A 72,089-nucleotide genomic window follows, 5' to 3' on the forward strand; every position below is an offset into this window, starting at 1 on the left:
ATTTTTGACTTAAATTGACTCGTCTGTTATAATCCTCAGTGGTAAACAAATAGGCCGTAGAAGAGCAACCTTTTTGACCTTACTGATGAGAAGTTACCCAGTAATCGCGTTCTGACTACCCCCACATAATGCGGCCACAGTTTCGGTCTCCCTCAACAACTCAGACAGCAGGAGCTGGACAAGGCCAATGTTGGTTCACTAGGTTTACTTAGTGTGCGAAGCTGTTCAATGCCACACTCGGAACCCATCTCCATCCCACGGTGAAGCTATCCGTAGTAGCCGGGAACAAGTAAAGTGTTAGACTTTTAGTCCTAAAAACATGCTCTCCGGTTATTATTTAGCACCCTCCAAAGGTTGAACCTGCGGGAGTGTTGTATACATTATGGAACAGTCTTCGGCGTCTTAAGAGTTCCTTATTGGAAACCTCCACTTGTTTACAATTTGAGAACCTGTTTGCGCTCCCATATTCTTTACTAGGGTCTTCGTCCCGTAGTTGAAGCAAATCCGTGCTGAGAAGCCAAAAGCAGCTTACAGTTGATTCCTTCGGGAAGGATGCACGATATGAACAATATACTTTCATGATTGGTGGTCACAGTCTGTATTCCTAAATCCAGTGTCCGCAGCGTCACACGGAATTAATCAAAATGTTGGTGTGTATCAAATGTCCACCAAACGATCCTGATTTGTTCTGTGATTTGAGAACTGCGCAAACTAATTTGAGCTGAGCAGACAGCAGGACACACACGAAATGTGCTTTGACGGCCACCTTAGTGCACAAATTGTTTAACATTGAGCCGGATTTCACCAAGACTATTCTTATTGTTGTCGGGTCCCAGTTAGCTAAATGTCTGAGACTTAGAGAGCAACAACTTTTGGACGTATTTTTGGGTGAATTTGTTGTGCTGTTGTCTTCCCAGGTCTCCGGTATATTTCAGAATTGGCCACAAGTCAACCAGGGTTCACAGACATGCTGCAATGCGGTACGCATGAAGATTATGGCAGCTAAGCGTCAGTGTTGAGCACCGATATCATATTCCCGATGTTGATGAATGATAAATAAAGATAATTCCATTTACGCTTGTCCCACTCACCAAATTCACATCAAAAATGTACTACATAATATTACTCTCACTCATTCGCCCCTTTTCCCACAATTAAAGCATCACCATGAGATAGTCGGAGAACGCAACTACAATCTGGGTGCATAACTCTGAGCGATAGATCGTTCACAGTGGCTTTTCGCAAGGATCATTCATCGAACCAACAATGTTACTCGTCTGTATTACTGAACTACTCACAGCGGTCCAGTTCATGTTTCCACTCCAGTGGAGTCTAAGTAAAAATTCGAAGGTGAAGCGCAGTTGTGAATACTAGGTTTTACTTTTGGAAGCCCGTGCAGAACGTTCGGTAGCAGGGGCGATGCAGACATCAACATCTTACGTCTAGATGGAAAGATATTTTGATTACCGTGATACGAAGGATTCCCAGATGTTGCAGCTAGAAACTCCCTACAGACGACACTAGATTAAGTTGTGGTATGCTGGCTGTACTTTTTCACATAAGTCCGGACTAAGAACAGCATATAGTGAGAACGTCTTGCTGTCGTTGTATTTGCAGAGCGCGCTGTGATCATTAGGATAAATCGGGCACATTTTATTCGGGATTTTGCCATGAAATTGAAGCCATTATGAGCCGGAAAACCGGAAAAAAATCACCTCTTTATAAATAACACATGAAGAACAATAATTCACGGAAGCGTAAACACGTACCCTGGGAAGTCAGCGTTCCAAGGACCAGTCAGCACATGACCACGAGATGTGGATTACGTCACTGAAGGATAATTGGTGGTATATCAATTGATATCAAAGACCCTCGATAGAATCGTTTCATCTCTTTAAATGTATTAGTTTTTAAGCACTTTCTTATTTGTCCGGTAATACAAAGTGAAGCACCTAGTTTCACAGCTGGTTGCAAGTGTCTGACTGTCTAATGTGCCTTGGGATAAGCCGCCTCCATATTCGACCATATGGTCGGATGACGGACAAACCCGATCGGTAAAGAAGCCTTTAACGAAGATTTCATCGATTTGCCAGCCCTTCCGCCGCACTCCTAGAATGAAAAGATCCATTATTCATACCCGATAGGTTTGGCAAGTCGTGATCAAATAAAAGTAAAACAAATCACTGGCAGATACTTCAGCCATATTTGCCAGGCATTAAAGTGGTGTCATTTCACCTTGTTACGTCGTTGATGCAGCAACTGGCATTGCGTCATAACTGTGTAACAGCGTACTGTAGCAGCATAGCAGTCTCTCCTTATTTACAGTGCAAGCATTTGTCAGACACCACAGCATCTTATGCAGTTACTTGGATCCACTAATTTGGTGACTGGTTGTTTTCCTCAGCTGTACCATAAAGGTTGGTGTGAAATGCATCCCTCCCAATTTATTTTAACCCACCTGCACTACTCGATTTGGGGAGTGGTAACTGAGCTCCCGGCAAATGTAAAAAAGCTCGCCGCCTTAAACTCTACAAACTCAGCAGCTTTCAAGTATCTAATATCCCACCTAGTTCATTATACATTATTACCTATGCATTTTTGGTCTTTGATTTTGAAATTCCAGTGATTTTCAGCAAGTCTAAACTACAGACACTTGGTGAAAGAGAAACTTTATAGATGTCTTCAAACTGAGTATGGTTGGTTTTGAGCTTTCTAACGAAATGATAACGCAAATTTAGCGCTGTCAAATAACTCACGTGTGGCTAACTACTTCACTGGTAAGATACAAATCTCAGAATTCCCTCAGCTCCAAACAAGCCCCCTAATACTACAAGGCTGTGCGGTGCCGGCACTCAAATCAGAGTGGTTTCAGATCCGTGCCCCACCCATTAACTCCCAGCATGAAGTGGTTGTAACGATGCTCGGAATCCCAAATTGGGTAGTCAGAGTCCTTGTAATGAGCGCAATCGTAATATGAGATGGACTGGGAGTAACGCAATGCTGTCCTGTGCAACCGGAATGTCCGGGAATTATGATTCCCCTAGGTGAGCAGTAGTACTGACTTTCCCGGAAATCGATCACCCAGAAACTGACGTGACCGCCAACGAAATTCAAATGAAACCTACCGTGAGTCTGCCGATGATTTCAAAGCATTCTCTGTGCATAGCAACATCGAAAGTAAGCCATCTGTTCGATATTCTACGTACCTTTCCATGAGACTAGCCCTTGTATCCCAGACGGTCTTTTATCAGCTCAAGATGGGTTTCCTTAAGATAATATTTTTTCTGCCTAGGGGAAGGGATAAGAATCGGTTGCTCTCATAGTTCTTTGTTCATTAACATCCGTCTCGAATTCCTTCTCAACCTAGAAGCAAACGTAACCGGATCATTTGACTGCCAGTCATCTGACCAACGTGCATTTTGCAACCCACCGCCCGATAACATCGAAGAAACTAATGCTTTCCTGAAGCCACAAGATTCTTTCTACTTGAAAGCCTTGAGCGTTTGTACTGTGTGGCACATCAGCAAGCAGACAATCCTCGCTCTGCAATTGGAATCCCATAAATTCAGTTGAAACCGCATCTCCGAGACACACGTATATGACTGAAGCGTGGCCATGCACCTGAAACTCCCAGGATGGACTCATTTTCTTTAAATTGTACTCCTTGGGCATTTGGCGAAACAGAAACACTGATTTGTGGAATGTATGGCACGTGATTTACCCTCGGTCCAGAGGCTGTATATGTTTCACTGAGATGCATTCCACTGAACAGACGCCTTTGTGCAGTTCGGATAATCAGCTCCATGAAGCTCACTATCAATCGACTTGAAAAGAGACGCCTGATTGTGGTTTTGTATTATACTCCACGGACAGCATTCCTGATGCTTAGAAGGATATTTTTACCGGGATTTATTCAGACTGATTCATCAAACAACATGAGAGACATTTTCATTGTTTCGGTCGTCGGAGCCCTTCGGATTCGCTTCTTGGTAGCCAGTTTGGAGTTGATTTCACCGCACCATAACGGAAAGCGGCTACTCCAGTTGTACACTGACTAACGGTTTTTTTAGTATACACATATTTCCGATGTAAACGATCGCACCGCGGAAACTACCGACCACCGTGTGCAAACCATTGGTGTACCCAGCTGGATCATGTGGCTCTCGATCACCGACGAAAAGCCACAATACAAACCAGTCACTCCTAATGGGGCATAAATTGATTCTGATCACGATAAAATGCGAAAAAGTCTGCAACTTGGCCTTCTTTCGAATGACTTGCAATGAAGGCTAATGCACATGAAAAATACGGATGCGAAGTGCATTCGTAAGGACGTCAGTTGGAAGGATAGACTGAAGAACATTTTAGCTGATCTCATTAAACGCAACTCTTTCAGGCAGCGCTTAAAAGTAAACGAAACAGCTGCTTTAATTTTCCGTCAGTAGACTAACAGAGAAGAACTAGAAGCCAGTTTGACTCGGGGATTTCATTCCGCCCCCATCAACAAAGGTAGAGAATACATGGTTAGCGCCGTAAGCCAACTCTCACGGAAGTGTGAGTGTACGCTCCAGCCTGAGTTCAGTATGTCAAATAGTTAAATAGCTGTTCTCTTGAAGCTCCTCTATTTCAACTATGTCATCGATATGAGCGCGGGAGACGCACTCCAAAAACATTACACTTTTGCGGTGGAAATGTGCCCACCACATTATTTCGAAGGTATTAATCACGCAAATAACAGTTCCTTTTGAATGTGATGGAAGTGTATACAAAACTGTATAGTCTACATAAGTTGGGATCAGAGCACAATCTAATGCTTACAGATGAGCCGAGTGGGGCAACAAATGCGTGTGTCCATACCGGTGGTCTAACTGAAGATAGTATTATCATCTTGATTGGTAAGGTCAGAACGGTCATTTTTAACTACATCCTCCGGGGTGCAGGCAAGTTCTGCTTCCAAGTTTCGAGTTTTCAATGCTGCGGCGCGCTCCAAATCACTGTGTGCCTGAAACCCAACTGTTGTAAGCTCAGGATGTTTGAAAGTTCCGGTATTTCGCATTTGATATCTTCAACTTATTCGGAAAATCTAGTGGGAACAAGGGATCAGTGATGCCGAAGAGTTTCTGAAGGTGACAGCTTTCTCCTAGTTGATGAACTGATTACGTCCGGTAGGTTGGATCGGCTTGGTCAAGTGCTTCGTATCTCTTTCTATTGACCTCCATTTCACACACTCACGCGAAGGGTGGAAAAAAAGAATGGACCTCAAGCAATGGCTAAGCGACAGTACATGAAGGCCAAGTCAGCCCACTTACAAGCTTTCCATTACCATCTTCCTGGACGGATACACCAGGATAGTGCATATTCATGTGAACTGGTAGGCCTCGACCATTTGCGCGGCTGACTTCAGCATACAGCACCTATTCTTGATTTACCCGATGAAGACTACTGCCCCTGGATTCACACCTAAATGATATCCTCTGACCCACCCAGTGAGCATCTAATCAGCCCCAGTTATTTTAACATTATCAGCGATTGGGTGTATTACAGCCTTAACACCTGGAAATGGTGTACGCGGTTTGCCCGATGATGGTGAAGATAAGCCGATAAACACCTAAATGCAAGATGATTCCGACATCTGAACCACCGACCATTACAACACAATCACTCAGAAATGGGTGACTGATGCATCACATCTATGAAATTTAACTGTAATCGCAACACGTGAAAAGGAGACGCATGACACTTATATGCCTCTTCACATGGGAACGTAAGAATATACTTCGACATACGTTTGTAGTTGATCCCAGCAAACTCTACGACAGCGCAATCAACTTCGATCTCATCTGTGAGAAATATTGCAGTGTCCGATTTATCTGGTGGACATGAAGAGAATGAGTGTGCATCCAAATATTACTGCGGGGCTCCTGCAGCCGTTTGTTTTCTGAGAAACACCAAGATTTACTTTCCCGCCGAAGAATTAGTAATCAGCAGACGGTGATCCGTTTTCAGAAGGAAAGCCACAGATTTCGTTAGCGTGCTAATCGAGGAGATAAGGAATTTTCAAAGAGGAGTTGCTTAACTATTTTATCTCTGGCCGACAAAGTGTAGGTAGTGAGGAAGCAGACATGGAAGCAGAAACAGCAAGCCAACCATGCCTCCGGAAGCCAAGACCTGATTGACTCTTTTGTCCTTCTTCCTTGATCCAATGTATCTACTAACCCGTCATAAATTTGCTGGCGAGTATGGAAGCCGTAATTTTGAAAACCGCAGCAAATAGAAAGGAGAGTATTTTAGGTTTTGGAAGTGAAATTCTTTCGGATTGGAGGTTTTCTTCTTCCTAATGCATTTTCTATCTAGGCGGCCGAGGATGGCATGTCAAAGAAGAGTGATTCGGCTAGATCCACGTGGGTCTGACGTCAAAAATAAGTGAATGGTATCCGGTAAGGTTGGGTTGCATTATACGTCAGTTCTAAAGAAAAAGATAAAGTTACTAGCTCCAACAATGATGGCCTCACTAAGAATATAAATAGTGGAATCGGCAATACTGCTCAATATCTTGCGATATATATCTTGCGAAGTGAAACCTTGGAAGTCAGGATGAGTCACTGCGCCCTTTTGCTCGCTTTGGCCGTCATACGTTAATTTATACACGGCTACAATCGTCCCGCTGTTCTCAGCATAAAATACAGTCAAAAAATGGCTTACCATGGTTTAGAGGAAACCAATCGGGTCTAACCAGATATACGTGCCAGGCTTATATTTGGCCGTCGGCAATGTTTCCTGCAAATTCGTTGCGTAATCCGTGAGATCGAATGGCTTGGCTGTCCTGACGAGTGTTGTCTGTCACTCAGGTACACTTATGATGATGAAACTCACTCCCACCCAGATTTGTTCCCTGGGATTTTAGTCGAGCTCATCAAATACGTAAAGCATAGAACATATACTTCATGACACGTAAGCTTTAGTGAAACCTTCCTGGCGGATTGATCTAGCAATATTTCTCAAAAGGTGTTAAGTGTTTGTTCGCGTATGTGTGCCGCGCCGATGAACATTTACTTCACGAGTAGTACCAAGATTGTGTCATGTATAAACCTGATATTCAGATCAAAATTAAATCTTTAACCCAAGCTCGTCAAAACGAATGCAGCTAATTCCTGAAATTACTAAGAACATGAAGTAGAAATAGGTGAGTGAAAACGTGTGTGCTGCTTGCTGTTCTCTGAAGCACTAAATCAATTGCGCCATCATTTTTCCCTTGGGAAGGATCCCAATTAATTCAATAAAATCGGGAATTTTGAAGGCATGACCAACTCAAAAGCCATTCAAGTGAGATATATTGAGAATATTTCTGAGGAAACGCCGGTAACTCAGGATGTGTAAATGATTTCAAATCTTGAAAATGAAATATTTGCAGCCAAACTGTTCAGCTTCCGAATGGACCAAAACCATAAAACATTTTGTTGAGCGGCGACCTAAGTGTTCTCCTGGTTTGGCTTACACCGTAAAATTCTGAGGGATCCAAAGCATCCAATTTAAATTAGGTTATATACATTCTTCCACGGCATTCCATCTCATTTCCATATTGAGAAGTATGTACAACTGTTTGTGTAAAAACTACCAGACGGGGCTAGATATCGGCGAAAGATGCGTAAAATGGATTTAATAAAAATGAGGAACCTAAGGTGGCCTGATTAATTAACTCGGGGCTGCCAAATTATGGGCACCCGTCAGCAGTTTTGTGGGACTGTATTAAAGGAAAGGAAATTGGGGAAATCATGAGAAGAATCGCTCATTGTGTGGGTAGATGACTAGGGTTTGAGCATAATAATTGACATTTATCTTGCGTACGCAGCATTCAGCCCAAAATAGGGGACTGTTTACCAAAGGTTATTATCGTAAAACTGAAAAAAACGAACATGAGTGTCTCAGTCTCCAGCCTGATATTGAACAAATCATTGCTTTGAACCAGCCAATGGTCACAACCGCCTACACAAACTACGTGTGTAAAGTAGTGCAGGTTATATGAGAAGTGTGAACGGACACAATAATGAATCAATAAGATAAATGACAGATGTTTCACCATGTTGAATCTTCTGAGAGGGGATGAAAATCAGGTCGAGAATGCAGCTACCCAAATTTAGCGAGTAGTATATAACTAGTTTTGCATTTGCTTTTGGTTTAGCTGTGGTCTTTTGCTGAGAATGAGCACGAAATCGAGATGACTCATTCGCGAGAAATGATGATTAAGTCACGAATTGGATCAATTTTAGTGTGCCTCAAAACTAGGGAGTCATAACCGCGAATCTATGGACTATAAAATATCTCTAGATTCCTTTAGCTGATGACCATAAAGCGTTCGCAACCGAATATATTCACAGACTTGCATATAAAAAATATACCGACGTCGTGTACATAGTGATTATCGAAATTCCCAATTACTAGCGAGCCATTTTTGTATTCTGACTTTTGTCGCTTTATTTTGGCGTCTTCAGTTAGTCAAATTTTTAGGGTCATCAGAATACTTGCACCTCAATATTAACATGGCATGAATGCTTAGTCTAATCTTTATGTTTGTGTCATCCGAGTACTGTTCCCAGAAACCTAGAGCGGGTACCCAAGTGCATTTTATCTGTTACTTTGTCTTTTGAAAAAATGTGAAAGCAGGTTACCCCATGGTTCTCCCGTCGGTGTGGAGAGAAATGTGAAAATATTCCATTCACCTCAATGAGCTATTTGTTGTCGACAAATGTATACCTGTATTTTCAGAAATAAACCTATTGTCGACACTTTTCTTGTGGGGACGTGCTTGAATACTCCGCTATGAAAGTATCTGGAAACACAAGGATGACCTCTTCTAAAATTTTTGTGTATCACCACAGGACATCGACTAGACTTCAGAAACCCACCATGGTAGAATGCAAAAGTGGCTTGCTGTTGCTATGGGTAAGCAAATTCGCACATTGAAAGAGTTAGCTAAAAATACCTGGTTAAAAACATTATGGTCACGACCGTCATTTTAGCTCTTTGCTGATCAGTCCACAGCCTTACAACTATCATGAAATACACAGCGAAGGCTAGTTATTCGTTTATTGCAATAGGTATCAAAAATCGATAGTGAGCATGACACTCGAGGTGTCGTTCACACTGACATAGCTCAAAAGCTTTGAAAGACTAGCAGCCGACATCAGACGACCTTGTGCCATACAGTCGATTTCTGCGATCAATATTGCAGGAAGTGAGTAAACCCCCAGAACTTGAAGCGCGGAATATTCTACATTATGTGATACCATACACCCTTGCACATAGCACTTGTAACTGAGTGATGTAGGCTACGAAATTGTGCTAGTTACTCTACTATGCAGCTGATTTAACTCTCTTTCCACTTACATAGTTTTGCGCTTCTAATTAGTTGGCATATGGTGAAATACGTAAAACGTCTTGGTGATATTAAGGCCGTGTGTTTACACTAAGAGATCACCCTGTTGGTGGACTTTATTAGAAGTAAACTTTCTCTCATCAAACCATTTGTTTTCTGCTGAATGTCTGTCTTACAAACAGAACTGGAGCTCATTTGATCATAACAGCAACGTGCACCATTGAATCATTTTGGTTCAGTTTTTAAACCATGCATCTTGTATGTTTGTGCGTCAGTTTGGTTCACCACAGCTATTGGAAACTGACAACGCTAGACAAGGGAATGAGTGAATAAGGTTCCCGTAGTAAAGTTAAAATAATGACAAGTAGTGGAATGGGGGTGGGGAATAAGCTATTGAATACCACGGGACCTTACCATGGTGGCAACGGCGTATAGCCAATGGTGACGTTGACCTGTTGTACAAAATGTCCTAGGCCAGCATCAAAGCTGGTCGGAACCTGCCGTTAGGATTTATTGTTTTTCATTCCAGTCTTACTTTGCTGACCCTGAATCAACGCAACTCCTCATAAATATGACATGGAAATCCATACGGCAAACACGGCCAAGTCGGTGAATCTTGTTCAAACTTGCCACTTCAGCAATATAGACCCGGGGTTCCCAAGATAAGTATACAATGCTTCGAGGCAAGCTGTCAGCTACTGTTTTCACCGCAACTCAGACACGCCATTTCAAATGGGTTTCAGCTGAATGGAGTCACTTCGACAAACAACAGGAGAGTTGCATGTGCACATGTCAATGGGCTTCCCGAACACCTATAGTGTTTCGGACGCCACGACTAGTTGCACTATCATAAAATCCAAACTTTGCAGGGCATTTTCACCATAAACAAACAAAAGGTGTTCCGTCAGTAGGCTTATTTATTGTAATCCGTATATGAACACAATTCAGTTCATTTGCACGCCTTAGGAAAGAGGACTGGCCCTCGAAAAATTAGATATTTCACTTTTGTTCAGAACACGTTTGGATGCAGATTGAACAGAACTTTCTGGTGAGGACTCCTGACAAATACGCTCAGGAAATTTTTTAGCCAAAGCCTCCTACTGGCCTGTATGAGTTAGAATGAAAACGATGGCAAGGTGCACCAACATCGCTGGTAGGAAAGACTGAGCTGAGGAGTGACATGATTACTAGAGTCGAATGATTCTTTTAGGGCTAGAAAGTGGGTGACGATTTGATTTCCATATTTGGCAAGATTTTGTTACTGTTGCGGGTAAGCCTAGGAGACGCATCGCGTTGAAAAATCCTTTCTCCATATGCCCACTGAGTATTGGGAGTAGTGTCTGAGCTCTTTTCAAGGGATTGTAGGCGAGCTCGTTTCTTTTTCTATATGATTTAACCATCGTAAACAGCGAGAAACCTTCGTTCGGATCAAGTGTTTTTCCACTGCCATTATACTGACGCCTTTGTTTGGATCCTATGTCGCGGATAACCTGAGATAACCTTTGACCCTTTCTAGTGCTTCCATTATTTCCAGCTGTTTACTGTTTTTCATGTCTTTCAATCAGTCTTTCATTCAGTCAATCAGTCTTGAGGCTACCAAGGATCCTTCAGCGCTCAATTAGCTGGTTTTTAAACGAAGGTGTAGATTTTCGGCTCTATGATTACGAGGTTGTTGGTTGCCTCGGAGAAACGCCTCGCTGTGTCCAATCTTCTATCTTGACAAAATGTGATTCTGTCCGCAGGCAGTATTGCATCACACGGGTGCTAGCTGCTCTATGTTTACCCGTTTTTTGTTGGCCTTGATGGCGCTAACGAGCTCTAAGCAAGTGAATTCCAGCCAATATATCCCGAAGAATGTAAGCACAATTACCCAAATAAGGTGGTCAAGTTGCCCTCTGCTGGATGAAATGTATTATAAGGAGTTTTTCTCTAATTTTCGTGTGACACAACAGATTAAGATTATTTCAGTCTTCATATTGCAGTAGACAAATGGACAGTTCCAATCCGACGATATGTTCATAATGCTCCATGAGAAAATGCAGGGGGTTTTTTCACCAAATTTGACAACCTGAAGATTCGTTTGACAATATTTACATACGCCTATTTTGATGAATAGCATAAACTCCACTGGCGAACAGAGGAATGCGAGGAAGCGTCCTCCGAGATGCCCACATCATCGTTCTTAAGTGAACGACCACCACTGACCACCTTCAGTTCAATATCTGGTACTCGTTATACGCCACAATGTATTTTCCTCGAGCAAGTTCCTACGGTTTTGCGTCCCTGTGTGCAGTGTGAACGAATAACGTAAAACCCTCCAAATGTTTCCAACACCTGCAGAAACGCCAGTTTTCTGGACCTATTGAGATATGTGATCGCATATTTTCGCCGGAGTGGAGCTATATGTATTGTCAGAGGTTCGACATCGCATCATCTTTATACAATACGCGATACCAGAAACATCCAGGGTTGAATTCACTGTCAAACTAATACTTTGATCACTTTTTGTTATCGATTGTTTTTGGTCCATTCACATGTAGTGGAACTAAACTTTAAATGGAATGGGCAAGTTCAAGATTACAAGTGACAAACGCGAGTATGTTTTTCTAGGAGTGGACGCCAGATGCCATAACAAGACCACTAATTCGCACGTTTTTGTTCGCGCAGTCTCGCTGTATCTGTATTCATTTTCATGCTTTTTCACGAGTGCAGTAAAATGCAGTTACTCGGGAGCGGAAAATTTGGACAAGAATCTAAAATCTACCAAAAAATATCAAGTGGCTGAATTCTGAATCGAATTCTGATGAAGGTTAAGCACGACACATGTCTAACTGTTAGTTCACTGCTCGCATCCTGATTCTCACCTGTTACATAACTCCTCGTAGTCCGGGTCAAAATTATATAACCATCTTTGTTCGGATGCATGCCTTCATCAAGGGCAGTCGGAGACAGCTTGGTCTTTACGGGATTGGAAAATTAGGACGCTCTTTAATCATTACACCTGAGCCGATGAAGGTATTCGTTCCCTGTGGATTAAATTTATCCCTCCAAAGCTTTGATGATTCGGTAAGTGTTCTGAGAGTATTGACCGACTGACCCACTTTTTAAGACTTTGCCGTCTGTGGGCCCTTAGAATCTGCGCAATTTTCGATTAGATACGATGGTTTGATCCATTTACGGAATTGAACCTTGCTCCGTTTTGTCGTTCGTACATGCCTTTGATCTGCTTACAATAAACACGTCCCCACTGGTGACGATTCCCCTGATCCTTTAAGACTTTTGTTTTGCTCGTAATACATGCCTCATACATCCGCCTACTCACTTGATTCCTGAGCACAATTTGCAAGTGTTTTACATCCTTTAAGTGATCTGACACTCACGTAAGTTGGCACCACAAGTAAACATTTAGGTGGAAGGAAAAACCGAGACCTACACATGCCTCAATGTCCTTCCTGTTTCGGGCTTCACTAGCGTGAAATCGCTCTCCATAAAAGCAAGTTTACCACCGATTTCCAGCTCCTGAAAAATACACAGTGTGACGTGGATTCTTCCACTGTGTCCTGAACATGAAAATGATTGGTCAAATAATAGCACTACGACCATACTAAACGGACCATACTAAGTAGCCACTTGGTCAGGACTGAGACTTGAACTTTGCACTTGGTTTACTGCGATATCATGCCAGTAATGAGGCGATGACAGTTGTGAGCAAAGTAAGAGTCAAAAGTCTCGGTGACCGACTGTTCAGAACTAAAAGTGGTTGGTTTCGCGTCAACGAAATGACATTCGTGGTTTAATGTATTTAGGATGGTTGACTTGAACAGTTGTTTCACTATTATTTTCTCCGTAAGAGCAGTTTTCTATTGAAAATGGCCAAATTCGCCCAAGTTTGTTATCATTTACAAGGCTGATGACGGTTAACGTCAAATTCGTGATATGATCCAGAAAAAAACTGACCTTGACAATTTTCTGCGACCCGCCATAAAATTGTACCTCATTAAATTCTCCGAGGCGAGACTTCGTCTAAAGCAATCGTTTATCGCATTCCTTTAAGAATGGACGAAAAAAGTATACTCCGTATAATTATCAAAACGGGGTGTTGCCGTTTCACAGACATTCTAACTGATTTGGCGCGCTGTATATTTCTTCTGAAGTTGTATTTAGGTCAGCTACGAACGCCGAACTGAACAAAACGTTACTAAGTGTGTCATGTGCGACAAGAGTTATCGGTAATCAGTTATTTTTCTGTTTTTCTGCCGGCCATGCAACTAATCAGACCAGAGTTCATTGCAAATATCCAGAAACCGCTGGCCAAAGTTAAAAAATAAGCCATCATAAATAACCCGATAAATTTTTACAAGCATTCATTGCAATTATTTTATGATAAGGAGGAAATCAGAAAGGTAAAAGTTTGAAATCTGTCATCGATTAATCTGCACTTACCATGCCCGTTATACTTCCACCTACAGTCACGCACTGAAACGTCGATAAACATCTCCTGAAGGTTAAACCTCACGTTGTAATGAAGTGACAAAACAATGACTTTGTTTGACCACCTTCTACACGCCTTCCAGCCTGATAGTAGGAACATTCCTGGAAGAGATATGGGAACAAACATATCTTTACGTATCCGAAAATGTCTGAGGCGTGCTACAATACCGTCACCAGATCTGCGTATAAATCAAGCAGTTTCGTCATGCCGACCGAACTGACTACAAAAAAATTGCTTGACTTTCTTGAACACATAAAGGTCTTCTAGGGCGTTCTTTAATGTTAGGGCCACTCTGACATATTTGCTTCTGAATAATACTACTGGTGAAATAGTCAGACACCGTCATATACTGTCAAATATGTCGCCGTCAAACTCAGGCAGAAGAGGATCAGAAAGAACGTAGTCGATAGAAATGCTGAGAGATTCCCAAGCGAAACTACATGCAGTGAAGTTGTTTAGGAAAATCGAAGGCGAGCTAAGATGAAAAACCTCTATTAGGCTTTGTGCAATTGCCATTTCTTGTCTGCACTCGTCAGTGGGGTTTATTGGGGGACGTAAACCGTGTAAATGACGGACCATGGCATTATATCAAATAAAAACGTAAGCTAATCTTATTGCAACTCATCAACAGATGGACTAGATGCTTGCAGATATTTGTCTAAAACGGAGGCAAAATTACAGGACTCTTTTTCGGAGTAAAAGTAGTCAACCGAAACTAAAATACATTTTTCATTATCTTTGGATTACAGTTCACTATTCAACTAAGGACCAACCGGAAGTGACATGGAGAATGAAAGTCACAGGATCCTAAAATTTGCCAAAGTGGGTCACAGTATTCGTGCATATCGTTTATGAACGCGGAGCTCAGTTTGTTAGTTTGTGCCTGTAGTGCAGCTAAAGTACATAGTACCATTGAATTTAGCGCATTGCCTACATTAAAAAACAGGCAATAAACTGAACATGAGGCTTTATATCTAGATAGACAATAAATGGGAGATTTTAATAGTGGGCCCCCCTTATGTCTTGAATCTCGCTGTTGACTGTGAAGTCGACATTTAATCAGATAACCGATGAGTTGCAACCTCCACTGTAGGATTGCATCAGTGTGTATGTATCCGTTTGTATACCCTAGTAAAGCAAGCCATACCAGACAATCGACTGTATAAACACTCGGACGCCTGTCTGATCACCAAGTAAATAGCCCCCGAAAGAAACTTGGTACTTGGTTACTAGGTATGCTATAAACTGGATTTATGTGCACGAAAGAACCGTAGAGCATCACTGTTTACCAATATTCCAAACACAACACCAACAGCATAAAAACTTATACATTTGGTTAATCGCTGTTTTGCTTCACATCCGGCTTTGATTTCAATATTTTCCACAAATTTATCAAATGTTGTTTGTTATACCTTTTTTGTCTAGCTGTTTTCGCTGCCTGTTTCTAAATGTAGTGCTAATCTCGTTAGTTACCATGTCTTACAAATCATAACACACTCTGGCTTGAATCAACAAAACAGTTTCTTCAACTGCATCTAGGAGTAGTGGTCTGCTTCATTCTGATCTGCGCATTTGACTAGTTGAACTACTGATCCTCGCAGTCGAAAAATGTCTGCGAAAACTAAATTTTCTTCTTACATGTATAACAATCTATAGCACCAGAATGGTGAACCAGGCTGGACTAGTGGATACCAGAAAACAAATATGTAAAATCAGAGCCGCCAGAATTCATGGGTGCGAATTCAACAATTTGAAAGCTAAACACCCGCAAAATCACCTTAAAATATTAACTTTAATCAGCGATATGCACCACGCACCACCATATCTTGGAGAAAACTGTCGAAGACGGTTAGAACCGTCATCGCAGCGTAAGAATACGAGCCGTGTTCAACAGCCACTCATATATGCACTGATACTCAAGCGACCGCCTAATCAAGTGGCATTATCACACGTGTTAATTTTGGCTATTATTAGTTGGTACTCATTCAGCGTGATAAACGACTGTTTTCTCCTTTATGTGTATACATGCATAATTGTACATGTATGCGTATAATAGGTCTGGTGTATGGATTCAAACATTGATATATACCCAATCTACGTCCTTCTAAATGGTTCTGATTCAGAGTGGCAAAAATGTCAGCGAAACGTGCGATGTTTAGTCCACCATTTATGAACTGCTTGTTACATTAAATACTCAAAGTGAAACGAGACAAACGTCTGGTATGCTGAGCTGTGCACGTTTATCCGCCAATTCCGCTTGCACGCAAGCGCTCATGAGAGGTGTGTCGACTGGTGTTACATGCTAGGGTGACTAATCCTGATTGTGTGTGTAGGTCAGAAGACACCTAATAGCAGACTGCTAACGAAACTGAATGGTATAAAATTTCAGAAGACGGCCCTGTGTGAAGAATTTCTGCTTTGTAATCTGGTTTTCTGGTTCTTTTTATTCGCTAGGACATTTCACCAAGATGGGTGAACAAATGTCTTTGAAAATCGCCTACGTAATCGCGCTGGTGGTCGCCGCAGTTTTGGGCATAGTGGCTCTTGGACTTAATGACAATTTCGGAAGTAAGTTAAACCATTTTCCTAAGTTTAGTATCAAATAACCTTACATCAGCTACACCAGGGTGCATAGTTCCTTCATTATCGCTCATATTCAAAAGTGTAAAAGTGGACTTGATGTAATCCGTAAGTCATGCTTGACAGATCATTCTCCTGAGATAACAAAAGCTATATATTGCCTGTAGAGTAGGCAACTTAATCTTTCTCATTTTAGTTTGGTCAAAAATGGAATAGAAATCAATATCGTCTTGTGTTGACCACCAAACTTTACACTATTTTTAATGCAGCTATATTTCAGAAGTAATTTAAATTATTCTAAAAACATTATTCAACCCTATCTGTGCACTTAATTGATTAGTTAGTAACTTTTCTTTGGTACGAGGAGGTTTCACGTGAGCTTCGCTATGCATGTTGTATTAATCAACTGCAAAATCTTATTCCTCTGCACGTATAATGGTACATGCTGATTACACATGCCAATACGGTTATCGGGTTATTTTTCTGTTGGAACGGTTATACGGATTCAGATATTTCTAGTTTAGGGTGCATCTTGAGGTGCTTATAGACTGGGATTAAAATGAAAGTGAAACTAATGTTCCGTTGCCAGTAATGTGTAGACGACAACCTTAAAAGCAGAATAAGGGATGAATCACATTTATGATGACGTTGAAAATCGCCATTTCACGTATACTACGACAAAGATCACTCGGTTAGCTTGTTTTAATATACCGTTTAAGGATCTAATTACACTTTTTTCTCTTCTTGTTATTCAGAGAGTTCAGTCAGCAGAATTCGGTGCTCTGACGCCTTCACAGTTATTGGCGTTATATTGCTGCTAGGTGCGGCGATTTTATTCCTAGTTATCATGTTTCTCAAAACGGATGCAGCGCGGATTATCTTCATCGTGACTCTTGTTGTCGCGGCAGTTGGACGTGAGTGCAACTAACAATTTGAGAAGTGAGGCTTTAGGACTATACGCTAGCGTCATAAAAGAACGGCCAAAATTGTAATGATGGAGCATTATAGCACAATGCTTATCCGAAAAATTTTAGTGTGCATTTCGATAAACGAGCAACACGAGAATCGGTGTGCAAGCCTTAGTAGGAGCAAAAGTAGACCTGTCAAGGTAATTCAACCGCAGCTCAATCGGCTAGTTGTCTAATATGAAAATTTATGGGAAGGCATTTTTATTTTTCCCGGTTTTCCTGTTTTAGATTGTTATCAGCTCTACACACCAGTAGGTCCTTACATAGCCCAAATTCGGCCAAAATTCACCCACCGATCTTCCCGTACTTGACTAATGTTTCACGATCAGAATGGAATTCATCCTTAGCTGAGCTACCTGAAATCCGACCATATCAAACGTTGGAGGTTATCTCTTTTGAATTTGAATTACGAACTGTGCTTTCGACATTGCATGTTTCAAACGGCTTTTCATTCAGTGTGCATGCGAAAAATCTCGAACATATTTCAGTCAAAGGCTGGCGTCTTTGGCAAATCATTATCTTTTAATACTGTCAGCTGACCCAACACACACTTTACACACGCAGTATATCGAGTTAAGTTAACTCGGTCTGTGTAAGGAGTCCGATATTATATTATGTTCCCTTGAGCAGGATGTATTTCTACATTCATCAGGGGAATTACAGGAAGTTTGACAACATGCAACAGACAGCCCTAATGCAACCAGGTATATGAGGCTCTCAGTAAGAAGTGTGGATAAAACAGTTATAGTGATCACGCGCTTTTGGGTTCAAGTATGGCGAAGAAAAAGGCAAAGTAGAAGCGCCTGGTGATGAAGTAAACCATTGGAATACTGCAGTCTATACTCTAACGGTACAAACTGTGAGAACTTTATCGGCATTTTGTTAATAGCTTCTTAAATGGAGTAATTTGCTTCATTTCGCTTCAGTGGATATTAGTCAATTTGAAGTATAAATTCACACTTTCGCCGCATAACGAACCATTCTGATAGATTACCTTACCTACTGTTTCCATATTGTTTCTTCTTACAGTAATCAGCTACATCATCGCCTGTGGCTGCTTGTTTCAGGGAACACCCGGCTATCCATCATGGCTATTATCGGCTTTGTGGGTATCAATCGCAGCAGTTGCAATATCGATTACCTTTATATTCAATAACCCACTCGAATAATCCCAATCTACCATAAAGTTCGTCGTAATTTTCTTGTTGTTTTTCGTCAATTTATTTTGTGCTAGTTTGGCTACGTCAGTATCTGTAAGACAAAATCACCACTTGTTATCACTTGCCATTTTCGCCGGTTAGGCAGCAGCTTCTCGCCCTAGCAGTTCTTCTTTCTGAAGCCACCGATTCTTGAAACATTTAAGCATGTAGTCTAATATGAAACCGAAGAGTGGAAGACCATCGGTGTTTATATGTATGGAGTTTCCAAACATAAGCATCTATGAAACTGAATCACTCCACTGTTGAAAAGCGTATAACAGATGAAGGCGAAAATCTAGCAGCAATTTTAGTCGCGCCATCGAGTTGGTGCTATTGGCTGTAAGGAACCAAATTGGCTTTTCTTGAAAAACTTATTACGTCATGATCAACGGATTCATGTAAAGCGCTTTCGAACCTTCTGTTCAAACCGTTTGAGATATATTCATGCATCTTTGAAGCGATTGTTTTCTTGGGTCTGGTGTGGTTATTCTGAAGATAAAAAGCGTTTTGGATTCTCTTTTTGAACTAAAGAATTCTAAACAATATTCGTGTAACTTGTGTCAGAAATTAAACCTGATGCACCGAAAATCAAGTGAATTTTTGAATGAAATTTACTTTAAGGGAAAATAAAAGTCACTTACGGGGAAATATAATAGATCACCAGCTTTCACGACTGAGTCCAGTGACCTAACATTGATTGGCGGTAGCAAAATTTATCTATGAAAAAACAGCAAAATGGCGCGGTTTTCTTTAAAAAGTTACTTTCACTGGAGAAGTAACTGCGCACAAAAAAGCGCGAAACGTTAAACTTAAATCAGAAGTAGAACCACGGATCCGGAGGGGTACATTTGGATTCACTTTTGCACAAATGATGCGACACTTAATAGATATATTTTTGTAGATGAGGTAACTGAATTACGCGAATACTTTCCAAGAGGTAGCAAAATTTAAACGGCAATTATTGAAGCTGAATACCCAGTTGGAAACTAGCTTTTTAAAAGTTACTAGCGGATTCAATCCAATTTTCATGTAAATAACCTTACTCGGAGGTCCTCAGTGATGAAATATTCGGCACAAATCCAGTCATATCTCGCTGCCTTCTTGCCGAACGTATCTACACAGATTTCTCGTGACTTACATCAGTCATGAATCAGAATCGCGTCCTGGGACGTCCGATTTTGGGTAAAAGCCCACTGGCGTTTTCCTCATCGCTAGTCTGAGTGTTCTTATACTCAGGTACCCGGCAAACGAATCGACTAATGTAAAACGAGTTGCACTACTGAAGACATGCGAAATACACAAAAGCTGCATTGAAAATACCTGCAAAATTGACCAGCTTTTGCACCAAATTCGATACGTGGTAGTTCAGTTTAATCTGGCATTGATAGTCTGGAGTAAGGAAAGCTGATCATAGTCCTTATCATCTCATTGTAAGGCAAATGGCAGAATAGAAATAAGATAAAGTATGCATTTTTACGATTTGAACGCCCTCTTATGAGGAGTAAAGCGGGTAGATTTCAGGCTTGGTGACTCCATAGAAAATGTTTTTCCAAAGGCTAGCAATATTTTCTTGCGTAGTCATTCCACCATACGTTTATAATCTTCACGACAGTAACACTTCCAGAAATTTGCCTTGTAGTTTGGTTTCCCTAATTGTAGGTTGATTCCATTGAATTACAGTTAGCCAAACCATACAAGTAATTTTTGGACACGGTGGCATCTGGTTCAAAATATATAGAGAAGACAGTATTTATACACTATCCACCACATAATAACTAATACCTATAAGCTCTCCATTAATCTAGACATCATGACGAGCACTTACGATTTTTCGCCGGCAGTCATCCCCGCAGCTAGAACAGAGGTTTTTAAAGTGTAAAAAGACGACGGAGAAAACATGGATAAGCCCCTGAATGAGCACGTTTCGTTTTAGTTCCCTTGATTTGTGTACCATATTAAGTTAAAATGTGTCGAAGTGTAGTCAGGTAGTATCCAAGAGGACTTATACAAGGGTGTTTCTTCTAGGCACTCATGTTCGAATTAAATCTCTACGGGCCCTCGTGTTTGTGGGATCTGATAAGCCCTACTTATTCCATCAAGTCACTCACAGATTCATTAAATCGGTTGTAACGAAAACCTTCAATGTGCTTGGGAAGTTCACTGGAGACGAATGTGATTTTATTATTATTATTGCCAACTGTGAAACTAACGGGTAAGCGAAAAAAGTGCTATTTCTATAAAACAAAACCAAGAAGAATACACAACACTGTTTGCAAGCTGATTTTAAATGGCTTCACCACAAAACTGCGAGCGAACACTCAAGCAAGCTGCAAAAAATGTGGTGCTCATGAGAGGCTTCAGAAGATAGAAACGGTACTTTTGTGTTCGATGAGGACAAAACAATTCGGTGTCAATATAAGAAGAGGCACAAGTGGTCAATTAATCACAGTACCTTAAACGTCGCAGTAGGTCGAATCGACTGATGCGAAAAACGACTATTGAAAACTGACATTTTTGCTTATGGTTACATTCACTTAAGCTGGATTAAAGCTGGCTTGACTTGTTGCGGTTTTCATTTTGATGAACTAGTATGCTCCAGTGAACGTATAGAATTATTAGCCCGGAATAAATATATTCGTTAAGGTGGCACAAAATCTGTTCCCAAATACAAAGCTTTTTCACAGTACGAAACTACAACAGAGTTATACTTGTGGTAAACCGTTAATAAAACGGAGACAGCAAAAGAGTCTAGAAACCGACCTTACTTGATAACTGTTACATCAAATGCTTTATCCAAAATACCGAGATAGATTTGACTGCTACTGCCAGATAGAACCGAAGCCTAATGAAGTCCCATTGAAAGGCTGTCATATATATTCAAACGCAGTACACTATCAATAACGGCAGTTATGAGTTTTAGTTTTCTGTTGATGTGTCCAAGAGTAACACCATTCACCTTACTGCAGATTGCAATAAAACATCTGTGGTTTTCACTCAAGGTCTGTGCCTGTCTGCGAAGCCGCTTCTCCAACGAAGGACTTCCTCGGCCTTTTTGAGGCACATCGGAATTAGGCAATGAATCAATCCGCAGGGCGAAATAGTTGGCCAGGAGGTTCAGATCTGCATTGTAGCTCATAGACAGAGTTCAGCAATATTTATCCTTGGATAATGGAAGAAACCTCACGTGATCATGTTTCTCACTTCCATCGGGTGACAACTTCTCAAATGTAAGGTTCACTTTTGGTGTGAAATGTTCTCGTCTGTGTGCTATTTGTGTTGCTCAGCCACTAATTACAGGACGGGATCTCAAATAAAAGTTGCCAGATATCCTCGCACTATTGTCAAATCTATAAGTAGCTCAAAGGAAAATACGTTCACGTGACTGAAACATCCATGCGATAAGCCTCCATTAGAAAGATCCCTCAAAATCTGTGACTAAATGATTTAGATCCCGTAATTAAAGGATGAGTGGCGCTTCAGTGCGAGTAAGTGCAAGCCAGTCGCAAAGCTGATCAGTCATATTTGGTGGAACGGTTGTTTACTGCAATATCTTGTAGGTGCAAAAAAAGGCTTAATTTGTGTTGGACGCGCAAAACCAATCACTCCCTACAAGTTTTAAACAGCTCTGCATTAATTTTCAGCTTTCCAGCGTTGGCCGGCTTTGATTACAGAACGAAATACCAATTGAAAATTGCCTAATTTCCCCGCATCTTCTTCAAATGTATATTTAAATTGCAACTATTAGGCTATTGTAAGCCTTCATCTTGTCAACAAACTTCATCTATATATTTGTAATGTACTACTCATAAGGTTGCTGAAAATCCATCGAGTGTATATTCGCAAGCTTTCTCTAATTCATTTCACCTGATGACTGTGGTTCATTTCTTTGAGTTCAGGCAGTCATTCATACTTATGTTACGCCTTCAAACACTCTGGATTGTGGGATACGGTGAAGTCAAGATACTTTATTTATCTGTTAATTTTTATTCATCTGTGTGAAAGGTAGTGACACCAACCCCTGAATATTTCGCTGTCTTTTGAATGTTGTCGCATGTTTAACATCTTTTAGCAGTGGTCCAGGACGAAAATATGTTTCACAGACTCCTTTGACTTGGTGAGAAATTTTAACCAACTGCCGGCATCTCTCCACCAACGCCTTTCAAGTTCTCTGAACATAATGATGAGCATTTGTTTGTAGTTAAACACTGCATAACCAAATTCAAGTCGGGAGTGGATCTGAGATAGTTGGCGCCCGGTCTTACTACATTGTTTATTTTACCTATTATGAGTGATTGTGATTGTTCTCGGGCCAGGATGTTCTAAGAACCCGTAAGCTTACCTTAGGAGTGTTTCCGATGGCCTAAGAAAATAACTGTCAGTGATCTGACTAGCTGAATGCGTATAGGAATGAGTTCCCGGTATTTGACTGCGAAAACTCAACCGGTTGAAAATAAAGTAATTTAGGGAGTTGTACGGATTCACTACCTTGCTCACTCGGCAAAAAGCGAGTGTCAACCTAAGCACGTCTATCGGCTTACCGAAGATTGCATGAATATCATAGCGGGAGCACAATTTGAGCACTCCGGAAGACGTACCGTAGCGGCGGATCTGATTAGTGTAAGTGACGTGTATACAGCTATAGGTAAAATCATTAGGCTGTTCAATTCACATGTTAATATATTACTCACCGTTGCCTAATTATTCATCAGAGAAGTGAAAAGAATTATGCGTAGGTTGATAAAATCAGTAAGTGCTTGCACTCTGCTTAGTACGTTAGCCCATCGGCGTTTCAGAAGCAACACACCCTTCAACCTTACGTCACAGAAATTTCTGCGAAATAATATCTGTTGCAACATGTTAGAAACCAAGGTACCTTCGATTTATTGCGTGTTACGGAACACGTACCTTGGAGTTTGGTAGGAGGATAGACGCGTGATTTGCGTTAAAACTTGGGGCGATAAAACGTCTGTCTCGCAATGTTGTTCAAAACACAAGGAACATGCAACTATCCTATTAAACAAACTAGACAAGTGTTTGTTTAGGACAAAACCAAGTTAAACCAGTCATAGTAATGTATTTGAGTGCCCCAGATGAAACGTCTGAAATATACACACACAAGTTACGATTAGTCGTGTGTAGCCAGGCATTCTCTAATATCTTTTGACTGCGAGCTGTTGAATGCGTTGATAACTGATAACAATGACCAATGTAATTAAACTGGTTTACGGCTACAGCTAAGAGACCTCTTTTTGTAGCATCACTTTAGCAAAAGCTTAAAAATATCTGGTTGTTCTGTTGAAAAGTTCAATCTACTTTACTGGGTAAAATACCGTTTTGACTGCTGGGGAAGTAATGAATAACGTGAGCCACAACACATTGACACCAACGTACCGATAAGTTACCATTATCTATGCAGGATATGTTTACCACAAGGGTTTCGTATGAAACTCGGGTGCCTCATGATGGTTAAACAAGAACTTTCGAGGCCACTGTAACAACGCAAGAAATAAGACTCCATTGGCCCACTTCCTCATATGGTGGTTTACTGCTTAGCCTCACTTGCTTGCAAATTCATCATTCAAAAAATGGAAACCGTAAAACCTTGCGGAATTTCACTGCGCCGAACGGATGGAATTTGATTCCACTGTGTGTCATGCCATGTGATATTCACAGCGAGTATACATGACTGTCATGATTGCTTAATAAACAGCCGATCGTAGCAAATATTCACTGGTTCTGAAAAATGTCTGCGCCTCTGTAGGACAAGACAACAATGTATTCTTTTTAAAAGCACTACACATAGTAATGTAGATAGAACTCAGCTGGCCGCAGCCACTTCTGGGAGTCTCCTATATTAAACAGCTTACGAAACATCATGCGGTCTACCTTTCTAATTTTACCTTTACGTTATTTCATTATTGTTTGAATTCTCAATTTAATATTTGACGTATTTGCTGACGAAATTAGGATCAGTTTAGATTTTCTGCGCTCATAATTTCTGGAATAATACAATACACTTTGGATTGGTTCACAGATCTAAGTCTAGCCCAAGCTAAACACAACGATAATCAAATTAAGCGCATTCAGACACATTCAAACACATTCAGTCACCAGTCCCTTATATCTATCAACATCGTCATCATTAACAATCGCCATCAACATGACATCGTTGCTTTGTTGTCTTTTGCCATAGGCGCAAATCACTGTTATTTTTGAAGAAAAATGATGGTAGCTCGCGGTTGTGCATAACCACCAACCCATTGCCACACACCACTACGCTCCCTAACAGAGCAGAGATGATGAAACCTTTGCCATTAAATTGCCTAGGTCAGTGGAAAAAAAAACAGAAAAAAATCACAACCATCTAAATTTTGTCCGGAAACGTAAATCAACCGATGCTTAAATGTTGGGAAAACTCTTGAGCTGTTTGGGAATGATCACCACAGCGCATTAGCAAGTTGGTAGGTTGAGACGAACTTGCGAGCCCACGGCCAGCAGTTGAGATAAAACGGTCAGTCAACCAGTGACTGCTTAACCAGGAATTCACTGAAAGGATTCACCTTATGTGGTAACGAGTAGACTGGTTGCTAGTGTAACAACTTTTCACATCCAAGGCTTACCCTTCCTGTAAATTATTCTCCCTTCCGTTTCACTTATACGAAGAGGATGATTTGCATTTCATCCTTTTTGAGGCCATTCAGCTATTATGCTTCACAAATCGGGTCTTGGTTGTATATTATATTCTGTTTGATTCCCATCGTTGCTGGCGCGTAAAACCGCATGAGAAATTCACCAAATACATTTCGGGAAAAGTGGTGCCACAATGGAATCCAATCTCCTCATTTTTGACCGATTTCATTGCCATTAAATTGATAGAGCGTACTCCGGGTGTCAAGAATCCATGTGTTCAGATCCGTTGGAGAAAGTGCCTTATTCACCCGGAATCCGGAGGTTACATTCTTACCACTTTTAAAGAAAGACAAGAAAAAATAGAATTATTATTAGGAGAGTTGGCTAGGTTCTTCTGGTCTTTCACAATGTGATTCGCGTCCACAAAGTACGGCTGCTCCAAACATGTACTGGGAATTCAAGCAATGGTATTGACTATATGTGTCTCGGGAGATATTCTATCTCTGATGGAAGCGTAACGTGCTAATTCAATGCACGGACCCGAAGGTTAGAATTGCGCTTGTCAGTTTTCACCTTTTCGATGTTGAAAGAGCGTAGTACTAGACCTAACAGGAAGTGTGCTCTGGACTACAATCTAATGTGTATTGTCGTACAGCTGTAAGATGCAGCAGGACCTGAGACCTCCTCACGTCTTTAACCGACGTTGTTTGAGATGAAACTATAATAGCCTGGGACCAGGTGCTTTGGAATGACATAATCATGCAAAACTTCTTTAAGGAAGCAGACTACACTTCATTCACAGAATGCGCCCAGCAATACAAGCCAAGTTGTCTGGGTCATGCGTTACGTGGATAAACGCTGTCTTCCGCGTCTAATTCGGATTTACAGGAATCCTGAGGCATAAATAACGTGAAATAAAAGATGAAAGTGAAGGGTTTGAGAAACGTTTGGGCGCCTTTGGTGATGTTTACCATCCACGGTGGGACCCATGTGCTTTTCTCCTTACGTTTAGCCAGACTTAATGAATTCGGTGGCCTGGTGTTTTGTAATCCGCAGGTTTCCTCTCAGTATAAGGCTATGACCAAATATGTCTGCACATCAGCAGAGCACCATTCGGGTTTGTTGTCGATGATAAGAGAGAAAAGCCGTTGTTTAACTTAGCAATATCACTACTTAAATCCAACCTCTTGCATTTTAAGTGCTGCTAGAGGACAGACAGCGTTTTCCACTCCGGCTGATCGCAACACAAAAAATTACGCGCACACAGATTAAAATCGATCGAAACTTCATGGAGTAGCTGCTTCATGCGGCAGTTTGGTTGCTGTGTTGCACATCCATCTAGATATAAGAGCTTGTTTTGGAAATTCTCTGTCATGTTATGGTTAGATAAATAATCGGGCGATAAATACGAATACTGAGCAATCCAATATTTTCCCTTAATTGTTAGTCTGTAAGGAAGCGCAGTTTATCTTAGTTAACAGTTTTTTTACCTGCAGTACATGCATTACTTTCTACTACTCAGTGTCAAAAACACAATGAGTAGAACCGCTTGAAAGTATATTTCTATAACTGGAAAAATCTTCAGAGAGGCTGAAATCGTTGCGATGATTTATGGTTTCGTTAGGCGTGTCTTAATTTTATCAAACTTAAACAAGTTAAACTCTTTTGGTTGTTGTGCACCTTTGCAATAATCACGGTATTTGTGGTCAGTGTCATGTTGGAAAACTTAGAGGGCGTTTAGTTCCGTGAAAGGTTTGCATCAAAAGCCATTGGCCTTCATCTCCAACTTTTTGTAGAACTCTCTAATGATCCAGTATAACCATGTCTCAAAAAGAATGGTTTCTCCTGCACCAGGAAGTGACAAAATAGGGTTCAAATCAAGTAAACCCATCTGTGTTTTCCAATAAAGACTTTATAAAACGTGGAAGAAATTTGTTTATCATGAACTATCAACTAGTAACAGAGGTAAACTCAGGCCAAACATGTGTAGATTTTGTGAAACGTGGAGAGATTTCGTAGTCGGCAATGATAACTAGCCGAGACACAAAAATACTTCAGCCCCTTCGGAATTGGTCAGCATCATCGTCTGACAAGGCTGAAGGCAGGCTCAAAAAAAGCAAATCTATCAACCCAAAATCACATGTAGTAAACGATGCAATTGAAGGATATAGAGCGTTAGATAGCCTTTTGTAATCCGTTTGGAGAGTATTCAAGCTCTAGATTCGGAAATCAACTGAGTAATCTGGCGTACACATAATCGGAATGGAAAATCTTTTGATGAACAGGATGACGCCGAACAAACTCATTTTCACTCCGACCCTGAAAGCATTTTGCCGAGAAATTTTTAAACTCAATAATTTCCAAGCAGATGAGATTGTTCCACTTCCGTAAGGTTCTGAAGCCCAAGTTGTTTGAATACAAGAACTAACCTTGTACTATCGCGTAAAAAATCAGCGTTTTTCACCTTAGTTTAACTGTTTCAGTATAAATTGTAGGTTGATTTCATCAAAAAAAGAAACTAGCTGATAAAACTACAAACATATTCGGTTTAATCCATCAGTCCAAATCGTTACGCTTTAATGCTGGCAATGATTAGAATAAATAATGATCGGTGACAGAAAAGTTTCGTTTGTGTTTGGATAGCACGATGAGTAGTAGATATACGGTCAATGTGGTCTCGGGAGCTTTTCGCAACAATTTATTTACTTAAGTCATAACGTAAAATCCTGGTTTCGTCGTTGTTCCTTAAAATGCATCCATAGAACCTCCGGAATTTCAAAACTATTAGCTTCACCAGATCTGGGCAAATAAAGAGAGGCCATGCGGTTTGATCGTTCTGATCAATGCAACACGGCAGTCACATCTAAGCCCTAGTTATAACCAGACCGAAGACTGACACTTGTCATGAAATCCAACTTCTTGTTGGGAAGATATACGGTTATTTGCACACCAAAATGTCGATCAGCTGGGCTTTGGTTCCGTAAATGTGTGGGTCATATGCTAAAGTTCTTAAAAGATTTACCTGACTAGGAGGCGACTCTCGTTGTTTAGCACGGGCTGGAGGTTGAACCATCATTGTACCAACCACCAAAACGGATTACAATGGCTGCTATAAGGCAAATGTCACTATTTTTCTACGTGTACGAGAATTCTAAGATAATAATAGACCCTGTTGGTGTGTCTGCTGGGAACCAACGTGGTCTCATAGCGAAGTGAATTTTCGGCTTAATTCGTGCTTTGGAAATTTATACAAAATTGTCTGCATGGGAGTAAACAAGCATTGCTTCCATGCTTCTTCAACCTAGTAAATGCCAAGTCAGTAGGATTTAGAATAGGGGCTTTTGATTCTGAGTACTTAATTTAATGAACCTTTTGTGTTCCATCTGGTAAAATGTTACACTTAACTTAACTGTCGACTCATCAAATCCACACAACCGGAAAACCAAAGAACCGAGCTACCGATCTTCTACCATCCACTGCAAAACTCCGAATAAAAATAAAAACCATAGTGAACTTCTCTCCAGAAATGACCACACTGTGTTCATCGTTATCTCGTCTGCTATTCCAAACAACTCTTTACCGAACCGTAAGAAACCTATGGGGCGAAAGTTCAAAATGTTTAGCTAATAACAGGTAATCAAATGATGAATGAGAAACTTAACAAGCGCGCAAAAATTCGTGCTGTTTTTAACAGTACTTTCCAGGAGCATTCAACAGGCCAAAAACCGTTCTTGTGAACGATATAGCCTCAAAATATATTGAAGACTATTTGGCTGACTTGCGTACATCAGCAGAACCCTCTGCGAGCCATAAAACACCAAGATGGGAGAGGGGCGGGAGTGGAAGGCCGGTTTGCGGATCCCTTTAGACTCGGAGACCTCATGGTTCAGAAAACATACTGCATCTGCAGCTCACGATTTGAGAGACGGAATAGGTACCGCAAAATTTCGATGATGCAGCGATGAGTTCCCTATAAAAGGATAAAGAAAGACCATGCAGGTTGGACAGATACCAATAAATTAGTCTCCTGTTCATATAAGGTGAGATCGTGGCTTTCCGGAGGACGATGTTTCTGAGGAGTAACTTAAAGTTTGAGGTTGTCGGAACCTGATTGACCTTATTTTTACTAAAAATATTGGGAATTGTATCAACCACTCTGTGGACTGCTTGTAGACACCACCGAGGCCTTCAACTCATTCCACACTGAAGAACTGTCGATAGTCCTATGAAAAACAGACCGTTCAGGAAAAAACTGTTAACCTCAGCAAAGCAGTTCATACTGAGATTCAAGCCATTGCAGTGACCTGTACAGCTTCCACGATCAACTTCCTAATCAGCATGGAGGCTGACTTCTTGTCCCACCCCCTATTTATCAAGCATCCACCCAGAGGCTACTTGCGATTACAAAGGTTGTGCACCAGTTCAGTTCCGTTTCATTGCTGAAATACTGTGCTGCGCAAACCCAGTGTCCGTATGTCACTATCCTCAGTTGCCCGAGCCTTAATTACATGATTCATCCAGAGGCGGTATTGAAGCGAATGACTGTTGAGAGTCAGACCTTGTCACGACTGACGGAAAGCGCTTTCCAATTATAACGAATCTTACGCTATCATCGTAATAATAAACGGCATACGACTGAGGCACCGTAACCTTTCACTTGCGAACTGGCCTTATGTTCATTAATTGCCTTCTAATGCGTATCCACCAAAACCTTAATCACTTGTTCTCTTGAGTCCAATTTGTTCCTACCTCGTCCGCCTTGATTGTATTCCTCTCGGCGTGCGTCGATTGTCCGGAGGTCGTAATAACGACTTCCATTACTGTGTCTTACTCTTCTGTTGACCATACCATGGCCTCAACTACTATTTTGGCGTGTATCAATGAACCATTGTCTTGGCGTACTTATTACAACTGGGAATGCCAACACATCTGCGAAAAGTAAGTGATATGGCAAGCAACCCTATAACTGGTGTTAACATAAGTGCGCGTACGTTGCATTACGTGAGCAACTCAAGATCTTGGTACAACTCAGAAACATTTAAGTCACATTTTACTACAAGCCAATGCTTTATTGAAAAATGTTACGAAAACACTTTTGTGAATACAAGCTTACATTGGCAGTTCACGGATTGCATTGTGGCAGTGAAGTGTGGTTGCTATGTAAAGAAATCTGTCAGTGAGCTATTTAATAGTACAGACAATGTAACAGCTAATAATAATCCTAATATGCGCTGGAATATCCATCTTGTTGAAGCTTTTCTGATGATCATGCGCGAAATACAGATTTTGCGCAGCTCACACTGTGTGGTAAGCTTTATTAGCAAGAGTTTATGTGGAAACGACCTAGGTTTTACGCTCACTGGCTGCATCAATAGGATTTTTACCAGAGCTTTGAAAAATAGTCTATCCTAGGAATTAAGTCATCGCTCATTGTATAGTATCTTACTAGTCAATAGCCTGTGTAGAATAATTCGAAGTATTCGAGAAAACCCACTTGAGTGAAGCGCAAAATCACAAGCCAAAAATTGTGGATTCATGAGATTTATCAAAATATGCTTTACTATATTTATAAAATACGTAATAAAAGGAGCACGAACCTCAAATTATGGGGTTTCCCGTCTAAACTGTTGCACAAAGTAGTGCAAGTCCAAAGAAAGCCCAAAAAAGATGGTTAATTGATCTTAGTTTGCGACGCACGCCTGGGCACAACACGAGGTAACGCAAAGTGGTTGAAAAGCGCGGGTAAAAGATGGTCGGCCAAATCGGTTCGACAAGTCAAGGGTTAAAAGGTAATGAGGGATTACAAAAACACGTCGAGTTTATGAGGTAGACGCAGTAACCAGCAACGGACAAGGGAAGGGTTTGACCGGAAGGAAGGAAGTACAGCCTGTTTATTGCGAGTTACAAACTAGATAGACCAGAAGAAGAGTTAAAACATTATTCTCCTAGAATCAAGATGCAGACATGTTAGACACAATCTTTAAACTTCATGACTGCCTTCACAATCCGTCTTTCCTCAGTGTGCTAGTCGTACTGAAAGGATCATGATTAACCACAACCCGGTGAGACCGGATTCATTGGGAAATGATTTAAGTCCTACCCCTGGTAATGGGTTTTGCAGTGTAGTGATTCTGTAGCATTATATCAGGCTGACAAAGTAAGTTTGATAATATTCGCCTCAGCTTCATTCGTGCACCTCGGTTAGAACTTATGCCCCATGGAATCAGCACAATGCTGTGGCATTCAAATTGTTTGTCTGCCTCGATAGAATATCTTGCTTGGTACATCATGGGAAAAAGGAATCAAGTGCAGCTTCGAACTGATACATTCGCTTTCACATTTTGTTTTTAAGTATGATTTCATGGGTACGGGGATTTGTCTAAAATTAGTTCTTTTCAGTCGCGAATCAGACAGGTGCACCCCCTTAGCTGACTGAGCCCTGTTATGCTGTCCCGGACAAGTATACCCAAAGATTTCTTAAGTAGTATCGACCACCAATAACTACTAACATGTCTTCGGAAGCAAAGATTGAATTACCATTTGATACAAAAGCCTTAGAATGACAAAAAAGTGTTGACGCAAAGGCAGTGTTACGGAAAGCTGCGGTTTTGATGGCCCAAATTTCAAAACAGTCATTAAGCGTCTAGCAAAAATCCGCGTGATCATCAGTGAATAACGTTGGCAGTTAGTCAACTGGTGATTGAATGGACACGGACAGCATTCCTGACGCAGCGTCCGACGGAACATAACAGTGGAAAATTTTCGCTCCGAAAAAATCATTCTCTACGAGCATTAGGGAGTAAATAACTTGCTCCCAGTTCTTCACCATGCGTAACGAACACTTATGCATTTAAACGCGTGTCCTTTTCACCACACAAAATGGGCGGAGGAAGCAAAATTAATTGCACTGTAAAATCAAGTCTGGCTTCTTTTTATTTTTGCCGATGTAAAGAAACAACTTATTTCATACACGGAATAACAGGACAAGTGGTCAAATGGAATGCACCATAAATCACATCAAAATCTTGGTAGAAACGCCAATTGCTAAAAATAATATTCCCACGCATTTGCTTTCTTAATTCATGAAGATGGACAGACATATCACCAATCATATACGAGCTGGTGTTCTACTGACACATGCAACACTTGCGTGTCCCTCAAGAGCTTATGCATTTTCAGCAGACTTTTGACTAGTTTGCTATTTAGGAAAACGATGTTTCCCTGACGTTCAGATATTTATATATATGGACGGGACTGAGCTCGTTGACTTCCAAAAGAGTGCACACATTTTATATGGCTCTGCAAAAGGGGATATTTTTGAGAATTACCTGGCTCTTCACCATGTTTGGAGCCATTGGACTAGCAATCGTATCTTATGCTGAAATGAAAGCTCTACGGTGTAAGTGTGAAAGTTCTTGTCATGTATGTCAGCGAACAAGTTATTTGACCTCGTTAGTTGACGCAACTATTTCTGTTCCAATACTTTTGCAGCTTCAAAGGGAGAGTTTACTAGTCGACAAATCTGTCAGATTACATCAACAGCATTTGGAATATCGTTTAATCTAATCGCGTTCATTTTATATGTCATAATATGGATCCGAAAACTGGATGATAAGAAGGCTGTTGTTATCGCAACGTTTGCACTGGGCTGCTGTGGGTGTAAGTCGTGTTTTTATTTTGCTCATATATCGTTCACACGGTCAACAAATTTGATACTCTACATAATGTACAAACACGCGTAATGATCACATAAAACATTTTCTTTGCTAGCAGATCACAAAATAATCAGCTTTCTTGTACTTATTCCGTTTCTGCTCAGATTCCTGAGACCATACAACGGCTTTTGTTTGCTATAGCCGAGACTGTAACCATCAAAATCCGTAGTCTCAAACGTTGTTTAAAAAAGAGCCAGACTCAAACTCTCAAACACTCTTGGCGAATATCCTACAGTCTAACCAAAGCCAACCTGGAAACTCTTTTAGATCCCTGTCACATTTCAGACAAATGTGCAGACCCTGCAGTGTTCAACAGAATTCCGGTTTAGCATGTATTTTACAACCCCTGAAACCTGGCTGAAAGCTTCCGCTACACTGTATATTTCAGTTGGTGATAGTGATTCACATTCAGTAAAATGAAACTGTTTCTGTAAATATATAGACTCCACAATGGATTACCCAACTTCACCAAAACTTAGGACGGTGTAAAGGTTTAACGTCGAAGCCTTTGGTAAAAACCCAAAGGCATCCGCTATTTATTCGAAGAAGCAGGTCACCTGCGATGAAAATATCGGAGGTTACGCACAATTTATGACTTTGATCGGTTAGTTCAACTGTTTTTCAATGATAACACTCGCATACTCGTGACCTCATGAATGAATACTGGATCATACTATGGCCACATTATAAATTCAGCCCAATGACGGAAATGAAAGAGAAAATGGTTCGCCAAACTCTGGCGCTCTGAATGGTGTGGATCAAAGTGTCACAAAGCCTTTTCCGTGACGCAGAATGCTCAAAAGGTTAGTGTGTCAACGGAGACAGCGCTGGCTTCTGCATATCGTAGCCCAGTAAGTCCTTCTTCATGGAGCACGAAGAAGCACAATAATCACTCTGTATAATACTAGCAGGAATATTCTACTTCGCTATGTATTGCTTCCACCAATTCTTCTCATAGGTGCTAGCGCAGTAAGGTGACGAGACCAGACTGCGAACATAACCCTAGCATCGAAAGGGTAGTTGATGCGTACACACGGAGTACGCTTTTTTGTGACTATCCATTTTCTGGGGCAGTCAAAATGCTCGGCTATTCTAGCGAAGCAGTTAAAACTGGAGTGATCCAAGTCTTTGCGCGGAATACTTACCTATCTCCAGAAGCATACTTTTAGGCGGCTCCCCTTCTGCTGAATGTTGTGGATAGCATACAATAAAATACAGAATGTCAAACAAAAGTGGCTATTAACAACAGGGAAAAAGCAGTAGTTTGCCGTTACCTCAGCTTTGGTCGCGGTTTTCTGATGACATCTGCCTAATTCAAAGGAGCACGTGACTACCTACTCTTATGTCCACCCCACTTTTATAACAGGAATTGCGAACCACACAATTAGTTCTTTTTTGGTTTTCTATGCATCGGTAGGGTAGTAGTCAAAAGACCCATCCCAGAAAAAAGGCATTTTTAGCTAGATTTCTCATAAATTGTTAGTTCAAATGATATTTTCAATAACCTAATTCTTCTTAGCACCAATATAATAGGTGCGATTTTATGGATCCCTGTTTCTATTCTACTGGTCACCAGTGTCGAAGCAAAGTTGACCAATCTCTAATTTTCTTTCTGAAGCATTAATCATTTTCCTCTGGAATGCCTCGAAGACTAGAAAATCTTCAAGTACAAGGTTACCTCTTCTGGATATTTGAATGTAGAGCCATTTTACCAAAAGAGTGGCACGTCTACTTTGCCGTTATATTAGCTTTCTTCGTCTACGAATTTCAGCGTTTTTATAACAGGGCAAAACGTTTTACTGCCCCAGTTTTTTTAAGTCTAACTTTTTGGAAACAACCAGGGAACTTTTCAGTACAACCTAACGAGGAAAAGCCGGTCTTAAGACAGGACCAAGCAGACGAAATTCGACAAAAAAGAAATGGACCAGCGCAATTTTTAATGACAGCCGGCTCAAAGATCAACAGTCGGGTAAGCGTATAGGAGTTCACTGTTCTTACAGGCAACAAGAGACTCAAACGATCCATCAGGCTTAATGTGACTTGTTAAATTTTTACCTCCGCAAGCATAACTCAAATGTCATTCCACGAAGCATGCCACCGTTTGCCACGTTGCGAATGTCCAAAATTAGTGCTTTGGTTCACAGAACAAAAAATAAGAGGAAACAACCCTGAATTTTGCAACGGCAAAGGTATGGCAAAAATTACTTGAAAAGCTTAAATATCAGCTTCTAGTCACGTACGGCATGGAAATATTGAGGTTTTCTCTCCACGGACGGTATCATCAGAGATGGACTAGGCTCATTCATCCAAAGGAATGACAAGAAGTCCCAAAGTTTCTCATATTTCCGAATTGCAAAAGGCGTTTTTAGCACCAGACAGCCTTGAACTATTTGACAAAATATATTTAACCTTACGGAACCGACAAAATCATGCCAGAAACCACTGCTATTTACTACTGATGAAACAGATGCTCGGAACTACAGATAACATCCCACCTAAAAGCTGATACCACTTTTAAACGCAGGAGTAACGACAGACTTTCTGCTGGCTCTCTGTACCTTATGCCACAAAGGTGAGCAAAGCCATAAAATTGGATACAAACCAATGCCCTACTATACATTCGTGTGCAGTCAGTTACTTGCTTCTTATCTAAGTGCATTTACTATGCAATTATTAAATGGGTGTGAATTACAAACACTCAATCGCCTTGTTATTGTATGAACAAAACTTGAGATAGTTTTAGAGTCATTGTGCCAAAGAATCGGTCTGTTATTATATCGTCAGATAATACAAAGTCTTTTGGTCCCCCATGAAGTTCAATCCAAATTTGCTTGCTTCAGAATGGGTTTGCCTGTGATGACAGCACAAAAGCTCACTGCATCAATGCGACACTTGTCTAGAACTGTAAAAGAGGCATGAATATCCTTAGATCTCATGCACAGCATCTATGTTCAAACGGCCAAGATTCTGGTGGAAGGGACTTACACTGTTATCTCGGTGCAAAGACCATAATACTCACTACATTCGATAACCCTCGTTTTTCAGCACCCTTGCGAAGCATCCTCTTTTGTCCAAACTTTGTACTTACGTACTTGGAACTTGGACTATATCAAACTGCCCCTGTGTTTCATTGATTTTAATGAGATTTCAGCATCCAATGGGAGTGAAAAGCGGTTTATTCAGACATTAACCAGAATGGAAACCCGGATGTTCTTCTGGATATTATCGGTGTGCGATCCCCACTGTCGTCCTAGAACCAAATGTAAGAAAATCTACCTTTCCGCTTGAGGCAAGAATTTTCAAATCTCAATAAGGCGGCAGGCCACTGTAGCATGCATTTCATCTGAAGGGCGATGAAATATCAAGAAATATTCTCCTTGTTTGAAGCTTTTCTCTGGTGAGCAGCAAGATTCACCGAAAAGTTATTTTTTCAATCCTAGGAGTCCACATTGCGAACGAATTCCAGAGCCAGCCAGAGGAATCCTCTTTTTTGGTGACGTAGTATCCAGAGATAATCTTATTCCTGTTTTGCAAAATTCCGTTTTAGTAGCTGTAACATATTCTGTTGGCAGAAAACTGGTAAATCTGCCAGCGTGCATTCCCGTTCGTGGCAAGCGATTCCGGTGGCAGCATAAATCACGTCGAAGGATCCAACTAGATCCATCCTGAATAAAGTGGAGTGATTCGTATTTGTTAGTAATGATCTCACTGTGTGTGCCGCTTATCCGGCTTTGTGAGTTTCGCCTCAAGTCAGTCATTCCTTGGTAAAGTTGTCGAATAATAGGACCCATATGGTCTGCACCGAATTCACAAACAAAAAAATCGCAGTTTTGTGGTCTGGCGTCTTATCCTTGGTAAGTATTCAGTTTTCTTGTTGTGGAAATGCACCTGAACAACCGAAGCCTAAAGAGAGTATTACGAACGATCGACTCAAGTCAAATGCCGTTAACTCTAGATGCACAGATAAAGCCCCATTCATACCAGGCAATGGTATAGTATTCAGTGCATACATTCAAGCAAAAATTACAGGTATAGAGTTAAACCACTATATTCTGAACTACTATGCACCCGAAATATTGTATGAATGTTCGTGTACTTAACACGTACCCCTCGTCGTAGATCCCGGCTGATAGTTTGTTTCACTTATCTTGCAAAGGACTATGTTACGAACACGCCGCAAGTTTGTATCACATAACTTATCATCAAAGCCTTTTCTTAGCTTCATACGACCACAACAATTTTATCTCGAAAAGAATTTCGATAGACCTCTGGAAGAGGGGAAAAAAGAGGGGATTATTTGAAGCCTACTGTGGGTCCTAGAGCATGGTTATTCGGCCGCTATTTCGCGGTATTAAACGGAGCTAGACATTCAAGGAAATAGAAACATAATTTTTCTTTTGACCCAGGAGCTAACGGCATTCATGTAATAGATTAAGTCGACCGGATATATGTGAATTCAAACTGAGATTCTTTGGTCTCTTCTAAGAAATGGAGATGTTTCATTTGCTAATTAGAGTCTGCAGTAAGTCTTTAGTGTGTGTTTATTTTTCGCTTATCGATTAATATTCAACATACTAGCCTTGCAAGTTTTCGGTTTTTCAACGTAGAATGGCTTCAAATATACGGTGAAACCAATAAATATTTTCCTGAATCTCATTGCACTACCAGGAAAACCGTAGTCAGTGTTGTTAAATTTTGCTACCAAATGCGTGTGAGGCTAGTTGCCCGTACCTTTTCAGATGCGATACAAAATGCCTGCACGTAATAAGTGGATCTCTGTGGCGCAATAACAAACTGCAGTAGAATTAACTAATTGATGATGAAAGGAATTGTGGCATGATCATAACTTTCTGACCAAACTTTAACCCTGGGTGAGATGACGAGTGACGCTGAGCATTTAGCAGCAATTTGCTGCTCTTACAAACAACGAAGATAGGCGGCCACTGAAAAGTGACTATTTAAATCCTTCCTTGATTGGATAAGGTTTCTTAAGTACATTTACATTAGAACGTATCTCATTCTACCTGAATTCTGTGTAGACGCACACTCTTGTAGTCGTGTCCGATAGCTATTGCAGCAAACTCTGGGAGTGTTTTTTGCATTTCTGCAAAAAGTGCATTCGGTAATGACTAAATGAGCCCCAGGAAACCGCAAGGTTCACTAATATTGGAAGCAACAGAGGTAAGAATATTGACTGAATGGTATAAATAATCGAAAAAGAGATAAAAGCATGAAACAACTATATTAGGTTGCCGGTTTTTTGTCGTAAAAAATACTGATCATCAGCCCAAACTTGTTTTTCTAAATAATAAAATGATACAGTAGGCAATAATCTCCACGGACAAAGTACCATTAAAGAAGATAGCAGTATATGTGTAGAAGACGTCGACCTTCAACACTAAACAGTTGGAGTTGGAACATATTAAAATGAACTGTTGTTTGTGCAGCTGTTGGTTCACCATTTATCAAAATATTCTTGCTGGTTTAGCCCGGAACTTGGGGTACGTCTCCGTATTCGTCACTCGAAGGTAGTTTTCTAAAGCGTCAGAGTTACACTTGAGTCTTGTCTTTCTTATGATGACTGGACTTGCTGAATTTGGTTCCCGTATGTTCATCAGTTACATCCAGGTCAGTGGCACCGCATTTTCAGTCTTCTGTTTGTTAGACTTCTTTAAAAACTTTGCTTCATCATATGGTTCACTGTTGGTTGAATGACAGAATGACTAACAAAACCAGGGTCGGAAGTGCGACGCTCAACTTTCGGAACATCATGGGTGATCTTCATTGCAGCCCGACCAGTCGACACTGACTAATTAAGCTACGTGAGTCGAATGGATAGGATGCTCGCGTGATGGAAATTCCCGGTCGTTGTCTAGTTAGCAGAACTGATTTGGACGTGCGTGGAGTGGGCTGTCTGAGGTCATTTCCAGGCTACGTTTCGGCCTGATAGATAGGCGCTGTGTGGCGTTCCAAATTAAGTGACTCTATAATAAAAGTTCCCAATGAATTTCGAGTACAGTGATTGGGAGCAAAGCTTCCAATTAAGTCTTATTCAGTAAATGCTCTTATATGTAAGTTGGTTGACGAGTGAAACTGTATTACGTAAGACGCTATACATTACCCCTATAAAGGCGGCACGTGACTGAACAAACTAAGCTACTGCTTTCACATTACTACCTTGAAGACAGATTGATTACGCAACATGAGTTAAATTGTCCCTGCTGATTCAAGCTTGCTTTTCTACGTCTAGAAAGTCTCACGGCATCTTTATAATGCTAGTCTATTCACAACATGAGGAAACCATCGATTAAAGATAGCTCGCAATAATCGAATCTTTGGGGCATGAGACTAGGTTGACATAGAAGGGACTTAGCAGGAAGTTTAAGCTAAGAAGGATTCAAAACGTATATCTATATATCAAAATCATTCTCTGTGAGCAACTCTGTAGACAGCAGCAGCTCTACTGGAAAATTCTACCCGGCTATTATGATTCTGATATTTAAAATGAATGGATTTCATTGATGCTGGATAGAACTAAGCCAAGTTAGCCGAAGCGTTATAACCCTGTTATTCATCAACTGTTTGTGGCAAGGATGTCCTTGGTGGGGTGTAACTAGCTAAATTCTAATTAACACAGTAGGGCAATCCCAGCTTTTTTCAACACAGCTATAATGCGGCATCAGTGAGCCCAGTGGTTGAGTACCTTCCTTAAAGCCTGGGGAGGATCGTAACCGGATGATTCAAATAATGATCCACAACTAGGGGAAGCGGTTTCGTGGGCTGAATGCATAGCATAGAGATTACCCCCCAAAATAAGATTATTCATTGTAATTTTCTTACCATAATAATGATGAAGAGGTTGTCAATTAAAATTGATTTGGTTCGTCCTGCGAAATAACCAAAATTGGCCACCCTAAATACAATATGACAAAATATATGTGCAGTGGAATCAGGAAAAAGATCTGATTGGCAGGTGGAGCTCCAGCACAACACTACTATCGGTATTTAATAGGTACATAATTAAGGAGTTTGGTACGCCACCCAGTCCAGCTTACGTACATTAAACACCGCAGTCAAGCTGATCCAGAAAATAGCAATGTTGTATGACTGTGTTTGGACTGAGCTCTATTCTCGTATGCCTTTGTACAACAAGATAAATCATGAGTGATCGTCTTACTGGTAAAATTTGCCTCGCAAAAGACAAGACAACAGGCACCACAGAATCTAGAATTTAGAGAATGCTTGGCATTTTTACATCTAGTTGCACTTTATTTATGATGCACTTGAAGTTTCTCTTCAGATACGTCTGGTAGAATATAAAATCTCGACATGCTTTGACGTTACTGTGTCCCTAATTTTCGGAGTTCTCGTGCTCCGAATACGAAACACACTGACACCTGCATTTTCCAACGCTAAGTAGAGTGAATTTCCGCCGATAAGTATCCTATCAATAAGAATTATTTTCCTATTTCTCCTTTTCAATGTTAGTCCACAACAGTAGTAGGTTTACAGCAATGTCACGAAATGCTATGGAAAGATGTATCCCCGCGGTATTTACAAGTTGTCTCACAAGGATAACCTTGAGACAGAATCGGAATCTATCAGTAGGTTTGATTCATCCAGAAATGCTCACCTATTACTATGGTGCGCAGTTTCACTTTGCTTTTAATTCACTGTATGTTTGTTTTTGTTCCTGTTTGTTTTCACAGTGATTTCCTACTGTATTGGAGCCGGTTGTCGGTTTGGTTCCGCCCCTGATGATGGAGTGTTCCTTTTCTCAGCTTTGTGGATTGCCGTGGGAGTAGTAGGCGTCGGACAAAACTTTTTGTTCATTAATCCTGTCGAGCTTGCTTGATGGGGACTTCTTTATCTAAAATAATTTGGATTACTAAATTTTATTCTCCTGTAAGCGCTCTTTATTCAACGTGACTAGCACTCAAACGTTACCACATCAGTCCGCCCAACAGTCAAGTTATCAGTAACCTTGGTTCAAAGAGCACTGAAGTCTTAACGTTGAAAAACCTTTTTGCGTTTCAATAGGGTAGTCAAAGCTGTGGAGTATCCGCCGCTTCAAAAGTGACCGTACTGGACTGGGTTGCAACATAGATTTTGTTATGATTGCTCTTACCTAACTAAACTGCTGATGGCCACATACCGGAGATTCAGAACCAAAGCAGTGGATGTAAGGTTCGTTGACTTCAGTATTGCTGTGAGAAAATTTTCAGAAATTTAACTGAAATGAGTGGACACGGAACCTCCAGTGGTCATAAACGTCAGAACTCGGATTTTCCGTTTGTAAGACAAGTTTCATAAAGAGTCAAAGGGCGTATGTCATCACAAAGAGATGCTCCCATCAGCGTTCTGCATGGATGTATACTCTTCCCCTAACTGTCCGAACCTCCAATAATGATCTGCCCACAAACATCCGCTTCCCTGCCGAGAATCTGTGGATGATATCAAGGCGAGGGATGAGTCACAGTGGCGTTAAACCCAACATTTCTAAGGGTTACTGGGAAGTCTCATGAGATAGTCAAAACTTAGCCTGCCCAAAAAAGCGGACGAATGCGTGTATCGGCATAGTAGAAAAAAGCTGACGTCAACGCCTTTCTACTAGCCTAGAAGCCAGTAATTTCGTCTCACTGCGTACAGTACTCTTAAGTTATTCTGCTGATTATCCTCAAGAAAACATTCTGTCAGCCAAGTGTGCGGTAGCCCGCTTATGGGGATCTTTCAATAAACACAAGCCAGGGGCTTTTTATCTCCTCTATGGCACAAACGTGCACCCTTCTGTGGACCATTGCGGACTGGCAAGATTTGGTCGTTATGTGTAATCATAGGCATAATAGTAGTACTAAGTACCTCTGTTCGCTGAGCTGGTCAAATTTTCGCCCCAAATTACGCAGCTAAGCAAACAGATCAGCATCTGTCTATTCAGTCTTCCGGAGATAACCGATAACTAGGGTTTCAGAGTTGATTAAAGCTTATTTTGGTGGCTTCAGCTACATTTAGTCTACTATAACTTGTCGGTACTCCGAACGAAACACTATATAACCCAGGGCATCTCTAAGATATGTATATTCACGCTCATAGGTTCGTGGCATCCATCCAACTATATCTCACGAACTCATAGATATCTTGCAGAATTTAGGCCATTTGTACTCCTAAGGGTACACTAATGTCGCATCAAGTTCAACTAAATTCGGTGGAATGACTTGATGCTGATTTCGTCGCGCACAAAATTTTAGTTGTGCGAAACATTTGTCAGAGGGCCTACCAAAAATGGACAAATAAATGCGTCCAAGATGCAAGAATCAGTATGACGATTGCGAGCCGGATGTAGTACCACCCAAAATGACCCTGGCCATACATAGAGAAAAGAATTACGATAGGTTGCACTACGGAACGCAGATTCAGACTATGGTATGGACGGAGAATTGCACTTTGAAGTGAGTATGTTTGGTTACGGAGCCAATAAAAAAAGTTTCTTCCTGAATTTAATGGTCTCCACATAAGTGATTGAATGACCTGTCGCCAAGCGATGATAAAAACCGTCCCATTGTGAGGAGACCTACCGGGGTACTATGGAATATTGTACATAAATGTTTAAGTGTTCATTTTCATATTTATGATGAGGACTGTGAAGCTTCGGGATGTTTCTTACAATAGTCTACCTAGAATCTTTTCAGCACGATAGACTGTTGCATTTAAGGGCAATCCTGAGAACATTTTGCGTGATAGTTCACTGTAGTTCGGTATTACGAATATGCTTAGAAATACTACCATTGGAATGGATCCAAACATCCCCTCCACATTCAGATGAAACAAAGGAGCCAGGAGGCGGCACACTAGACACGTGACTAAAAGAGGAGGCAAGCTGCTGCAAAAAAACCTTGGTAGGCGGCCAGTCTCATTCGGCTTTTAGTGAATTTTTGTATTCTATATACAGACTCGCAAAAAGCTATAATATATATGTATATTGATTGTGAATCACTCGCAGTGACATGAAAGTTGGCTGCGATTTCTCGTATCTTACGATTATCCTAGAGACCGTCTCTGAGCTAATTTCCAAAATACGGGAAATGAGGAACACTATGCCACATCCATCTGCTAATGCATCAGTGACCAACCCTAAGTCATTCTGCTTTTTGCTTTTCCATCGTTCCCTCTGACTGACTTAAACGGTGAAATTCATATGGCGAAGACACTGTGGTAAACAAGGTGAAGCTCCCTAAACTAAAAAAGTAAAAGTGTCAGAAGTGTTCAGATTGCTGCTGAAATGTAACGATATGCATTAGGTGTAGTAGTTATACAACTTCAATTGACCGTGAATAGTTGCACAGATTGTAGTGAACCAGTGCTCACAAATTAACAAGAACTACAACATAAAGCCCTCAAAAAGTAAACTTTTAAATCGTAATTGCTATATTCCGGGTTCGTGGACTCAACTTTGCTAACGTATCAAATCCAGTGCAGGGGGAACGATGAATATTATTTTCGAGTTTAGAAATGTGGACGGATTTAAATTTTCTTACGTTGCATTTGTTTGCCATGCTTCTGCGGTTTAGTTAGATAGGTGAAGTTTAGTTAGGCAACATGAAGAAAAAATTGCGCAAGTATTTGGTTTAGAAGAAATTCCCAAAGCACGTGGTTGAAGAGCTTTGTTTAGTCCGATGGCTGTCTATTTGTCAAGGTCACACCTTCAGCCTTCAGCAATGTAATAAAATAAAGTAAAAAGTCAGACATATGTTCATGTTTACGTGAGAAATTCAAGACCGTTCGCATCTGCGTTCTAACAATGAGCGGTTTGTGTGCATTCATTTGACGAACGCTATAACTTTGAGTGAACCATTTAGGTCAAGATGGTATAGGCACAAAAACCCACGCAGGAAACGTGACGTGTGTGATACATTCCTTCACTGTCACCCATGCAGCCTCGTTGATCAAACAGACCGGCGTCCATTGGCTTTTTATTCGCAAATTTTACTCAGCTGATTTATCTCGGAAACAAAGTAAGAGACAGGCCCATGAAAAAGGACGGTCTTACATTAGAAGCCTTTCAGATGCAGCTTCATTAATCTGCCTGTTTTGTTGTCAAGTCTCGAAAATTATAACTGACTGGATGGTTATGGGTTTCCTTCAACTAAACGCTCGATAAATTGAGTATGGGCAAGTCAGTGATGTTCTTAGCTTTCCCTATCTTTTCTCTAACCTGAATTTTGTCAATCTACTTTGAGCGCACCCAAATTCTTTGGACGTTTTGGCATGCATTTTTTCATACTGCTTATTATGAAGAAATCATTTGAATATTTCTTCCCTAATTTCACTAGATGTCTTTTGGAACACTGAACGGCAGCTCATAAAAATGTGACAGTATTCAGGGACAACGTAAATTTTTCGAAATATCCTTATTTTTAAAATGTCGATGTTTATTTGCCGTAATGCCGTATCTGGATACGGTGGCGCTCTATAATTAAAAAGCTACATCAAGATAAGCTAATGTGTACATGTGTACATTTGGGCATGGAAGAACACACGGATTCTGGTCTTTAGAAAGCTTACATAAACATCATTGTAAGTTTTAACAGTATATTTTTTTGCAGAGCGATATAATCCCTATTGATCCTAACTTCCAGAATTTATTCCAATTAATGATAATGAAGTATACTCTGTATGCGTGAGATTTTGGAGCATCATGTTGGTTTAAGATACTGACCCTGAATTTCTTTCGTACAGCTGCGATTGCACACTTACGATGCCAGACCTAGTGTTTGGTTTGATAACGACAATATCGGAAATGTTTCTCGATATCCCATGTTTTGTGTAAGGAGCGAGCGATTGCATAATAATTTACATGGTAGATGCTGAAAACAAAGGTTTATCAAATCAGATGCACGCTTGTTATGTGCTATGTCGGATTTCGTAAGATAAATCCCTATCGGGAGAAATGATGTAGCTGTGTTTCAATTCTAACCATGATATAGGTCAGGACAACACTCGATACTAAGTGTAATCTCAGCAATTAGGCATTATAACTGAATATTACTGTACACATTTTTTGTTCGTGCCATTTAGAAAGTTGTATTCTACCAGTTAGCCAGCCAGAGGCATCGGTGGTTGCCTTATTCTCTTGTGTGTACAGGAATCACATTTTTTGATCTATTTCATGATCTTCTTCACTTAACTCAACCTTACGTTCATCCAGAACAGCTCATTCAATGGTAACGAATTCTTGTGCCATACCCACTCAATTGGGTATCATGACGTCTCAGTTTCGCTTAGTGCCGATCGACCCGGCGGGAGTGAATAAACACGTGTGACTTGATAGGATAATAACTCTATCCCACGGACGGATAATGATAAGGTTCCATGCTATCGAGAATGAAATCCTTTCAGGGATCTGCTTCAGTGTGTGTGGCAAAGTATATACACAAGTGACCATCAATGATTTGCTGAACGTACCACCCTGATGCTTACTTGGTTACTCGTAATTTTGACCACGAAATCACTCGATTGGTCTCATTGGACAATACTGATGCCTCACTTATGTAATATCGCCAATCTGAAATTTTTTAGGAAATGAAGGAATCATGAGAAAGGGTAGTCGTTAACCTTCTATTAGGTTGGAACTGATTGGTAGAAAAAACACATTTCGGTATATGTTGGAAACTGCATTTGCTCATGTGTACTTTTGCCCCAAATTCTTTAGTTTCCAAACTAATAGTTGCTGCAATTTGTTAACATACAGCCTCACTGTACTCCCTAAGTGTTGGTCAACCATTTTCCATTGACACATTGTTGTCCCTTTTATTTTCTCTTCATTATAGTGAATCCTTTCAGTTCATAATTGCAGGCATTTGGAACTGTAGCTAGTGAGAAATTAAAAAGATACCTTTTGTACTGCGCTTACCATGTCCCGTTATATCTAAATGAGTAAGATAGGCACATACAATTATAAGGTGATGCGTTAGGTGATGTTACCACCACGGACACCCTGTGTTCTCCCAACAGGTTAATAAGGTTCAGAAGTGTACTTAGTCACTCAATCTGCCATGCGTTCAAGAAAAGCTCGATTACTGTAGATGATTATTCAGTCTCTTCTTTAATTTGAGCCTCAAACAGGCTGAAATATGTAGTGTGCTCTCTGAAAATTTGAGCAACCTTCTCATGTTATTCATATCGAATTCAAATTCCAATCATGCAAAAAAGATAGGAAAGTCAAATCATATACGAAATACCGAAAATTTAGAATAAAATCAAGGTAATGAGCAATTCGCAATCTGTGTTAACCATTTCTGAGTGGTAGCCATCCGAAAACCAGTCGTTGCGTGACCAGATGATGTGAATTCCGTGGTTGAAGTATATGCCGTGCTATATTCTATCTATGAGTCAAATACACTACTGATCGGTTACTGGTGACCGCACAGAGTCGTCTCCAAGCTGCAACAGACAATTTGAGAGTTTGAATGTTTCCTGAGATGGTCACTGCTGGTGATTTTCAATAAAGGCGAAACAACCATACATTCGCAACATATCATTCGGTATGCAGCAAGCTTGTTCACAAGAAGAAATCCCTGTTGGGTATCCTTTCATACCAAATGCCGGACTTCACTGAAGAACATACCCAAATTCCGATAAGTAACGGAGATTGGATTGTCAATCCTGAAAAAACGATCGAGCACGCGTTTTCTTCCGATTAGCATTCACCAGGTAGAAGGATTTGAGGGCATAACGTTCTGGTTGCAAAGTTTGCGATCTTTACCTCGACATTAAGCAAGCGCGCGAAGTGTATGCATCTACGTGGTTTCTGTGTGGTCGGATACAGACGTCCAACACTGTTAGGAAGTTGACTGTCAGTCGCTGGTTAATGATGTTCCTTTCTTCTGTTTTCATTATACTCCAAAATGAACTGGCATTCACCAATCATTTATCCGGCTGCACAATCGATTCAGCACAAGACGGCCTCATCTTTCAAGTGGAACTCCTCCCTTCTATGGAAGTAATCCATTGCGGGTTTCGTCCAGATTAATTCTCGTCAGTTAGACGTTGCCGTTGAACAGATACAGATGAAATCATGCACATATGGACGGCCACGCCACCATACAGGCATCTTCTTTCTATGATCTGGATGGACCCTTCAGCTGTAGTTTTACAGATCACGTGGTTCTGTTGTTTGTGCGAGTTCATTCAAATGCATGTGGTCACGTACCAACTCTCCAGATATCCTTGTATGTGCACTTCTTTGGTTTTTACAAGTGACTTGACTGAATTCAGCCAAATTGCTTGTTTATGAGGAACTACTTGAAATGAATATGCAGCAAAAGACGGCTTCATTTTTCCTTTGGCATGATTTTCAGTGTGTCACCATAAATTTTCTGTGCATAACGCACTTGAAATCAGGTTGTGCAGTTGTGATCAACCTCATGTCATCAACCTCATGCATGCAGGCTCACCTTTATTCTTCGTAAGTTTTCTTAACGATGACCGACGGTTGATGGAGTCCTGAATAGACTGTTGAAACTTCATTGATTTCAGGTTTGGTGGAAGTAAACGAAAACGGATCAGTCAAAACAAACATTTATGGGAAAAAAACATAACCCTTCACAGCAAAATGTGGCATCTTGGAGAAACCCTATGGAATTACCATGGAAAAACCATTTCTCAAGGGAACCTTGAGAAGCGGTACATATTGCTTCAAGTATGGCCCCAAAAGTTGTGTCAAATTTAGATGCTGCAACTAATGTAGTGAAAGCTCATTCTTTATCCAAGCTGCGATCAAGCCAAGATATATACTCTGGAAAAAATGGAAGCATCCTGATATGCCACCATACATTTTATTCACATCCTCAATCGCCGTACTCCAACATTCTGGAAACAGCTTTCCGTGTTTTTAATAACAGTTTGTAATGTGTTACCAACAGCGGGTCAAAGGTGTAGTGGTGTACGTGGAAAGGATCACTCGACGGTGCGTGCGCCTCCCAGTCAGGTAGCCTACAGCATGTGATCCGATGATCTGACATATGTAGAAAACTCTGAAAATGCTGGTTTTCGAAGTTAGGAACAATTGTGTACTCGGTAACCGCCTTCTGTACGTTGGCAGTGTGGAAAGTGGAGCAATGCCTGTTCTGTGGCCAAACATACTCGGACAAGTCGTTAAGATCCACACTGCATACAACCATCCAAATCGGCGGAAATTCTGAATGAATGAAAAGGATTGAGCTATTGGTTTAAGCACATAAAGTACAAAAGAACGAAATTTGTAGAACATGTATATATTAAAGGTCAAATCCAGCAATCTTCAAAATTTTAGACTGTGCATGACCCAAGGTTTACGAAAGTTTCGAGAAATCTGGCAAAATTTTTAAGATTTGTGATTCAACTCATTGATGATCCCGTCAAGCGAACATCTTGCATATGTAACAGATGCCTGGAACGCTTGCAAATATTTTCGGCTTTTGACCATTCATTGAGCGATGGATGCATCTATGGCCTAAAAGTTTGCATACAATCGTGACTGATGAACTTTTACTGCAACGTTTTATATTTCATGCTACATATCTTAAGAATGCCTAGCAAGAAGATCGCTTGTGACCGATAACTTTAATCGTTCGGAATATGCACCAAATTGCAGACTAAACTAACAATCACAGTTGGCGTTCACGTTTCTACCGAGCTTTAAACCTGTTTCAAAGATTTTCACCAGATGGAAAACAAAATACACACTGCTGCGTGTGTCCCCTCTGTTAAAGCACCTGGTTTTTCACAGCCAGTGGGGCGATTACCCTTTATCTCTCTTTTTCCAACGTGGTGGACAGCCGACACTAAGATATTTTACCTTGCTAGCCAAACAATTAACGGTGTACATAAGTAAACCGTTAAGTATACATAAGTACGTGAACCTGTAACTACAATAATGCCTGTCACTTCTTTTGTTTAAGAATAGTCATTTCCATCCTACATCTTGCGACACCATAAAGAAGGCCTCTCTCCTTAATAGCATACGACATCCCAGTGCAGATAAGCCTCACTCACAGTGTTATCACAACTCAACCAACCATGAACCGTATGATCCATCGAAAAAGTGTGGGTTCATTTAGTTGCGCATGTTTGTGGAATTTCAACCTTCTACATTCTTGTGCACCAACTGAAGTTGCTGGGGACAATACAATCTTTGAAAGTAGTCGTTGTCACCATATTTGGCCAAATCCTAGTTTATTAATAAAGATCCCAAAGAACATTTTCTCTGGGATCACAGTCACCACTGTGGTGATTTCGTCTCCCCGTTTTGTGAAGGAGAGTTTTTAACAAACGTTCTTTGCTCGGAGAACAAACAAAAGGCCACGCAACATTTCATAAAGAAAATTACTACCGCCGAACACTTTGTGATTTTCACTTATGAAAACCAACTGCGATACGTCGGATGTTGCACCTATTGAAGCATGTGAAAGCTTCTGTGCAGCACATTCAGTTGAAGCTATGAGAGATTTATTTGAGTCTCGTGTGGAAACCTGATTGATTTGCAAATGAGTATATTTGCCACACAATATCCTTCAGGTCACATGTGTGCTTTGCTCTAGACATCAGATCAATATCTTGTGAGTTAACTCCAAGTGTGCCAGTGCTACAACTTAAATCTCTGTGATACATGTATTTACGCTGGATACTGAGCGTTGGTTGATAGTTTTGGCTGCACAGATTGTCTGTTTTCAACAAAATTGTCAACTGTGGAAAATGACACATTATTCATAAGTTTGTACAAAACCCAAATTAAAACGCCTAAATCTTTGAAAAGATGTCTTTGTTCTAAGACAGAAGGCCAGAATGGACGCCAAAATCGGGATTACTTAAAACCTTACTCCAACGCAGATACCTTGAAACCGTTACAAAGATAGAAATATATTTGATGAACTCTATAATTTACCCATCGCTGAACATATGTTCAAATTGAAAACGATTCTAATGTCCAATGGTAAACAGACACCTAAAGAATTTTCATGTGTGCTATAAACTGGTCCAAACTTTTCAACGGACTGAGGGTGTTCCTCACATGCGTTTCTTGCAACAGGATTCATGACAACTGAGAACTTACAAACATTTACGTTATCGTAGTGGCCTAAGCCACAGAAACTGTTTTATTATATTTTTCAACTGGCAGCTGTACACTACGAACCCACAGAGTCGTAGGTCACTGTTAACGTGGTGGACCAAAGCACCAAGCATCGTCGTTTTCTTAGGCCTACGTATAGGTCTTACGTATACAAATAAACTTGAAATAGGCTGTATTAGATGGATCCATGGTGACAGTTTGGAAACAAAATTAAATCCCCTCTGCGGAACGCGACTAACAGGAAGACAGTGTTAAGTGTTAGGACGATGTGAAGATAACCAGATGAGGTCGCGTCTTTGAGGAAAATCATTTCAGACTCAACATTTAAAGCAGAAACCTTTTATTTATATCAGCATAAGATGATAAGTTAATTCTTATGCTCAGTAGAGAAAGTGACAGACCCGAAAAAGATAAAAGGTTTGCGTTCACATGTGTTTGAGGTTATCAGATGACTTGCAAAAATTGGTTGATACAGAATTCTGAATTACCAAAGATAGTTTTAGATGTTGCTACATCTTTAAATTACAAAATTGTTCATGCGCGATATATATTCTACCCTTTTTTGCAGTGTTTTGTTTTTCAATCTCCACCGGTCTATATTTTGATTCAGTTTTGACAAACACTGGATCTTGGCTGCTAGCAACCACTTGGGTAACGGTAGTCGTACTAGCCACTGCTGTTATTTACGTATTCATCGACTGGGAGGAAAGTGGGAAGTAGACAGCTGCACCGATTGTGAAGTTTGACGATGTTAGGTTTTTATCAAATAGTCGCAATATCACTTTCAGTATGCACCACATCAATGATCCACATTTTTGTCAACCATTTCTTCTTGACTTGCAAATAAAACTCAGTGTCGGCTGTATACAAGAGAAAAGCCAAGAAAATTCTAAACATAAACATGCACCCATTCTTCTTAGATTCGTTTCCATGTGAAACCAATATAACAGTCAGTGACCCATCGCAGTCAAAGAAATAGACTGAGGTCAGTAAACCGAACTGGAGGACTCAGCGTGGTGAAGAAAACCTAAATTTCAGCTCCGCTTTAATGGTAAGATGTGCATTGCTTGTTGGTGATAGGGGGCACGGAAAATTCGGATACTGAAATCACTGCTGAGTTTGGTGAAATTATAACAACATTTTAGTGAGACTGTCGATCAAAAGACACGTCTGCTTTGATCTGAATGCAGTTCAGTATTAGCCTCTGGGACATTGTAGTATGAATGAAGAGTTTGATCAACAACAAGCAACGTACAAAGTAGAGGATCACTCCATTAGCATCATCGAAGTACAGCATAACTCCTGAGTATTGCAGAATCATCCTCCAAACCAGTAGGGTAGATGTATACCCTTACATAAAGAATAAACTATTCCGTCGCTAAAGCAATGAATGTGATAATAGCCGAATTCGCAACTAAACCCAAAAAATTTATTCGGAAACAGAAAGATGTAAAAAAAGGCAATTTTCAAGTCATCTGTAAGAATTCTAATGATAACCGGACTACTCAGTGCTAAATTGGAAAATAACTATGCAAATTGTTACGGTTCGAGCACATCGGTCTAGCTATTCTATGGTAACAGTTTGTGAGTTGATGTAAAACTGGAATTGAACAAAACTACGTACTCGAAGGAACGGAAATGAGCATCTCTTTACTGCATATAAGCACAGTAGCGAAAAAGGAATGCATAGGCGTCAAACGATTAGTGTGAGCGCTGCAACGCATAAGTCAGCCGAGATTACGATGAAAAAGCAGAGGTTATTGTAGTGAGCAACCATGTTAGTAGTTGCGTGGGAGGGAAAGGATCAGCGTTTGGATAATGTGAATGCTGTAAATTTATGAGCATGGAAGCAGATATGATCGACACTCGGCACTAAGACATGGGATCACTCAGTGGGGCCACGAAATCGTCACATTTTGTACATATTGAAGAAAACCTGGTAGATCGTACTCCTCAGGTTTTCTACAGTAGGATACGATTCGAGTTTCTTGGACCTTGCAGTTTGGTAGTATAAGGTGCTCTACTGAAATTCTGTTAACCCATTATACACAATTTTAAATGTCCCGTCATGAAGAGTTATCAGTCTGACTGCGAAAAAACCAACACAATACCGTAAATTTGCGCTGGCTTTCACAAGAAATTATGGCATCCTACGCTTTTCGTTCTCATGCTGTTGAAGTGACATGACATCAGAATGGCGAAACAGGTGTTTTAGCTCATTTAGAGCTACTAATGTGAGTACTTTGAATATTCAGTTCAGAGTTCAGCCTACGGGCTAATACACAATCCTTATGTAGCTAAGAGGAGCAACACGCTTACTAGATAAGTGAAACTTTCATCTAGGAGGTCTTTGCTCGAGTAATCAGTTAACATGTGACTAAGTAAGGTGCTGTATTCTGTCCAAGTGCGAGCGAATCACACTGGTCATCAGCCACCCGTGATCATGTTCAAAATACTAGCCCGGAAGCGTAGGGTTAAAAACCCCTGTAGTTACCGGAGCTGCGCACTGATGATGATTCCAAATAATGGTGGAATAGTTGTATGGTGCTCCTTGGCTTTTCAGCAAAGTCTAGCTTCTCTAACCGCAATAATTCTCTGCTAAAATTACTTTATACGTATCCCTGCACTTCGAAATTTCTTATCCACGAAGGTGTTTTCAAGTAGAGGCGACCTATAATAAAAATTCCATGAGGTCACAGAAAAGCAGTTTCAACTGATTCCAGACGTTATTTCTAACCTACTTTAAAAACGTATACAACCTAATTTACTGCACTATAGTGCATGGCATTAAGAAGCAGAGACATTCATTCCCCTGAATTTTTACAGATATAGTGAGCAGAAATAAACGGGCAAACCTTACTACGATGAGTTAAGTGGATTTCTGAAAGCTACCTCTGGTGTAGCTTGACATTCAGGTTCAAACCAAGAATGCAACTTACTGCAGTTTCAATTCGATCTTTCAACCTCGTTATATATATTCGGCAGCATGTCAGCAGAATGTAGATTGACTGTAAGACAGTTATCACAGGATCGGTAGAATCATGCAATATAACCCATAATTCTATCAAGATTAAGGTGAAAGCTTTCTGAAAATTGTCAACCTGCTCTTACTAAAGCTGCAGAGAGTGAACAGTAAAATTTGGAGGCTTGAGATTACAAGATCAATTCATTTAAATCCCCTCCCACCAGTTCGTCCTTGACAAAGTAACCTTGAAAAGCTTGGTCACTCCCGAACGCCTTGGTACAAAGTAATACGATTGGTTCAAACCAGTGATTGTCTGAGAAATACATATTTTACTTGTACGCCTTCCTCAGTACCTGCATTGTTTCCACGTTTATCGCCGGAGCATGGCTGGTGGTTTCACACCCGTGAAGGTCATACTGTTGGTCACACTCTTGCTTTCAATGGTACTATCAATCATCTCTCTGGCTATAACAGACTTTGGTTGTAAGTACCTTCTACTATGTAGCTCAACTGGGCGTTGTATTTTTTATATTCGTACTCGTCTTTGAAAGAAGGCCTTGAAAATCCCTCAAAATCTAGAGAATTTTGTTGTTTCAGTACTATGTAAGACATGGTGCGTCAGCTAATGAACAATAAATCTGGCGTTAAATTTTTCAGGAATTTTTGTGAATCCATGTAAAGCTTTACAGTGGCAGAGCTAAAATCCTGCCCTCTCCGATTCCGCTCTACATAAGCTGTTCATAGTCGAACAAAAGTTGTTGTCTGGAATGGGCAGAATTCGAACTTCTCCTGCAGAATGCTGAGATGTGGTGGACAAAATCAGACCATTATTGGTTTGGGATTTCTCCTACATTTTAGACTTTCATTTTGGTTACCAGACGCTTTGTACATGGTTGGCTGGCATCAGATTTGATAGCTGGTCCACTTTGCGCCTGCGCAAAATAGTTAAAACATAACGCGGTACCCACCTTGCAACCAGCTGTGGCGGCCTCCGCATGGTTGCAGCCATGAGGAGTCTGTCGCCGGCCTCCAGCACAGCCACGACACTATCAGAGATTCAGTGTCATGGTAGGGTTGACTGGGTTGTGCCGCACACAACTTCCGGCTATGAGTATCAGTTGTGATATCCCTTTCCACTGGCCGGTAATATATGCCATCATGCCGGCTCCATCATGCAGGCTCTGGCGGGACCGGTGTTTTGATAAGTTTGTTTGAGTCTGAGTCTGCGAGCTTCTGTGTGAGAAAGGAAGAAGTGCATGTTTTTTGCGCACACCTGAAAAGCGCTGTGAAAGGCACCAGCAGATATAGGTATTCCAGTAGTTGCACGCACCGGCTGACCTTCAACACCGTTGACTGGTGGCGCTGTGGTCTATTTGGATTCAGGACTACTTGCTTGGTGGGCACCATGGTCTCACGCGTTTTCTACTGTTCCGTGAACTGACACTGCAGAAGAACAGTCCGTATTAGGTAAAGATCTGAAACAGTGGCTGCCCGCTGTTTGCGCGCCTCGTGTTTCACATAAAACGAACACTCATTTGGGCCTCAGCAGCTCTTGGTCTACCTACACGAGCGTTCAACTCACCAGCAATCACAACGATGTCCGAGCGCTTTGCCGGTTGTAAAACACCCAGGCAGTTACAGAAAATGTTCCTTGCAGATTCAGAACTACGGTCTGTCGATGCTTAAGCAGACACAATAAACAAAAAACGATGGACCTCACATTAGCTTATTTAATGAACGTTGCCAAAAAACTTGAATAAGTTACTGTCAGCGGGTATCCAGTCGAGCACAGAAGCTACCGCTTAACCTCTCCATACAATACCCGCACCGACATATTCAGCTTCGGTGCTCTCCGCGTCACCAGAGGTGTATAACCAGAATCTGAAAGAGAGTGGGTCGCAGTCAGTTCGATTGCAGTACTTACGTCCTCTATCCTAGACTCTTACAGATACTATGAACCAATACATAGAGAATCCAAAGTACGAGCAACAGCAGCTTATTGTTCTGCCTGTTTCGATGAGCAAAATCTAGGCGAAGCTAAGTAGACTAGCTTTCGAGGTTTGGGGGTGTTATTGAATTCGGACGCACAGAAGCTGCGGCTGAGCGCAATGCACCGCAAGCAAAGTGGTCAAATCCCAGTGCTGGAAATGCGAAGAAAGTATTTAAATCAGTGTAGGGAGAGTAGAAGCTGGAACACATAGAAGCGTATGAAGGGGGTCAGTAGTAGCCTGTTTTAGGCCTGGATGATGGTTCAGTCAGTGATTTCAATCAGATTTCACACGGTTCTTGACGTCTAATCGCTGGAAATCAAATTAAAAGTTTGTGTGGAACAAAAACCGAGCTATCAGTATTATTATGTAGGGCACTCCTATTCAGCTATCCTCCTCACCAATCATACGATGCCAGCCCGGATGGATAAAAATATGGCTTCAACGTGGAGATGAGTCATCAGGAAGTGCTCACACCTCAGGCAGTTAAAATATACATTTAACTGCACTCAAAACTTGTCGGAATACAAGATCACTAATAGGGGTAGCAGGAGAAAAATGCTGATATTGTGGAATTTAGATGTATGAGGAGCGCAGAACTAGATGCTTTGGACATTTGGAAATATCAGGATTATTGGAATGACGATTGGTGTACATCTTTTGATAAACTGGTTATCATCATTGTTGCACTGTATTCGTATGGCCAATCGAACTACTATGCTGTTTGATATTTTACGCGCACTTTCTACTATGAATGCCTTTTGCCTCTGTATCTGGTTCTTTCACTGTGATTTTCGTCGTGTTTTATTGCATGAGTTCAAGGAGAGTATGGAGCCAGAATCACTGCATCTGAGATTCCTTTCTGGCTACGTAGCAGCTTTGTTCAAGTTACGACAGTGACGACATGCTGACATTAACCCTGGTCGTGAGTGCCTAGGTATGGTAACGTCGCGAATTAGAAGTATGAAGCATTCGGGTCCTGCCAAATCGGTTTATCTGTCTCCAGAGGCACCGTTACATCCAGTCCAGGTAACTTTTCTACTGATATTCAGTGGAACCACGAATACAGTTGAAAATCTCTGGCCGTGATTAGCTGTTAACTAAATTGATATTACTTTTGTTTTTCAATGGAAAATAAGGCAAAGAAAGTTCCAGTGAAATATTTTTGAACCATTTTTGCATCATAATTTGTCCTTGTCTTGGTACATTCCAGAAACACCGATTTAAAATGCTATTTATCTTGGTGAAATACACTTAGTTACAAATGACATCAGTGTTAAGGTGAGGTTTGAATGTCTCCTTTATAATTATCTTGATTTCCTGATGTTCCAGTTGGCATGAGATTCGAGATATTTTCATTAAGCAAACTCAATAAGCAGACTCTAGAAATGCCCACACTCGAATAGTTCAAAGGAGGATACAACCGGAAATGATTGTTCGAGATTTAGGCAGCCACCAGGAAAATGTGTGGTATCCCACATACCGTTCCAAATAAACCTATGCAATCTATATGCAGCACATTCAGCTGAACTGCACTATGCTTGAGAAATTCATTTGAGTTTCGTATGCATACCTTCAGTTGTTTGTAACTTTTTGTTCATTTTGTACCCTTGTTTGATGGGAACATGAAGAGTGTGTTTTCTACTAAGTCGCAAGAGGGAGAAATCAACAGTGAGGTGTCGAAAATTTTTCAGTGACGTTATGAGTAGCATGTGTTATGTCAAGATGATAACACTGAACCTTCACTAAACTTGTCACTTCAAATGCACAAAAAGATGTGTAGTCACCTGGGAATAGATTGTATTGGTTGATACCCTAGTGTTATTTTTGGATACTAGCGCATTTCGACACTTGTGTTTGGCTTGGAGCACCACTTTTCACTGCAGTTGTGTCTGATCACTTTTCACATTGGGTCACGCAACCACTTCAGTTACAAAAGTGGTTTGCTAGATCACAAGCATAACCTTAGCGCAAAATAGGCAAGAATTATTAAAGCACAGAAAGTTAGCTTCACAGCAAAGTTTTGGTTGCGCCCAAGTCGCGGCCATGAAATTACAACATGATCATTGGCCCGGGTTTGTGGAACACAGCGTTATTATTGTACATAAGCTAAGAAACTGAACCTAGTTGCTGATGGATTGATAGTACTTAATCAGGGCATCAACAAGGTTTTAGGGTCTTTGGCACAGATTGGTTCAACTCGTAATCCGACTACTGTAGAATCGTCCATCAGCTGATGTCGGTTAACCAAAGCAGACGATGGCTACTGGAAAGTTGGCGTAACTACCAAATACAAACCTGTTTGCAGATGACCCGACAGTCTAGTTCTTTCATATTTTTTAGTTGAATCCCTCATGCTTTTGTTGCCCAAGAAATTTGTCATTAGAAATATTAAACCTCTTGAATGAGATAATCGTGTTCACCACATACTTCTGTTAAATATTCAAGAAATTTTTATCCATGCCACCCGTTCCGAGTATAGTTCCGACCAGTGTGTGACCAAGAATGTTTGTCACCTATAATGGTGATAAACGGAAACTCCCAAAATTCAACCACTGCTAAATTTTATCAGTACACACATAAGGTTATAAGTGGATGGTTAACATTTTAATCCATGTCAAGGCAGTCACGTTTCGGGTGCACTAAAGAGCAAAAAAGTATTGACTAACCATGCAAAAAAGTCAGAGTACATTGGAAATGAGCATAATGGAGGGGTTAGTACAAGAAGAGCACAATATATCCCCAAACATAGGTTCATCGGACATCACTTTGAGAAACCGTTTGTATCAACCCCAGAAAGCTTTTTTAAATTAAGCTTTATGGCTAGTTGAGTTTGCTTCTTCGGGCTCCTCCATTCAGTAAAGTCTTATCAATTTTGAGTTCCCATATCGACCTTAGAAATCTTGAGCAGGACTGTCGTATTTTCTCCAGAAAGATGGAAACAGAGTAACAAGTGCGTTATTATTTTAACCTACAGGAACAAATTGCCTTCCGTAGTATCCTACAAGTTTTCCCTTGCGATAATTACCTCGTAATTACCTAGTTTAACCGTTGATTGTGAATGAAAGTTTGGATAACTTCATGCAACTAACACCTGATATAAGTGTGTGTCTTTTGAGGATTCCCTTCGTTTGCCATATTTCAGGGGCAAAACACAGTTCAAAGATGCAAGCCTCGCTTGCATTCAACATCGTCGGACTGATTTCTATTACTGCTGCATCAATATTTTTTCTGATTCTATTCTTCGTGTGCCAAAAGCTGTACAAGCTATTCATGATATTAGTAATCGTCTTCACCGTGATTTCCTGTAAGTTCATAATGAGATGCACTTAAAGTCAGTAATTTTATCATCACACTTATTACAAACGCAGTAACTGGCAACAGCAGAAACGGTGAATGGTAGTATTTATCAAAGTTAGTTATGGTGTATAATAAACGGAGTGATGGAACAAACAATGCGAAAAGGTATAATTGCCTGTTAAATATCGTGAAAATGACAGGATTTATTTAAGGAGATGCTGAAGTACCATCTGTTGTTGCAACAGACGGTCGGGCTCGTTTATTCAGTTAGTGTGATACTTAGGCCTTCCTCCAAATTCAACGTCGGCCACTCAACTCAAATTGAGAGTGAACGGCCTGGCGCATGTAGAAAGGCAAGCAGAAGGGAAAGCAAACTAAATCGAGTGTCTTATTGGTCTATGCATGGCTGGTACTTTTCCATGTATATTGTGTCACATAGCAAGGGACAGAATCACCATGCGCAGTGGTTATCCTCTACTATCAGCCAACATTAAATCATGGTTGATTAGGCACTCTAAGTATGAGCAGGACCAGCTCAGATTGCGGCTGAATAAAGTTATTGAGAGATAAAATGTAAAAAGCGTCCTTCGCTGCTAATGGCAGGCTTGACACAATAATGTAGTGTTTCTGCTTATTAACAGGTCTACAGCAGGCAGCGAGCTGAAATCAATCTTCTAATTTCATCGTGGATTTTGAGGGTTTCACCCACACAACCACTGCCCACAGGAGATTAGTCATGATAAATTTGTGTTGGTTACCAGCATTTCCTTACAATTAGAGGCTATAAAAACGACATAGAACTCCAAATTTTTATCAGCGACTCGTTGCTTTCTATCACAGATAATGTATCTTTCTTCATATTGCGCTTTATACCCGCTTTCAGGTACAAGGCCCCAAAATGTCTCATATATGGAATACAAACGGCCCCTCATGACTTCTGAGTCATTATTTGGCGTCCCTTCTTTGAAGCGCCTACGTTTACTCAGATCACTAGATGTCGTAGTCTGTTACCTGTCTTTGAACTAGTCAGTACGAGCAAACGAAGTCAATGGACACCGGTGACAATGGACAGAGTACATGTTTGTGGCTAGCTGCATGCGCATCAAAAGTCTTATTTCTGGTGTGCATCCAAAAGACTAAGACCGAGTGGAGAACACCTAATAAATTAATCCTGAACCACATTTTGAAGCAAGTCAAGAAAGTGGAATGAATTGCTGCTTCACTGAAACTTAGTGACGTTTGTCGCACAGGTAATGCTCGGTGAAAACTAGCGAGTCTGAAGTGATGGTTAAATGTTCTGCTTAACACAGCCAAATATTTTAGGGGGAAATTTTTCTCCTTACTGCCGGCCTATAACTCACCATCACAAAAAACCTTGTAACAAAAACGATATTCTCTCATCACCAAATCAGGCGTCTGTTCGCCGGTTTTAACTCACCAATGTTCAACCACAGTTGGCTATTTTAGGCTACTTTACATCGACCTACCATATCAATACTATTTAGAAGATACATATCAGAATATTTCCGAGCAGTAAAACACCATTTTCAGAGCCCAAGAAAAGGGTATGAACACACCTTTACTCAACTGTTTGAGTTACAATCGCTTCCGACATTATATGCCGCGGTAATGCACATTACTGAACTATCTGTCGAGTAAAGAATTTCCTGCTCTAGATATTTAAACGCTGAGTGGTTAGCTGATTTCATGGATAAGAAAGCTATTTTCTGCTAAAATTGACCGCTGATCTATTGAAATAATAAAACGAAAGAATGTTCAGCCAATTAACAGTAAAGTTTTGTAGTAGGCAAAAACCTTTCGGGAAATATTGTACTGTGAGAGTTATTTTTCGTTTCTGTTTACCTTCATTTCATGAGTGTCAGTTTGTCTTGTTCACTGGAAAGCACAAAACTTTGCAGAAAAAAACAGACGACGTTGTTCATAAGCTTTTCGTTCGAAAAAAATTGCTCAGGGTTGTGAAGATTTAACGTATACTTTACCTCTCACTTTTAGTAATATCGTTCAGCATCGCCACTGGCACAGCCTACCATCCCAAAAATCCAAGCTATGGAGCCTGGGTTTTGTCATCCGCCTGGAACAGTGTTTTGGCCATCGTGATTTCAATAATATTCCTGGTAATGAACGAGTGACTGGACTTTCATTGTGTTACCTGAACACAAGTTGTAACACTTTTCAAGGGGCAACGAAAACAATCACTCATGAAGAACTGAATCACTGCAGTTCAAACATACATCTCCCTGGTTTCACCACCCCCCTTATAGCTGATAGATACATAATCTGACTTATCCTCTCTAGACATTAGCGTTACAGCCAAACATTTTTGACGTTTGTCCCTGACTTTGAACGAATTGTTTGAATCTAGTTATTAGTGGAAGCAGTCACAGATGATATGTATTTTCCATTTGGTTCGAACTTCCTATCTGATCTTCAAATAGATTTTCCAACAGCGTTATAAATTTTTAAAGCAAGTAGCTGCACTGACAATTTGAGTAAATTAAATACTTATGTACATCATTTGAACATTTCAAGAAGCGGCAGTTATTGGAAAACTACCGTTATTCGTCATTATAATCAAACGATTCTTTTAGCAAAGCTTCTTCTTTAGCTCAAAAATGACCCAAAATAGTGCTCTAAACCTCATCGTTATCTAGTAGTATCAATAATTCAACCAACAGTTGAAGTGTTTTTGAAGCCAAGTAATGGTTGCTATATGGTTGTTGGTTCTTAACAGAGAAGTGTTCACAAAAAAGTGGTATCCGTGAATCTGTGACTTGAAGATATATCCGTTGGTTAATCTTGGAGCTTAATTTTCCACTGGATATGAGTTGACAAAATGGCTGCCAATCCGTTCGCCGAGGCTGACAATTAACTTGCCATTCTGGGCAAACAGCCCAACGGTAACCTGGTCAACCTACAGTAAACACTCTTGAGCTACATTATTTTGACAAAGTGATAAGCTCCTATTTTAATGTTCCCAATAGTTCTTTGGAGAGTTAATTAAAATATTATAATTGTGATCGTAAGTAACAACCTTCACCTTCAGAGAAGGCGGGAAATCATTCAGGCGTTCCTGGACGATGCGATGACTTGAAGTAAATATCTTCATGCTAAAGTGACCAGTTTGTTATTTTTCGACTTTCCAAATATTACCACGTCGATGTTGGTCATACACATACCGACATGTCATACTCCATAATTACATTATTTTCAAAAGGTATGACGTTTGCTGTTCAAGTGACACAAAAATTCTTGTTTGTAAAACGTCACTGTTGGTTAGCAGCAAAACAATCTAACTCAAGAGTCGATAAATTGGCCCAATTTGAATATTCGAGGCCGCATTTCATAAAGGGCTACTTTGACCGTGGTCTAACGATAAGCTACCTTACGAATAAAGTCATCTTAATTAGTCGTTCAAAGTAGCTTAACTTGGTTCACAAATATTGTGGTGCGAATAAAAAACATCTTCACCGGATTATCAAGATCCACGACAATAAAACCATGTGGCATTCATGACAAAAGATATTTTACTGTCGGTCTAAAATGGTTCAAGGACGAGAAATTTTCCTCTCAGATGATATGTATCGGGGAGTTCAGATTCCTGAATGTAACCTCAAAACGCCCGAAACCTACTGCTCTATCAAAATTCCAACTGGAAAGCCGGCAAGCATCCAGGTCAGTCAATCATTCAATCAATTTAGCAAAAGCTGATGAGTGTTCATGCACGCCAGAGAAGCACGACCGAATGTGATCTGCGTTCAGGCATTTCATAGAGGCACGATCGATGTTGTGATTGGTGTTCACTGACGCCTATCAGACAGCCTGGAGCAATGTCAGAAAGTCCCCTTTAAGTAGCGTGGGAACGTTGTGACTTGCTGTCGCACTCGCACGCACTCACTCGCTTGTTCGGAATATACAGTTGTTGTGTTCCCCCCTTTTTTCTCCGGCACTAGGCACTGGAGCGGGTCAGCAGCAGATACCACAGAATCAGCAGATATAACAATATGGTTGAGTTCATTTGTACCCTCTCTCAGCCACTAACCAAATCGTGCATAGCACAAATAACACCAGATTCCTCGTGACCAGCAAAGTGTACCTATTGGTTAGTGACGTTGATATGGTGATGAAAAGAAGTAGTCAACAGACACAGACAGGGATAAAAAGTGTGACTGTCTTAGCGCGTGAGAGTTCTATCAATATTTGAGTCCCCTGCTCAGGTGCAATTCTGGAACTAAAAACCTAATTGTACGCTGGAATCCTTAGAATAAAGTACACAGTGAAAGTAAATAGTGCCCAAAATATTCCACAGCAGAAGTAGTCCGCGGTTCGTGAAAGCAAAACAGAAACATAGATATCAGGCTAATATATATCCTGTGAAGCATAATAAAATTTCGCTTCACCTTCAGCTTGTTCGCCAACCGCATTTCTACCAAACGGGATATATGCATTCCCTCGTGCACGCTAGGAATAGATAGCGGACAGATGAAGCCACACAGCTACAAAAATATTGGGATTTAATACAGGCTTCTACGTTTCACTTAGTAAAAACCAGTTTAGTCCACCTTACGTTGGGAGATAAGCTGACGCATTAGTTTTATCTTTTACACGCACTAGTAACTGTGATAACATTTCTGGTAGACGGTAAGGAGATCTGTCTCACAATTTATTTACTTGCTGATCAGTCTTACGTAATGAAATGAAATTCCCTATGCATTAACTTGTTGCAAATATCTCACGTTTAGATTGATGTGAGAAGGAACAAAGATAATAAATCTTACTGAAGCATACTTGACTGTTTTGGGAAGATCCTGCTACACCTTCACTTACGTTGGACTATCAACAGACTAATGTGGCTCTTTTACTGCCCAGAAAACGACGCTCAACTGAGACATCATAACTCATTCATGTAGCACTACCACCAACCGAAATAAATACCATAGTAATAATGGTAATTAATGTTCTCTATCACTTTTTCGTGTGGAAAATTTAAAAATGAAAAATGAAGAAGATTAAGACTCCTTCTTGATGCAAAATGTGGAAAGTTGCAGGGTTGCTGATCACATTTCCAACTTCCTCCACAGGGATTATCATCATTCCCATTCGGGTTTTAAGGACAAACCATTGCTCTGCTAGTGCTCGCCAGTGCTCAAGAAAAAATGCGGAGATTGTAACCGTGCTGTTAGCAGAATGACCTATCTATAGAATAGAAATAATTCGAACGGTCTCACAATTTCTCTCCTGTGCGCTTAGATGACTTATGAGATATCCGAATGGTTCTTTATCCATAACTCGAATCACTTTCCGCGACATCGCAAACTCTCTGACATGCAGAACTTTAGGTCGAAAATTTCTGCTGTCATGGCTTTCCGAGTTGCTCGTGTCAGCCGCATCCGAAGTACTTTAATATATAGTGTCAGCTAAAGATAAAAGAGGTCAGAATTCTGAAGATTTGTATACAGTAGATCGTATGTGGCTTTCCTTTTGTTGGAGTTGGACAACCAACGCATTTTCCATAACCCATTTGGTGACTTTACAGATAGAGACTATCTCTACATTCGTTGTCTAAAGTCACACGTATAAAAATTCCCTTGAAATCGGTTTGATTTAATCGGCTGGAAATTTCTGGAAGCAGTTTTGCAATCAATAAATTATAAAACCCTGCATATTGAATCACGAAGGAACTTAACCACTTGTGGAACATACATGTGTGCGAAATAATCTGTTTAAGGGAAACTCAGTTGACTTTAAATGGAAATCCGTTTGGTCCCTCATTTCTGAAGGCTTTTTCTAACTGCACAAAGCTGTTTACTCTTTCGGTTCTGATGATTTTTTAGATGTCGTAATGCATTTACTTAGTAGAACACAATACTCAGATCGTTACTGAAAACACTTCCGGTTTTGTTTTTAGGGGTTCATCAAATAGTCACAATTCCCGGGATTCCGTCAAACTTTTCTCAGTTTAAATTGAAAAATTAAATACTGTTTGCTGACTAACATGACTTTTAAACCAATTTGGTCTTAGCGGGATCTGGTCTTAGCTGAATCTTAGTTAAATTTGTCGTTTTGTATATTCTTCAGCCAAATGTGCTGTAAAACATATTCCGGCTTCAGTTGGGTTGGTATTCGAGATTTTGACGAGGCAGCTTCTTACTCTCTAATATCCGAGCTTTATACGCTAGCTTTTTGATTCACCACTGTGCTTCTGCGGCAAAAATAACTGTCCAATGAATATATTAGACATCGATTGAGAAAAGGTAGTCCTCATACTTTGCTTTAAGTAGTTCCTGTTGTTGAAAACAAAGCAAATTTTCAGGTAGTTCCAAATGTTTCAAATGTTTTACCTAGTGGACTTATCGTGGCTTGCCAGCTGCCCGGTCGTCGAACGTTGGATGCGTCAACTAATTTTTTTTCAAAACTGTCAGCAGAGATGGCTAATAGAAGTCATTTTAAGAATTCTCCAACAATTGGATCGGAGATAATGCTTCCACGTTTTGATTTGCTTAATACAATGTTAGCCGCGTTGTGAAAATTAGTGTGGCATAGTGTGTGCTACCAAGAAGTGCTGTTTGGTTTTGTTATTGAATATTTGTGCAAAGTGCCGGTTTATATTCCATTTATTTTCCCGACGGCCAAGCAGATGCCACAAGTCTATTTAAATTTACGTCTCCAATGCCTGTTGACGATGGTAACATTTTCTTATGCTACTTAGCGTTGCTTAGTAGCGTAAGCTAGACGGACAAAAATGCTAGCATTCAGCTTGCTAAGCCGTTCGACAATGGTTGTGCGAAATTAATCTCGGTTTACGCCATCTTAGAGACTTGTTCCCTGACCGTTTAACTCTCAATAAATTGCGCAGCCCTCATTGGTTCCGAAATATTTATTTGATATTCCGAAGACACAAACGCGTTATACCTATGTAGTTTACACGAGAAAGACGTGATACTCCGATAGGAAATCGGTCTTGCTTGCAATCAGACAAGTGCTTGCTACTGCATGAACCAAGTGTCGCCTTTTTTGTTTTGCCCACCTATTTCAGGTTTATTTACCCATTAAGTAAATCATTCAAAGATGACAAAGGCTTTAGTATCGCACTGTCCAAATCCGACAAGAGTTCTCACTGTAAAATGTGCGGTAAATCCGTTAACCACTTATATTTTGGAAGCAAGGTTCTGGTGAAAAGTTGCATTTAATTGTCATACAAATTGCAGCACTTCCATGAAACAGTGAATAAAATCGGTTCACCGTGAAATTTCAAAATTGGAGACTTGACGGTAAATTAAGTTTACACTTACTTACTGTAAAACTAGGAGATCATCGGATTGAATCCCACGTCATAAGAGTTGTAACTTCTGCCCTAGGTTTGACCAAACTGGATCAAGTGAGGTCATTTGTTCCCAACACTTAAAATTTTCGCGAATGTTGGATCACAGGAGCACAACGTACATTGAACTGACCGGTGGAAATGTGAAGGTCTCGAGGAGTAACTTTAACTATTTAAAAACCACTGCGATTCACTGAAAACGTTATTGTTTGTGCCCCGTTTCTCTTCCCCCTTTCGATGTTGAACGAAAGCTAAAACACATTCTGTATGCTAGTATTCACTTTCATGGGGTTCAAAAACATACTGAAAGAGCACTAAATTTGAAAGTTCCGTTACACGAAGCTTCCCGTGCTTGAATTTTGGGAAGCTCTTCGTCAACATTAGTCCAGTTCACCAGGTGAACTGAGAACTTACTAATCCAGTTTTCATTCACTTGTGTAATTTACATTTCTGACTACATAGTTATCGACCTAGCCAGTTAGGCGGAACTCGTGCATAATATGTTATGACAGCAAGAATTTCAGGCGATACAGTGGTGTACTCATCTGGCATAGGCCTTTTAAATATGTAGGCGTTTTGCTGATGCTTTATAGAACACCAGTGTTCGAAATCCATTTTTCGTTTTCCGGTAAACCGATATTCCCTTATCATAAGACAGTCAATTTTGTTCAGTTTGAACTACTGACCAGTTGGTGGTAATAGTGTAATCTCTGTCCAGTGGCCGTACGGCTTTTCTTCGATTTCATCTCGACTTCATCAATGCACTACACAGATTACTTGGCAGCATTGATGCTCAATATTGCCCGTTTGCCACTGTATGAAATCCTGATAATGCTTCTGCGGATTCATATATTGATCAGTTACTATCATGGCTTTTGTTCCACCCGTTAATGGACTCTTCTGATCCTTTTACCGGTGGCACAGCACAATAGTGTTGTGCTCACACTCATCCAACTGTAAAGTAACTTTGAAATATGCTTATCGGTCAATCATTCACTGGTCAAATCGTGTGTGTGGTGTGTGTGTGTGTGTGTGTGTGTGGATATGCATATGTGTCGCATCAAGATAGTGGTAACCGTTTTATACATATACAGGTCTCCAATGGCAATAATTCCTTTTGTTTCTCGATCAGACAGTTCGTAGCATCCATTGCGTTATTGGGTTGTTCCTATGGAGAAGATGATACAGGTGCATGCCTACAATCCTCCCGGTACTTCTCAGGAAGTCAGAATCAAAGTCAATAAGTAATAGTCAGTTAACCTGGAGAGCTTCCTGGGTAGGATATTAATATAAAGAGAAGAAAGAATGGCATTTGTACTGTGTATTTAAGTTCACTGCTAAATCTGAGGCGGGAAACATAATTCAAATGAAATCTATTGGCAGAGACAACGAAAATCCATGGCCAAATGACACACAGTAAGTTTGGGATGGACTGACCGATCTACACAATAAACGTATGGGGGACATGGTAATGTGGTTTCATTTATGCTCTTCTCTAAACCAAAGCACACAAGTCCTCGCTTATGTCAACTGAACAGACGGATTCCGTTAGCTGCCCATAACCAAGAAGATAATTGCGACCACAACTGCCAAAACACTGTCCCACACGGCTGACAAAACCCAGGCCCCGTAAACTGGAACGATTGGATGGTAATATGTTCCGGTAGCAATACTGAAAGAAATCACTGAAAAGAAGGAAAGTGAAAGCCTCGATTTTGTGTAAATAAATAAGACGTATTTGTTGCTGAAGGGAGAGAAATCACCAGAAGGGCAGACTCTGGGGTCTCAATGCTCAAGAACTTCAAAAGAAATTCGATCAGCAGCCTTAGTAATGGCATGGATGTGCTATTAATGCTTCATGACAGACTCTAAAATTGGCAAAGTGAATTTGGTAAAGTGATGGAAGTCAGGCAACGCCTGTTTGTATTCGTTGATATCACTGAAGTATTTACCGTTTACCTGAATCTATGTTTCGGCTCTAATGCCTCTCTTCTCTTTTTTAAAGAACCCTAGGTACATGGAATGTGGATTCAAGCGGAATGTTCTGAAAATCAGTAGGCAAAGTTGCTACCTGGTGTTAATGTTCAGTGGCCAAACTTAAGACGATTTTGTTTGATAGGTTAAAACTAAACCGCCTTTAATTTGGTGACTGACTGTGAAACTCAGTTTGAAAAAAGCTGTTTGATTGACGCTTGTAATTTATCACGCCAAGCTACGCCTCATTGCTTGTATTGCAGATTGTGATAATGAGGGGATGATAATGAGTAAAAGTTGGCTGATAAAGGTGATAAAGGTGGTGATGTTGGCGGTGACAAGGATCATAAGACTAGTTCCTTTGTTTTTTTAATTAATTCTATTCCACATTTATCTATTCTTTTATGCAGTTCAAGCAAAATCACCATTTCCTTTCACTTGCTTGTGGAAAATGATCATATTTCACTCAGAACTTACAAGCAATTACAGCGAACACGACCACCAGAATCATAAACAGATTGTATTTGGACTGGCAGGCAAAGAATTGAATAAGGAATAGTATTGCCGATGTAGCCATAAGCAGCAATCCAATGATATTGAACGCAATCGAAACTTGCCCTCTCGTGTTTCTTTTGCTCCCTGGAACAAGAATATTAGTAAAATGATAAAATATAACCATAAAATTAACCGCGTGTGAGTGTCACCAGCATTTAGGTCAGTTGAAGTTAGTTACGGTATTAACAGAACAACAAGTTGTCGGACTAATGCACCTGGTTCAATCTGTAAATTAAATCTCCGCACCAGTACTCTATCCGCGTGCATTTCACCACACATATGTCTAATAAAAAACGTTTAGCGAGAAACTGTTAATTGTGAGCCATATTCTCTTTTGAAATTTTACCTGAGTCACGGATGATGTTAATTAATTGTATTATTTATTCTCTAAAATCGACCGAAGATTTTGGTAATTTGTCTTGTCTGAGGAGAGAATTTTGATCGAGCTTTAATGAAACTACTGTCAGGTTAGTTGACCTGGCGTGCCGTATGTTGCATAGATCTGGCACATAAACAGTTAAACAAGTTCTGCATTTAGTCCAAAGGGCACTTAGTGAAGTCGTTTACCTCCGGGGAAGAGTCTCGACCATCACACAAAAAGAATCACCCTGAATAAGTGACATGTGGCTTTCCTGTGGGGGTAATCTGATCTGTGCGCAGCTTAATCCCTGTAAATAATGTAATTTCTCGGTTGCCTGGACGTGAAACTACTCCCAGTTGATATGTAATTGAAAATCTCAATAACAGCGCATCGAATCCATTGGTAATGACTGAGTGAGCAGCAAACATAAACCCACATGCACAACTTTGCCGCTAGACCTTTTCTCAAACATAAATTGGTGTGACAATGCTCTTGTTTATGTACCTAACGACTAAACATACTCGCGGTGAAGTCTTCTGCGAACTTCTCACGAACGCATACGTCCCAATGCACTACAATTATCAGTCTTATTTGCGGACAATTTTGCAATAGATGCAGAATTTGTCAATGAAATAAAACTGCCGTCGGGTAACAGGGACTTAATTTATTGCTGTCGAATATGCTGGAGTAGAAAATGGAGTAGAGAATTCCCCAATTATTGGAGTAATGAAGACAGATCTAAATGTGAAACTTTGACACAATTGAGGATTTATTGATAGCGATACTTTGCACCCGCAGTCGACTGCTTAGCAACCGGTATAACAAGGCAAACCAAGCGTCTGAAAAGCGTGTTAATCAAGCTGACAGGTACCACAAAACGATCAGTGAAAACAATCTGATTTATGCTCACACTACCTCTTTCACAGATTGTGGAACACTGTCCAATGAATCAGTAAAATTTGTTGGCAATAAAGTATATAAATACGGCCTAAAAGAACTGGCCTATTTGGGTTAACGCAGTTATTTAGAATCAAAAGGAATTCTTCATAAGGCAGCCTCTGACTGATGACTTTCCGAAACAATTTTAAGGCTGTGTCAGGCACCTCTAGTTTGGGGAACTTGTGTCTCAGTAACATAATCACACCTTGCTCCTTTACCAGTGTCATATTCAAAAAGAGGTGATAGGAAGATCACAATAAGGCAAAAATAGCGAAGATTTAGAACAGATTCAGCTTTCCCGAATTCAGTAGTATGTCAAAATGTCACTAAAAATATGAGAGAATATCATTCTAGTTCAAAGGCTTTGCCTGTCAAATTATCTGAATAGTTAATGGGAGAACATTATAAAACATAACTCTGCAAAACTTACAGTCAAGATCGTGGACACACAAGGATATAATGGACAGCACTACTGCAAGCAGAAGCGTCACCAGAAGTATGATTTTAACTGGTGTAAACCCGCTGGCCATTTTTCTATTATCTGAATAGTACAAGGGAAGAAGTCTCGAGCAGTTGAAACTAATATATATGTACATATACGCGTATATATAGGGCTATAATCTCCTGAATAACAATAGATGTGTACCAGTCTCGCTGTTCTAACCTCAGGTTACTTCTTCATAATTGATGAAACTCAAGGTTGCATACCCAGTAATGATTTATTGAGTGAACTAAACGTTCACCTTGTAATACACTCCTCTACCAGCATTTTCCGGCTGCCTGTTAGAATCTATTGTCCTAAACGAACAATGTTGATAAGGTTAAATCGGGTCATCGATTACAAATCACAGAGAAACCGAATGTTACAAGTTTTACAGCTGAGCTCAGCAGCCACTACAGAACAAATTTTGATGTATATGTACGGAGTGCAATAAATCAGATCGTATATCGAACTTTTGAACACACCACTGATAAGTTGAGCTTTCCTGTTTGCTGCAGCTCAGCCAGCCTGGACTACTGACCCAACCATACACAGATAAATGAACCCACTACTTTTTGCCTACTAGACAAATGCTCTAACAAATGAGCTACTTTGGACGCAGGCGGACGTCCAACCTGTGCAACTGAGTTCACATTGTTCCGCCATAAATCTACTAAGTGAACCAACAGTTGATGTCAAATAATGAAAAATGATAAACCCAATCAAAGTATAAACAGCATTCTATCGATCAATAAGCGATTCACGGTGGATGGTATGTTGCATTTCTAAATCCAGTGATTATGTATAAACCGACGTAAGAAATGCATTCACAATTCTGCACCAACAAGCAACCGTACTGGACGCTGCCAAAAATGTGCATAAATGTTCTCTTTAGTAAAACTGTGTGAGCTGTTAGACAAGAAGTGTGGTGCTCTGGCTGTCGAAAATCAAGGACTCTGGCACAAGTGCTGCACTTGTAGGCATGGAATGATACCAGTCTTATTTCTTCTGCATTTGTCATTGAGTCAACGAGTTATCCGAAGGTGACAACTATAAAAAATAAGACAGAATACATTCCACGATGGGCAAATCGCCTTTGTATATTACAAATAGAATAGGTAACAAAATGTTAGCGAAATTCTGAAGAGAAAGGGTTTCTGATCAGCTGATATTACCTAACATCTGGAACCTGACTCAATCGACGTCAGATGTGCACTGAAATTTTCATATATGAAGTACCTGTATCACATCCATTAGCTGCATGAACGCTGAATTGTTAATATTCACATAAACAAGCATCAAAGCCCTCAATCTAATTTCCGTCGGTTAACTTACTGTCTGTAATTTTCACTGAGCGTGTCAGCTTACACATTTATTGCATGATGACCTGCTAAATCACTATCTAAGTTTCGAATTCTACCTTCAGACCAATACTGATGAATTCCCCGCTGGATGACCCATAGACGGCTAGCGGGAAACCGAATATGGTTCAGTACACTGTACCTTGGAACCAAGATAGACCAAACGGAATCCATTTGATAGACGAACATTCATACACCTGCTGCAAATCATCAGCCATTCTAAGCACGGTACATAACAGTGCATACTGGCCTATTCATCACTGGGGAACCGAAGCAGTCCATCAATTTCTCGTCGCTTCGATGTGACATACTTCTCATTTTTGTCCATCCACAGGGAACCTCAAAAAAAGGCTGATGAGGAAGAGGTAAGAAATGAAATACATGGTCCCAGTAGAAGGATATAGTCGTATAAATTTCCTGCTAAAGAGGCATGCTTGCTTTCAGTGACGTACACATGGCTCACCTCAAATGTTGCAATACATCAATAATCTTCTTTTTTGCTTGCAAATGCCTTATTTTCTTGACATGGAAAGGTATGCAGGTGACACTAAATTTTCCACCTCACAGAGAGCGCTCCATCTTGAGAGAGACGAGAAATGTGAAGCACCTTTTCAATGAGAGTTAGCCTCTCCGAAGGCTTATGAGGAATCGCGATGTACTGATGCCTCAGGAAAGTATGTATGCATGCTTCCGGTCGAAGCATATTTCGATGGCCACTGACCAGTTGGACCAACACAAGACCCAAGAACAATTTACTGAATGGGT

General features: G+C 40.5%; 3 protein-coding genes across 3 annotated transcripts; 2 read left to right on the plus strand and 1 right to left on the minus strand.

Moving 5' to 3' along the window:
• Positions 1 to 16,272: 16,272 nt before the first annotated feature.
• Positions 16,273 to 19,248, plus strand: T265_09932 (hypothetical protein; the record flags this gene model as incomplete). The annotated part of the gene is made up of 3 exons (XM_009176155.1): positions 16,273 to 16,433; positions 17,201 to 17,359; positions 18,443 to 19,248. 3 exons carry the CDS (start codon positions 16,334 to 16,336, stop codon positions 18,580 to 18,582), a joined length of 399 nt encoding a protein of 132 aa, XP_009174419.1.
• A 13,179-nt stretch (positions 19,249 to 32,427) lies between these two features.
• T265_15002 (hypothetical protein) lies at positions 32,428 to 58,319 on the plus strand (the record flags this gene model as incomplete). Its single annotated transcript, XM_009176156.1, has 4 exons — positions 32,428 to 32,641; positions 32,734 to 32,901; positions 40,667 to 40,784; positions 58,160 to 58,319. Coding segments are annotated over 4 exons (552 nt in total), but the record flags the coding sequence as incomplete, so codon positions are not given.
• An 8,644-nt stretch (positions 58,320 to 66,963) lies between these two features.
• On the minus strand, positions 66,964 to 70,046 carry T265_09933 (hypothetical protein; the record flags this gene model as incomplete). Its single annotated transcript, XM_009176157.1, has 3 exons — positions 66,964 to 67,338; positions 68,105 to 68,266; positions 69,913 to 70,046. The coding sequence occupies 3 exons, from the start codon at positions 70,010 to 70,012 to the stop codon at positions 67,202 to 67,204; spliced, it is 399 nt and encodes a 132-aa protein (XP_009174421.1).
• Between the last annotated feature and the right edge of the window lie 2,043 nt (positions 70,047 to 72,089).

Source organism: Opisthorchis viverrini (genome assembly GCF_000715545.1).
Source record: "Opisthorchis viverrini unplaced genomic scaffold opera_v5_322, whole genome shotgun sequence".
NCBI classification, from domain to species: domain Eukaryota; kingdom Metazoa; phylum Platyhelminthes; class Trematoda; order Opisthorchiida; family Opisthorchiidae; genus Opisthorchis; species Opisthorchis viverrini.